At 33.8% G+C, this 72089-nt stretch overlaps 1 protein-coding gene across 1 annotated transcript; it reads right to left on the bottom strand.

Annotated features, from left to right (window-relative positions):
• Positions 1-14436: 14436 nt before the first annotated feature.
• LOC111053691 (putative uncharacterized protein DDB_G0286901) lies at positions 14437-52453 on the bottom strand. Its single transcript, XM_039431996.1, has 8 exons — positions 51633-52453; positions 49762-49913; positions 49390-49689; positions 49084-49359; positions 38269-38458; positions 36335-36543; positions 36167-36298; positions 14437-15477 (listed from the first exon to the last, which is right to left on the bottom strand). Exons 1-8 carry the CDS (start codon positions 52405-52407, stop codon positions 14437-14439), a joined length of 3075 nt encoding a protein of 1024 aa, XP_039287930.1. The 5' UTR covers positions 52408-52453.
• Positions 52454-72089: the final 19636 nt, after the last annotated feature.

The raw sequence follows: 72089 nt of genomic DNA, 5'->3' as shown, positions 1-72089 counted from the left end.
AAATCGATCACGGCCATAATAATAATTTCTTTCATAGGTTTGCTGTGGATAATGGTTTGTTTGACGATTCTGAAAACTTCTATTATTCCAGCTGTTATTTTGATTATGATTATAGCGGCGTTTAAATTGAGGGGTAGATCGTGAGCAATCATATGGTACTGATTCATAATTTTGGCTGTTATACTGATTAAATTTTGAGTTATGTTGATTTTGTGCGTATCTCTGGTCTGAACGGTGGTTTGATATTGCCATCACAGACTGTATGCCATATAAATGATTTATCAGCTGTTTGCAATCAGTAATGGGTTGTGTGGCGAGAGCCATTCTAACTTGATACGGTAGCTTCTTTAAAATAATACTTGCTAATGCCGATTCCTTAATGGGCTCGCTCAATTGAGATTTTTAAACTGTAGGGCAGTGACGAAAGTGGTACATGCACCGTCTAAGTTAGGGTTGAAATCGCATGATATGATGTCCGCTAGCACGTCCAACTGTTTACTTCTGCTCCAATACTGTTCCAGGAAGACAGCGACAAACTCATCCAATGATGTAAATTCATGGCTCTACTCCGAAAAAACATCAGGGGTTCGCCAATCAATAAATTAGTCAAACGGAGACGCCAAAAATTCCAAGAGGTAGGTGCAAGAGTTTGTACTAATTTTATCTGATCAATGAATGGTTGAGGTTGCAAATGGCGATCAGTGTTATCAAATTTTCCTAGTCCTTGTAATATACTATGTACGTTGAGGTTGTCTGTTTGAATTCCTTGAGGTTGTTGTTGAATATGATTTTCCAATGCTATTATTTTTTCCTGTGTTATCTGCCATTGACTATTATGTGTAATTTTATTTGCGTTTATTTCTTGATTTAGTTGAGTCAGAGTGGATTTCTGAATTAGTAGAGTTCCATTTAAAGCTTTACAGGTTTCAGTGTTTTGATTGATGCTACCTTGCAGTTGGTTCATTTTTGTGGACATATTAATCTGTTTGTTTTGTATTTCTTTAATATTGTTAATATTTTTGTCAACTGTAGTTGTTAAGTTTTGATTGGCAACGGTAATTTGTTTGTGGATTTCTTGGTGGCAATCGGCCTTAATGTTATTTGTTATATCCTGAATAGGTGTAGTGATTTGTGTATTTAAGTTGTCTATCCTTTCATTGAGTTCACATGTAACCGTATCTAACCTTTCCGATAATCCTGCCGTAACTTTATCTTGACTTTCTTTTTGTAGGGTTATCATTGCTTTTAACTCTTCCCTATGACTCTCTACTTTAGTTTCAATATTATCCAACCGTTGTTCTACTGATTTTATAGCGCCTGTGGTCTCTTTCATACCCTGTTCCACTGTTTGTTTATTTTCCTCCTTTACTGTAGCAATCTCTTTTTTAATCTCCTGCATCATACTATCCATTGTTTTTTGTAACATAATGTTGAAAGTGCTACTCGTTTGTTCCATTATTACCTTTTGAAGCGGATCTAGTTCTGTGGTTGAAAACATACTCTGTTTGCCCAGGTGTGACTCGGCCTCCGGCGATGCGGGTTCTGCAGACTGCTCTTCGCCCCCTTCAAAGTTGATCTCTACTATCCGTTGATTCAAGGGTGTGTCAGCGGCGTCGATTCGAGTGGAGGATAGAGGTTGCAGACCTGGTGGATCGAAAATTATCGACCCGACGCTTCCTGGTTCCCTTTCTCGTGGCGTATTGGCATCTACCGTGGGGGGTTTGATGTGCTCGGAGTCGACAAAGTGGGATCTGTGCAACCGCCGTACATATATGAAACTTCAGAGTTTGCGGGAGTGTGATTCATTATGTCAAATGTGATAAATGCTAATTAAACAGTGATAAAAATGATAAGCGAAAATGCTTAAAAAAGAGACACAACCGGGACTTACAGTGAACAGTGATGTGTAAAGTGTTTGGATACTCTTACAACCAGGTATTTATACTTAAGTTTTTTACAATGCTCTAGCGCCCTCAATGTTTTGTTGATTTATTTTTGGCTAGTTTACAGGCTGCGACTTATTTTCCAACCGGCTTAAACACCTAATATATTTTTGACTAGAAAGTAATAGCAGTTTAGGCTTATAAAATAGAATCTCTCTCTATAAACATGTAATTTTTCACAGTACTAATAATATAAAATTTTCTTTAAAACATATAATTTCTCTCTACTTAAAGCTCTGGTTTCCCCAAAAAGTAATACAAATATTCCTTCGCCAGTTTTCCTCACAACTCGTATAAGTTAACTATAATTTTCACTATGGTTATTGACCTAATTTCAAGTAATTATTCAATGAGCTTGGCTCTCATCATCAGTCCCACGTTGGTACGACATGTCTTTGTGTCGTATCCGTGGCCTATCACGTTGGGCGACATGTCTTTGTGTCACGTTATTCTTTATATTAAAATAACGATTAGCCTCCTGCTTGGCATCAGTCGGTAAAGCATGAGATTTAATATAATTAGGTCGTGGTTTTCTAATAGTATTCAGTCTTAAAAAATCTTGATAGGCCTAGATATGGGCTTCTCCAATAACTCTTGTAATTCAATAATAATAAATATATATATATAATGATACTTATACTATAGAGATGAGGAATATAAAATAAATTGCACACCATGAAAATTTTACACATATATTACATAAATAATGCAAAGATCAGTCGAGGCAAAAAATATATGTAGAGCGATAAAAAATATAATATAAAAATAGAACAATATTTGAAATCAATAAAAAATATCACAGGCTAACTTTATATTCTAGATTTATGGCACGAATCATTACCATGTGCCTTTATCTTGAAATCATATGCATTCCTTTGCATGTAGCTGCGACATGTACTTGCTAATACTTGTCGACTTGGATAATTCAATCAAAAATATATGCTCTAAGATCAGCTTGATAAATTAGCCACTAATAATCCAAATATATCTATATTAAAATCTCTAGTATTTAGTAGATTTATTTGTATCGAATATATATATTCATCTCAGGGTGCAAGATTCGGCACCTGACGGAATAGGTAGAGCCATTCATCTAGTGAATTAGAACTATGATAAATTATCGCAAATTGTATTGCAAAAATTGAATATTGATGCATATGTTTGATAGCCTAGATTTCGTACTTCTTTGATTAAATAGAAATTTTTAAAATATTGATCTATATATTTTTCTTTCAATTAAATACCTTTAATACTAATTTTTTACTTGCGCAAGTATTACTCTTAATAATTTCTTAATTTATAATAACCCTTTCGGCGAGCTAGCTTTGATCATCAGATTATTTCGAAGCACTAGGGCGCCCATCACTAAATTCAAATTTAAATCACTCACGTGTCGAAAATCTTCTTGTAAGCCGCCGATGTCGATCCAACTCCATGTGGTCCGGGAATATGGTAGCCGGAATCGTCTCCTCCAAGGGTTATAAATTTAATTAAAATGAAAAATGACTTCTGCTTCACAATAGCATCACGAAGTCTTTTAAGAAATTTAATAATTTACTTTAACTTTAACTTTTACAAAATTATTAATAAGGTACTTCGCTCTAAAATATTTGGGGTCCTCTTATGGTGGCATCTGGCTGGCGAGTGCTGGTTCTTCCTTCTCAAGTTTTACAGATTCTCTTTCCGACTTTCAAATTAGCATGAAATTTAAATATCTCAATCCTCCGCCATTAAATTCAAATAGATCTTACAAAGAATGCCAAAATATTGCTTAGATTATATGATTAATAATTTCTTTGCATTCGAGCCATATTGATAACATAGATTACACAAATTTTTACACGAAATCTACTACAATTATATAAATATATATAAATATTTTTAAATTGGCCTACAGTTGCCGCCTATTAACTGCCGTTTTACTATTGGTGCATGCAAATTTTATTAGGTATTCATGCGCCTGGTAACTCTTATTTCCTGAATACATTAAATTATTTTTATTTGGTTTTTTATTTATGCTCTTTGCATGCTAGTTAATATTCTATATATTAATATTAATTCCATGCTAACTAATAATTAGCCACGTGGACGGGTGTTTTCTCACATTGCACACCGTCTGAATGCAATAAAGCTCTGCCAAGGTGTTTTGGTCAGATTCTACGTTCTTCGGTTTGATCGATCTCTAGGTCACCGATCTGTGAATACATCTACCTAACCTCAATCTTCAAATATTTTATAAATAATATATTTATGAGTAATAAACTTCCTTCAAATCCTTTTTAGGTTCTTGTACCATTTAGCCAGAACAAGCTGATGCTATCTTATCTTGATTATTATCTGCTTGGCGATATTAGCCAATTACTTTATTTTTAGACCTATTATTATTTCTATTAGGGCTTTTCATCTACCCAAATTTAAACATGTTACAAGGAATACACGAATTAGCTTGAAAAGCAGTTTGGATTGAAATGGATTTCTTTGAACGTGAAAGTTAATAATTTTCCCTTTCTACGGCAGAATGAAACACTTTCATGTTTCACACCGGTTTTGAACTTGAAATATAGTTCTTATTTGAAACATTTTGAAGAACTACTGTTTTTGAAACAGTACAGTGAATACCACGTTAGAATGGCGGTATTTGATGAACATTGGTGTTGCTATCCTTGTCTATCAATTGACAAAGCAGAGAGCCATATCCATTCCTACCTCTGCAACGTTGCCAGATAGTTTTTCAAGTTTCAAGTTTTATTGTTTACATCAGCAATACAACAAAATAAAAAACATCTCATCAGATACCTATAACTAACAATTTAAAGATACTAAGCACTTCTGAAAGGTTAATTTGGCACTATATCATAATTTATCAATAATACAGTAGAAATAAACTTTAAACTTATAAGTACATAACTCATATCAACATTTTGGAATAATGTAACTGATGATGGAAATGAACCTTAACATTTTATGTGAGAACCGATGCAAACAAAAATACTATTCACAAAAGAGCTTCCGCAAAGCCCTTGTCCGTGAATAGGTGTTTGAAGAATGGGGCATATGAAAAAGATAAGACACATACACACACGCATTCACACAGTCATCAATATTCGACAATTGACACATCAGAGCATTCCCCTCATTACATATATCTCATAGTGATATAAACTTCATGTGAACAGTAGGGAGGAAGCCACCACCTATAAATCGACCAATAGGTATTTTAAGGCAGAAAAAATAATTTAAGATAGAAGAGAGAAGAAGAAGAATGTTAAGGTTTTATGGCAATTAATTTACTTAGATTTCTTGGAACTTGAAAGTGGATAATTTTCCCTTTTATACGGCAGAATGAAACACTGATTTTTCAACAATGTAGACATATAATTATTGAACAAAATAGTGAATCTCAATTATGTAAATTTATTATTAAATTATAGAGAGATAGATTTGTTGATGAATACAGATAATAAATTGATCATTTTTAACAAGAATGAACAATCAATAATAATAATTTCGAGTGACCTGGCTGGCTCAGGTCTGGTGTCAGAGTTTTCAGTTCGCAACTGATCAATTTCAGGGCCTCTGACATGACCTAACGACTAGACCTAGACTGACCTAGACTGACCTAGATTGCTTTTTAGACAGCCGGGACCGACGAAAAGTTGATATTTCATCAGATATACCGGTATCAGCTGCATTCTATACACGGCAGTGGCAAGGCAAAGAATCGGCATCACTTCTCTCCCATCTTTGAATTCTTCAATCTTTCAATTCATCTATCAATTACCCATCTTTCAATTCATCTATAATTATTTTGCTGTATTGTAAGCTATTGATATAAGTGTATAAGCCAGTATAAATTGTAATCTACATGAATAAAGTACTAAATCAATCTTTCTCCACTGACATTATAACGTCGACGTTATAATAATTGAACGAATAACTTGTAAACTTATGATTATTTGGAGGATTCTTAAGCAGACGACCGATCTTCTCCAAAAATCCATCCACAGACTCTGCAGATACATAGAGCTCTGGTGTGAATCTCCCTTTACGATGAAAAAGATAAATGTGATCGGTTTATTTAGGGAACACAATATTCGCCATTTTGTGTTATTGTGATCAGAGTTAATCAAAAGTGGTCAAGAATGTAGCTTTGTAATTCAATTATTATGAATCATGACTTTCTCTAATTATTGGGTTAGATTTGAGAAGTAGAAACGGGAATTAAGTTCGTTCTTTGAAATCGAGTAGACTATTGGAAAAAAAAAGATCCACACAAGAAAAATTCAGATCTTTTGAAGAAGTTTTGAATAGTTTTGAAAACTTACTTCTTTTCAGAAGTTTTGAATAAATTTAGAAAAACGGATTCAGAGAATAAGAGTTAATCGGAGCGTTGAACGAGACATGAACTGTATCAAATCACTCCAAAGAAATAAATAAAATTTGAGCAAGCGTGAACTCGAGTTGCGGCTAAATTTAGAAGCTTGCTTTCATTCACTAACGATTATTAAGTAAACACACACATCTGCTGCCGGGCTCATCTCTTTCACATCAAAATGTGGGTGTTCAAACTACACTCCAATTTACCAACTAAATCCTAGAAACTTTTATTACTGAATTTCATGGATGAACTGTTAGAAACGTTTCAGAATTACAGTTGAATTCAGTTAAGAATACAGATAAACTTGACCAGAGTGAATGAGAATCATTAGGATATTAGGAAGGTGTAAAAGAGTGGCTTGATTAGTTCATTGTTTATTATTCACTAACCGTCAGGCTCGCTTCGCTCGCCATAAGTCCGTCTAGCAAGGGGGCTCCGCCCCCTGGACCCCCGACTGGATCGTCCAGAAATGAGATCAGCGGGCTCGCTTCGCTCGCCTGCATTTTGCATTTGAGCATGCTTCATTCCATCAGAAATCGAAGTGCTGAGAAAACGCAGAAAAGCTGAGAAAAACGCTGATTTTGGGCGTATGTTTGATGAAATATTAAAGTCACCATTATTAGACCCTACCTAAAACCTCTGTCTAAAATTTGGACATTTTCTTTATATTACTTGATGAAAGAACTGAGAAAACGCAACGAAATGCTAATTTTGGGCGTATCTTTGGCGTTATTTCAAATTCCTTCTAACACAACATTATAACACCTTAGCTTAGCTTCTGTACTAAATTTGAACAATTTCTGTTAATTTGTTCTCGATAAATCTGAGAGAAAAGAAAAAAAAACGCAGATTTTGGGCGTATCTTTGGAAATTTTTCCAAATCCGTTCTTAGTGCGCCTCTAAAGGGCCAACTGAAGATACCTACCAAATTTGAACGTTTTTGGTCCGGTAGATTTTTAGTTCTGCGAGTGAGTGAGTCAGTGAGTGAGTGAGTCAGTCAGTCAGTGAGTGAGTGCCATTTTGCTTTTATACATTGTATAGATTAATTGATGAAGATTTAATTTTTTCAATCGAATTAATTTTCAAGTGAATAAAAACGACATCACGAAGAACATAATAGATTATTGTGACTATGACAAAAAACTATTGAATTTGATTGCTTCAAACTGCTGTTCATATTCAAATCAAGGTACACACTGTATATTAACATTTCTTTTCTGTTTTCCTTTTGGTGTAACCAATATTAAAACTGAATAAAAAAAACTACGTGACGGTAAAATTCTAATCGTGATTAACTCCACGAGAACCAATCAGCAGAGTCTTTTCAAAATAGCGTTCTCTGATTGGTTCTTGCGAAATTAATTACGGTTGAAGTTCAACAGGGTTTTTGTGCAACCGGCACGTAGTTTTTTTTATTCAGTTCTAATATTGGTTACACCAAAAGGAAAAGAGAAAAGAAATGTTAATATACAGTGTGTACCTTCATTTGAATATGAACAGATTTATCAAGAATCGAGATACTGGTTTGGTTTGTTACACCATTATCAATCAATCTCTGATAAACTAGAACTGAAATTTAGAGCAGCAGAATCTGCGGCAGTATCGGCAGACGGCCGAGAACCGTTATTGGTGAAAGCCGTGACCTGTCAAGGTGAACGTCTGTCATTGGCCTAGACAAGCCCCTCCCCAATTAGCGGGTCATGCAAACGTTAAAAACGCGGTTCAAACTTCCAACAACATAGAAACCAAAGAAGTTAGTATAAATAGTTCAATGTTACGAAATCAATAGAAAAATGTTACAAGAACATAGAATAAGAAACTACTGTAACAAAACATTGATAAAACTAGATATTTGTGGTGTTATATTGGTTGAAATGAATCTGATCGTTTAAAATTGACTGCGAATTTATTATTCTTAGTTACTCTAGTCATTTTTGAAGCCTCCAGAATATTCAGATGATTGTCTTTGTTATTAAAATGCAGAAACTCAACATTTTCCTCGGCCTTGAACTTGTAATCGTTTGTTAACAAAATGTTCAGCAAAGTTAGAACCTCTTTTACATTTATAGTATAACTCAATAACCAATAATAATAAATAATAATATCGAGTGACCTGGCTGGCTCAGGTCTGGTGTCAGAGTTTTCAGGTCGCAACTGATCAATTCCAGGGCCTCTGACATGACCTAACTACTGCTTTTTAGCAAAGAAATCTTCTATAATCTGCTATATTAATTCTGTGTTTTTAGGTAGCCGGGACCGACTAAAAAAAATACAGTAATAACTTGTAAAACTTTGGAATTTCAATTTACAAATAATGTCGTTGTTCTTTCCATTACCCTCATCGCTATCATCATTTATGTTCAGTAAAATAAAAATCCGTATTACATTTATATATAGCTTCCATCTAACTTGATAACTGACAATTTATAATATCTTGTATACCTTTGGGATTCTCATTTGCAAATGTCATTGATCTCTCCATTCTCTACTTTCTCCATTGATCTTTCTTTATTTCCTTCGTATCTCCGTTTGTGTTTCCTCTTTTGTCTCTATTTTCTATTTTTGCCCTTAGTTGGAAATGTAACCAATCCATGAAAAACTGATTGTTTGGGTTGACCATCTTGTCATGAATTGATGGAATAAAGAATACAATAAGCCACAAGTAAAATGCACTCTATACCTAATAAAATGTATTGAGCTCTATGATAATACGTTTTGAAGCTCATAGAATTATGTCCTTTCCACATATAAAATACAACTATAACTGTATTGAGCTTTATGATAATACGTTTTGAAGCTTATATACTTGTCCCTTCCAATTATGAAATAAAACCATAACTGGGCCCTATTTCATAAACATTACATGTCACATCTATATAATAAGAGAGAGTAGGGTTGTGTTTGTTCGTTTGTTCGCATCAAAACATGTCAACTTGTGGATTGCATACCGGAAAAATGGGAATGATTTAGATCTCCAAATTTTGCACATAGATTCTAAAAATATCAATCTCTTTCACCCGGAAGCCCAAATTTTAATTTTCCTTCTAGATTTTTCAGAATTAATGTTTAAATTGCATTAATGGTACATTCGATTTCATTAAAAAATCACCATATCATATGGTCGAAATTAAAAAAGGAACATCTGTCTATATTGCTTTCTACCTGAAAAACATAGTTTTGAAACTTCGTTTTCCTGATGCAATGTTTAGGCCCACACGTGGCATGGATTATTAATTTTCCAGCTAGAACAATTTTTGAGACAAATGCTAAATAAACGTCTACAGTTTCATCAATGCTGTATCTGCAATATGAAAACGCATGCAGTTAATATGTCTTTCAATGAAGGTGTTGTTATTTACATAGAGAAATTATATTCTTCAATTTTCATTTAATTAGAATTTCAAAATTATTCGAGCCATGATAGAATGACTGACTCACTGTACATAGGCCTATTTTGAATTCTTCTAGATTTCATTACGTCAAGTTTAAAGAAAGACCCTTGCGAAGCACGGGTTACCTGCTAGTAATACAGGAGAATCACCATTCCAATTACATGCTCAACATAGCCGATAAAATCAGCTGTGCGTGTATTACAGGACTTCTAAGTTTTTATGAAACTGGGGCCTGGTTTAATAAACTCTTTCAACACTGTCGTGCAATATAACAGGCAGCAAAGTCTTCCTAGTAGCCTACATTGGTACAAATAAAGAGGAGGAAGACGGTCTTATATCTCCCATTGTTGAACATTGATCAGGATTATTTCTGTCAATCTGAACTGGATGAGAGGAAGAAATTAATGGAGCACGAAAGCGCGCTCTGAATCGAATAAGAGCGAGATGGAAGGATATATCTGGAAAGTATCTCGGAGGAAAGCTAGAAATTAATTGAACGAATCCCGAGTGGCTTAGGGGTCGAAGAAGTGGAAGGGATGGAGGGGTGGAAGGATCCAATATAACAACTCCAATAATTGCTGATGGACTTCTTCGAGGAATCTGGTCAGAGAAGATATAATTAAAGATAGGCCTCTTATAAGATCTGATGAAATGCTCTAATATAAATAAGACGTATACAGTTTTTCAGGGAATCATGAGAGGTTTGAGAGCTTGATATGGTTTAGATATGCTCTGTTTTTAGAAACTGTACAATTATCACAATCATCTTCTTACAAGGATTAGGCTCTATTGGCCTGTACCGGCATCCATTTCTTCCTTGGTCTTCCTATGCCTCGCTTTCCTTCGGGTTTGTACTCCCATGCTAATATTGGGAGCCTATTGGATGGCATTCTGAATAAATGAGTAGACCAATTTTCCCGATATTTCTTCAGAATATCCAATAGCGGTTCTACATTCAATTCAGCTCTTATGTTGTCATTCCTTATTTTATCCATTCTATTACAACCTTGACCGCTCGTAAAAATCTCATTTCAGCAGCTTGTATACGAGATTCAGTTTGTCTGTTTAAAACCCATGCCTCGCTACCGTATGTTATTAACGGTATCGCCATTGTTCTGTTTAACTTCAGCTGGGTATCTTGTCTCGTTCGCCTTCCTATAGCTCGTCTTATAGTGCCACACATTGATATAATTATATAGTTAGATGACTAAGCTATACCTTCAAGCGTTTGGAAGCATGATGCCTCCTTCATTTCTCTATAATTATCAATGGTGCAACAGACCGCACTGAATCTCGCCACTTTTTCACCAACATCTTCATCTTATCGAATGAAATGCGGCATCCCAAGTAGCTGAAGTCTCTCACTTGATCTAATGCTCGATTTAATTGTCTATCACGATTTTTGATCTGACTGGCCACTTTCCCGGAATGCCATTATCTTGGATTTTTGAGGTGAGATTTTCATGCACAAATCCGACCCAATTTCGTTTACAATTATTTACTGTACAACTATCATTCATAATATTACTATTCATATGCGAACTTTAGTACTGAATGTAGATGAAGCTGAGGGCCGGTTTCCGAGCTCGGGAATTAGCTAAGTTATAGACATTTATTTATTTATTCATAATTTTTACAAAGTAGCACTGATTGGGAGAGAAAAACTAAGGATATTTCTTGTACTATTTCTCTCTCAAATTTAGATAACATTTTAAAAGTCCGAAATAGGGTTATGGTTTCACTTTTCTAAAATTTAAACATCAAACAACTAGAGTCAGAAAATTGGCTTTCCGAAACAGGGCGTAGTCGTAGTTTTTATGATAATTTTCATTTTACTAATTTCTATGATTGGAATAGTTTTTCCTTGACGAAAAGAAACATTCCTGAATAATTCAAAATAGCTGAAACTTACACTATTATTTTGTGTTCAATTTTATAGTTTTTGAAAATTTAATTTGAAAGTGGACAACGACTACGCCCCGTTTCGGAAAGCCAGTTTTCCGACCCCATCTGTTTGAAGTCTTGAACTTAGCTAAATCCCGAGCTCGGAAACCGGCCCTTATAGTATTGAAGTTGTATTGCATAGAGAGTAGCCTAATGTAAAAAATAGATTGAGTGCATTGATTCTACAGTAAGAGTGTACGGTATAATTTGTAATGTGGACATGAAATAATCCTCCAGTACGTTCTTTTATATTTTATTAATTCTCTAGCCGTCAGGCTCGCTTCGCTCGCCATATCCGTCTAGCCAGGGGGCTCCGCCCCCTGGACCCCCGGCTGGATCGTCCAAGAATGAGATCAGCAGGTTCGCTTCGCTCGCCTGCATTTTTCATTTGGGCATTTTTATCATATGTTAGGAAAATCCAGTCGGGGGTCCAGACTAAGCTGGCTAAACGGATATGGCGAGCGAAGCGAGCCTGACGGCTAGTAATATAATATTCCCAGGATTGAAGTAGCAGTTCCCAATCAATTTTTCTGCGATAAATGCATTCAACTAAATAAATATTCAACTTGGTGCCAACCTAACAAAGTCAACTCAACTTAATGCCAACCTTACAAAATTATTAATTTAGTTGCCAGTTAACAACTGTTTCGAAGAGGTACTCTATCGTCTATCTAGATTATAGTTCTATAGTAACATATGATATGGAAATTTCAATTATAATTGAAATCGGCCTCTAAAGGGCCAACTGAACATACCTACCAAATTTGAACGTTTTTGGTCCGGTAGATTTTTAGCTCTGCGAGTGAGTGAGTGAGTGAGTGAGTGAGTGAGTGAGTGAGTGAGTGAGTAAGTAAGTCAGTCAGTCAGTGAGTGCCATTTCGCTTTTATATATATAGATAACATGTTTTAACTCATGACCACCATATTTAGTGGCGCAATACTAATTGAAAATGGGCTCAATTGAAATTGATCCATTAAGAATGACTCTTATGAGTCGAAACATATTAGGCATTGAAAAATGAAATAGGATACTGGATGATTTTCATTTCATTTCAATCATTTTATCGTAGTAACCATGGAAAGGAAAACTGAATTGAGTGTGTTTAAAGTTTGTATAGCAATTCAAACTCTAGCCTGTAGTGTATTGCTCTCAAAACATACAGCCAGAGAAAACCTATAGGTAGATGAAATTACCTATTACCTATTATAAAAAAAATAATTGTTTATTCTATGGTATAGCGTAAATTTATCTTTCCAAATATAGGGCGATGTTTCCAGTTGGTGCAGTGTAGCTTTCTACATTCTAACAATCTACAAATTTGCGTTGAAGCTTTTTGATATTTTACAAAATGTAGTTACTTCTATTAATACAAGTACTCTTCGCTTTGATGGTCAAATTCAATCAAACTTTTTGTTAATGAAATGAAAGACTGAAGTATTGCTCTTTGGAAAAAACTATGAAGGTATGAAAATGCTGTGCAAATGAAATTACACTACCTCGATTAAACTTTTATGGCTTCAAAACTCTGAGCGAACAAATCGGAATTTGATTTGTTACACAGAAGAGTGATAGAATTGGATTATAAAGACTTGATACTTCCAGAGTGATACAGCATGGATCCAGTAATCTAGCTCTCTACTTAATTGGTACAAAAATTATTGGCCGAGCTCGTGCGGAGATAAAAACTAGATCAAACATTCAGATTTATTGACGGAGCGACATGGAGATGTGATATAAATGTTTTAGTGCATGCGAGTCGGTTTGTGCTGTAGTGTGATATCGATTTCCACCATTGTGAAATTATTCCATTTTGGATTTTCTCATTTCGCTCTGGATTTATTCGCGTGGAATGACTTCCTAATAATTGGGTCAGCTTCATTCTTCATGCGCAAGTTTATTGAATTGAAGTTGGATTCCATTCTTTATCCACAATTTTTATTGAATTGAAGTTAGATTTCTAATCTATTATTTAATTTATTCAGGAATACAATAACTGGATTTGTAGTGATTCAAAGGAACAGAGAATCATTGAATTATACTGCGTTTAAAGTGAATATTGTTAAGACATGTTATTGTAGGTAGGATTGAACAGTATATTCAAAAACTCGAGTAGTTTGAGAGTTTGAACCAAATTAAATGAGCCAAGTGCTCCAAACCACTTGGATCTTATAGGAAATATAAAGAATATGACTTTCAAATATATCATACACCAAGGTATTGTCGTTAGGTATTATACATATATAATACCTATGTATTATCATAGAGAACAATAGCGTAAGTAGATATCCCATGGTATAGGGCGTTTATGTCGCAACTTTTACTGTTATCTCAAGCCGATTACTGTCGATTATTGTCGTTTTTTACTGTTTTGACCGGGTAAGAGTGTATGAACGGCACAGTATGAGAGACTACCAGCGTCATAAAGCTTCACAGGAAAGAACTACGTGGACTATCAGCTTGAGATAACAGTGAAAGTTGCGACATAAACGCCCTATACCATGGGATATCTACTTACGCTATTATTTCTCTATGGTATTATACATATATAATACCTATGTAATGAGTCTATATATAATGAGTCTTTTGAGTTGAGATTGTTAAGAATTCCATGTAAGACATGATAAGGTACTATTTTTTTATGACTATGAAGATTATTGATGAATATTCAATAACTTTGGTACTTAGAGTATAGCTAGAAGTGTTTGAGGTTGGAATGAGAAGAATTTTGTAAGGTTTTATGCAAATTTATTCAGTTTAAAGTTTCATCTATGCAGGAGCTTAGAAGAAAGACTTGATAGCCTGGAAGATACCGGTGTTCTGGTTGGTCTCAATCTGGTTCTGGCTGGTAACCTGGTTGGTGTACTGGTTCTGGTTGTTGAACTGGTTCTGGTTGTTGAACTGGTTCTGGTTGGTGAACTGGTTCTGGTTGGTGAACTGGTTAACCTGGTTCTGGAACTGGTTGTTCTGGTTCTGGTACTGGTAGACCTGGTTGTTCTGGTACTGGTTGACCTGGTTGTTCTGGTTCTGGTTGTTGTACTGGTTAACCTGGTTCTGGTTCTGGTTGTTGAACTGGTTGACCTGGTTCTGGTACTGGTTCTGGTTGGTGTACTGGTTGACCTGGTTCTGGTACTGGTTCTGGTTGTTGTACTGGTTGACCTGGTTCTGGTTCTGGTTGTTGTACTGGTTCTGGAACTGGTTGTTCTGGTTCTGGAACTGGTTGTTCTGGTTCTGGGTGTTGTACTTCTGGTTCTGGTACTTGTTGTAGAACTGATTCTTCTGGTTCTGGTACTGGTTGTTCACATTGTTGACCTGGTTCTGGTTGTTGAAGAAGTTCTCAACCTGGTTGTTCTGGTTCTGGTTGATCTGGTTCTGGGTCTGGATCTGGTTCTGGTTCTGGATCTGGTTCTGGTTCTGGATCTGGTTGACCTGGTTGGTGTTGACCTGGTTCTGGTTGGTGTAGAAGTTCTCGACCTGGTTGTCCTGGTTCTGGTAGATCTGGTTCTGGACCTGGTTGTTCTGGTTCTGGTTGGTGTTGACCTGGTTCTGGTTGTTCTTGATCTGGTTCTTGGTGATCTGGTTCTGGACCTGGTTGTTGATGAGGTTCTCAACCTGGATGTTCTGGTTCTTGGTGATCTGGTTCTGGTTGTTGATCTGGTTCTGGTTCTGGACCTGGTTCTGGTTGTTGATCTGGTTCTGGTTGTTGATCTGGTTCTGGTTCTGGACCTGGTTCTGGTTCTGGACCTGGTTCTGGTTCTGGTTGTTGATCTGGTTCTGGTTCTGGACCTGGTTCTGGTTCTGGTTGTTGATCTGGTTCTGGTTCTGGACCTGGTTGACCTGGTTCTGGTACTGGTTCACGAACTGGTTCCTGTTGTTAACATTCTGGCCTAAAAAACAGAGAACCACTCATTAGTGAAAAAAATTCAAATCAATATTCAATTTCAAATTCACACAACAACATTCAATAGTTCAAATGAAATTGCAACCAAATTCCATAATTTGATGTTCTCCCTAACATGTTAATACGTTATCCTCATCTTTGATATAATAGATTCAATGTTCTTAGAATGAAACAGTTCCTTGAATTTAATATAGATTCAAATATATCACAAAATTGTTTTTCCATCAATCAATATTATTCATTTAAAATGCAACTTTTGGGAAGCAAATCAATGTGATACTCTTCAAAATTTGATTATAATATATATTTTTAAATATTTATAATATATGAGAATCAATGTTCAAACATAGACTACTTTCGAGGAATCGTGATCTCTAAACAACAACTGCAACAAGTTTCAAAAAATTTAAAACATGTTATGATTGGTATCATTATTCCCTTACTGAGTAGTTCAATTAACTATCAAATAATACAGAGAAAACTTTATAGCAACTCAAGATATAATTAGCTTGTGACCATGAGAAGTCAATTACCAACAGTAAGGGAAATTTTAATAAGGGAAATAATAATAAATATAGTCTAATTTTTGTGATCTACTTAATTATATGTTAAGTCTTTTTTTAATTGTTCGTGAATTCAATCAAATAAGGACACTATGGAATGAATATATCTACTAACGGTATCGACAAGTAGCATACTACAGTATAGTTAGGCCCACGTTATATAGCAGTGAAGATAGGAGATCATCGTTGCATATTCTCTGCTTTGCCACTGTCTTCTGTAAAGGATAGCTGATGGCGCTATGATGTAATATTCATTCTAATTCTTCAAATAAATCACAAAGTTGTTTTTTCAACTATAATATTATTAAATATATCAATCATTTGATAGTTGATTAAACTACTCACTGTTAGGAAGGTAATAATGATTTGAAAAATAAGATGTTTTTTAGAGGATAGCTGATGGCGCTATGTTGTAATATTAATTCTTGTTTAAAATAATCAATATGTTTTACGTCAAGAAATTTTTTTTCATGATCAAAGAATACATTTTTATAATTGAATATCCTATCAATTATGTATATTTCTATTTGTTAAAAATAGTATCTGTCTATCTGACTATGTTATGGAGCTAGAAAAGGATAGCGCAATCTTCTATGTCGAATGATGGACAATGACAGCAACATCAATGTTAATCAAATACTGCCATTATAACGTGGACCTCACTATAGCCTAGCACCTTAATCTCTCAATGTGTAAAGTGAAAATTTTATAGACTCATAAAAGCTTTTTAGCTTCAAATGTTGAAGAAAATAATGGTGAGCTCAAGATTATGTGAATTCCGTTCCAGAATCCTATAGAAACACTATCAAATCAATTAAAACGACCTAAAGTGTTCAAGAGATCATTAATTCTAAACTCTATCCATCTATCATTTTCTAAAGAAGAATAATATGATGAAGCTAAGCTGAGAAACAGGATTGAAGCTTGAATCCTCAGAGATTACAATTAGCCTACTCTCGAGTTTACAAATGATTTTCAACGGTTCTGGATACAAAAGTTCAACTACAATATTGCAGTATTATCTGAGTCAAGAAGAACAAATAAAAAAAAACAAGAGAAAATAATAATATTTCAATATGGTGTTTACCCTGTTATCAATATTTGCAATAGCAGAAGTCTTCGGGGTGATTTACAGAATTTAATCTGGATATTCGTTTAATAATAATTATCAATTCATTAGTATTTTCATAAGTGCAATATCTCCAGTGATTTCCAATATGTTGATCTCTACAAGTAGCCTATTAGGCCTATCATTCCATTAATTGTATTATTTTTAATTATTTCTCGAACATATAATAAATTTGAAATAAGCATACAAGAATACTGGAGAACAGTATCTTACGGGTCTATTCCTATTTTGTATGCATTTCAATGAATAGAATATTAATGTCGATAGATCTAGAAATAACAATCTGAGAGTTGAATAAGAATAATAAGACGAAGTGATAGAAAAAATGTGGGTTATCCGAGGTATTCTTAGTTTGCCTTATCGAGGTTATTTTCTTCTCCTATGTTTCTTATAGAAGTTTTCAATAGCTTGATAAAAACAGCCATTAAACTAAGTGACTATATCCTGTATCGTAGACAAGTAATGGAAGTAATCTCTAATAATAAAAGTAATGCAAATACTGTAATTCGAATTTTTCCATGCCTGTACCTTCTAACGTAATAAGAGCTAGACGATAATAATATTGTCAAGGGTAAATATGAACTAAATTGGTTCTAAAGTAGTGTACTGTATATCTTATGCTATAATCCTGTGATGATATCGTTAAATGCAATGCACATGAATTGTTCTTATATGCAATTCATCAAAGCAAGTTACTATCATTGGACAGTGAATAATGCTTGTAAATGTGTTTGAAAACTACGTGCTTTTGAGGTCAACTACGTGAGAACTATATCTTATAGATGCTGCATTTCGAGCTGAGAAAGTTTGTTATACATTGTAGACCTTGCCCTGAGCCATTAATACTCCAGGTTTGATTGTTTTGTTCTATAGAGTAGGTATTTGATTATTGTGTTACAAAATTCGCAAGAGATTTTTAAGAAGAATTATTATGTCTTATAGATGTTGCATTTCGAGCAGAGAAAATAAGTAATAAACGTGTTTTGATAGGCATTGCCTTGAGCCATTAATAGTCCAGGTTTGATTGTTTTGTTTTATGAAGTAGGTGTTTGATTATTGTGTTACAAAATTCGCAAGAGATTTTCATGAAGAATTATTATGTCTTATAGATGTTGCATTTCGAGCAGAGAAAATTTGTAATAAAAGAGAATTTGTAATAATTTGTAATATTTGTGATAGGCTTCGCCTTGAGCCATTAATACTCCAAGTTTGATTGTTCTCTTTTATAAAGTGGGTGATTGATTATTGAGTGTTACAAAATTCGCAAGAGATTCTTAAGAAGAATTATTATGTCTCATAGATGTTGCATTCCGAGCAGCGAAATTTGGAATAAACGAGATTTGATAGGCCTTGCCTTGAGCCATTAATAGTCCAGGTTTGATTGTTTTGTTCTATAAAGTAGGTGATTGATTATTGAGTGTAACAAAATTGGCAAGAGATTTTGAAAAAAAAAATAATATAGAGGCTATTGTCTTATCATCTCTTATAAAGGTTCATACTGTTCATACTAGGAAGGATCTACACCTCAAACATTCGAATATCTCTTTTCAAACAACTAAACTCTCAAGTCACATCCCTTCAATGAACTGTGATAATGAATATTATTTATTGAAGAAGAGAAAAAACAATGCTGTCATTCTACAGGGAATGTACGTATGATTTCACATACCAATAAATAGACTGATAAAGTATGATTATCAATAATTAATCTGGATCTCGGACGTTTTTATTGTCACCAATAATTTAATCTGAGAGAACAAGGGTATACTAATTCATACAAATTAGGAACTAATAATTATGTAATCTAATTCATTGTTGATTAGTTAATTTATCTCATCTATCAATACAATTACTGGGAGAGAGCAAAAGGCTCAGCCCAAAACTGAATCCGAAGTTTATTATTATTACTAATTACTCTGACATTTTATTTCAAAATATGACTTGTGTTAAAAGTGAACTATTGGAACTTGAACACCTCTGTTAATAGGGAATTGAATAAATTTCGTTTCTGTATTCTGATGGGAAGCATAATGAATTGACTCAGAAATTATGAAAATGAATTAAACTCACCATTCTGGTTGTTGAACTGGGTGTTCTGGACCTGGTTGTTCTGGACCTGGGTGTTCTGAACCTGGGTGTTCTGGAACTGGTTGGTCTGGACCTGGGTGTTCTGGACCTGGTTGTTGTTCCTCTGGTTCTGGACCTGGTTGTACTGGTTCTGGTTGTTGAACTGCTGGTTCTGGACCTGGTTGTTCTGGACCTGGTTGTACTGGTTCTGGTTGTTGAACTGCTTGTTCTGGAACTGGTTGTTGTAGACCTGGTTGTTCTGGTTCTGGAACTGGTTGTTCTGGACCTGGTTGTTGTACCTCTGGTTCTGGACCTGGTTGTTGTACCTCTGGTTCTGGAACTGGTTGTTGTAGACCTGGTTCTGGAACTGGTTGTTCTGGAACTGGTTCTGGTACTGGTTGTACTGGTTCTGGTGGTTGTACCTCTGGTTCTGGAACTGGTTGTTGTACTGCTGGTTCTGGAACTGGTTGTTCACGTTGTTGTTGTTGTACTGGTTGTTGAAGCACTGGTTGTTGTATGGGTTGTAGAATGGGTTGACGTTGTTGTTCTGGCTGTAGAATGGGTTGTAACCATTGTAGTTGTTGTTGTACTGGTTGTTGTATGGGTTGTAGTTGTTGTTCTGGTTGTTGAATGGGTTGTAGTTGTTGTAGTTGTTGCGGTTGTTGTATGGGTTGTAGTTGTAGGTTACTCCATTCCTCTGGTTGAAGTCAACGATGTTGTTCTTGGTGGTGAAGTCAACGTTGTTGTTGTTGTTGTTGTTGTGTGGGATGACGGCAGCTGCGGCAAAGCCGACGAGAGCCAAGAAGACCAGAGAGCACTGCATGATGATTGAGTGAGTTCTTCGAAAAGGACAATTAGTCGAACGCTGTCCGCTCGTTATATACTCTCTCATTATCTGCCTTGTCGCTGAAAGGTCACGGGGTCCCTGTATCTAGCGTTTGAAAAATACTACACTATCAGTTTTTTATTTGCCCTCACACCTCTATCAAAATTTTTCGTACATCGTGGAATATTCCTAATCGGTTTTTGCACTAGTTCTACCTATGAATTACTGAAATAATTGGCAATCAGGAACACAAATATTCCTCATCGATTTGAACACTACCTGAATTCAATGTAATTGAAATCAAATTAACTGATGTTCCTGATCAGAATGTAGAATATTCCTGATCGATCTCTCCACTAACTGTGCAGGCTCACTGCCTAAATTCTATTGAAATTGAGTTAGAAATGAATTTAAATCACTTGAAAATAACTGATCTGATATTTCACATCTTGAATGGTAATATCAGATCAGTTATTTTCAAGTGATTTAAATTACAATAATATAGTATTCATAGTGTCAATAAAATACTAATATCACTATTAGTAATAATAATTATCACTAATTCATAGTGATAATATTACAAGACCTGAATTTTATTGAAATATAATAAGAGATTGAATCAAATTAGGTGCCTTAGAATAATTAATCCTGATATTACCATTCAGGATGTGGAATATTACTAATCAATTTGAGCACTAACTATGTAATATCTAAATTTTACTGGAAATTTGATTAGAAATTGAATCAAATCACGTACCTAAGAATAATAAATGTTACTAATCAGTCAGTATTTGGAATATTCCCAATCGATTTGTGCACTAACTGTGTAGGTACCTACTATATGAGTGAATTATTGAAATAACCAATCAGAATGGTTATCAGTTCTATAGATTCTGTGTTGCAAAGCAAGAGGTGAAATGCATTGATGAAGTCTCGTTTCTTTCAGTCAAAGCTTGATCAGTAGAAATAGATGAATCTAACTGATTCTATAATCGATAATAATGAAATGCTACAAGTAGAATCGATTTTAATAAGTTTTGATCTTTGAAAATATTGATTGTTTGATCTTCCTCACCAAAGTTTAATATGTTCATGGGAATTAAGTTTCATAGGATCCATACTTACTATCAATTTACATTGACGGCTACGTATAATAGTATTTATTATATCGGGAAAAAATGAACAGAAAATGTTCAAATTTGGTACAAAAGCTCAGCTAGGGTGTAATAATGTTGTGTTAGAAGGAATTTGCAATAACGTCAAAGATACGCCCAAAATTAGTTTTTTCCAGCGTTTTTTTGCTTTTTCTCAGCTTTATCGAGAACAAATAAACATAAATAATTGTTCAAATTTACTACAGTAGCTCAGCTGAGGTGTAATAATGTTGTGTTAGAAGGAATTTGAGATAACGCCAAAGATACGCCCAAAATTAGCGGTACCTTGAAGTCGTGAATACTGTACTATTTTTCTGAAAGATATTTTCTTTATTGGAGATATTTTCTTTGGTTGGATTGTATTGTCATGTTGAGCTTTGTTTGATTCATGTCTATGTATTTATGAGTGTGGAATAAATAAATTTGAATTTGAATTTGGAGTCAATCTTTTTTGCAAATGATCTTTATCTGTTCTATTGAAACTGTTGCCGAGTGCGCTATCATTCATTTTCAAGATCTTCTGCAAAGAAGAATCATTAGTATTCTTATGCTGCGTTCACACCAAAGTTATTAACAAAATGTTAATAAGTTAATCCTTTCAGATTCTATTGGATTGAACATAACTTATCATACAAATAATGAACATATGTGTTTGTCAAGCTCCGTTCAATCTTATAGAATCTATATGGATTTTCGTGTAAACGCAGCTTTAAAGCCCGAAAGACAAGGATTGAAATTACAATTAATCTAGCTTCATTTTCAATAATCTAGTAAGAATGATATAGTCTGCAGATTATTAGATAACTCTAGACAAGTTTTATCACATATTTCTGCGCTTTTGTGAACTTTTGTTCCAGTTTTTGTATTTACGTGCTTACTAGTTTCTAAATAGTATAATTCTTCCATTCTTCATCATATTATCCATTTGGATCTGTTAGTTTCTAAGTTTCTCTTCATTGGTTATTGTCCAACGGTTTTCATATCTGTATTCGGAATAGGCCTACTAGTTCGTGTACTGTCTCGGCCAATGGGAGTAGAGCCCAGCCTTCATTGGACAACAGTTAATGGCATATCGTAGGGCTTCATCCATACTAATCGTTTATATCCTGCTGATCAGTTTGAGCTTTCAGTTTACTAGATACTGATAATGGTGTACCAACCGAAACTAGCATCTCGAATAAAATTGTTTCAGTAAATTAGTGGTTTTGACAATGTCAAATAGGTTTTTTTCAATTGTATCTATGAAATGGTAGATCGTTTTGATATTCAAATTCATTTATTTGCCATAAAATAGTATACGAATTGATAATATAAATAATATTTACTAAATAATATAAATATTACATATGTTACAAGATATATAATAGATAATATCGAGGGACCGAGCTTCGCTCTGGAGTGTAAAAGCATAGAACATTTGTAACGAGAGATTGAATCTATAGTTTATATTTATTTATTTATTCATTTTCTCAGTCGTACAATTTTTTTTACAGTTATATGAGGAGGCACATCAGGCTTATGCCCAAAACTGGCCCTTTTAAAATTTATACTACAGTCCAAATCAAAATGTAGGTTGAGCTACTATCACTCATCGGAATAACAATTTATTCACACTTCAAAAACCAAACACATCATCAATTACAAATAGATATACTATGAATTCGATTTATAATGATATACTATGTTTGCCACAATATTTGTTAGTATACTATGTACTATTCTACTCGTTCACTCTCTTCCATAACGGTATCGACAGACGACAAAATGTCCAGCTGTTTTCCAAGGACGTATTTATCCTCTTAATGTCCTTCAGCGAGTTATCACAGGGTTGAGACCTAGTGCAATCGAATTTTCATATCATAAACCTACTTTGTTCTAAATTTCGTGAGAATCGTTTGAGCTGTTTTCGTGATCCGGTCACATACAGATATATAAACATTTAAACAGAAATTGCTCTTTTAATATTGTAGGATAGCTATAAAATAATACTGTGCTGGGCTGGAAAGAACAGGTTGTATGACAAGTATAGGCTACAAGTAATTCTAGATTAGAGTTTTGTTATTTATTCATGAATTGTTCTTCTCCAAAAATTCGGGTTTCCAAACAGAATATTTGCAACTTATTTAACTTTGTTGAGGAAAGGAAAAGCCGATAATGACTTCCAGTAGGATAAGGCTACAAGAGTTAGCTTGAAAAGCAGCTTATCAGTTTGGACTGGAATAGATTTCTTTGAAAATTAAAGTGAATAATTTCCCTTCCTTCAACAGAATCGAACACTTTCACGTTTTATACCGTAGAAATATTTATCTGATTTGAGACGTCTTGAAGAACACTTATACACTTATTCTTCACCAAGACCTGCGGAGTCGGATAGGTTGTGTCAAAATAATGAGAATATAACTTTTCATGGAGCTAGTCGTGAGTATAAACTTGAGTTATAAAGATGACTCACTGTGACTTCAAAGAACTCATAACCCATAGAAAGGGTTTTCTTCAAGCCAACATTCCTCAAGCGTATGGGCTTTTACTCTGGGGGAGTAGTCCACATGTTCAAGATATATTGATAATTCAAAAAAAAAGTTATAAGAATAATCACGAATTCTGAAAGATTGGCTCATTGTAAACCGTTATTCGCTCAAATAGGTATACTGACAGTAATAAACCTGTATATTTTTACTTGTCTCCTATATACGAAAAATAACTTGCCTAATAATCTGCTAAGGAGAAATATACATTCCCACAACACTAGGAGTAACGGAAATATGGAAATACCTTTCTGTAGGCTGACTAAATCTCAGGATAGCTATGAAGTTGTTGGAATGAGAATGTTTAATAAATTACCACATGAGTGGATAGAAGCTCCATTTCAATTATTCAGAAATAGGCTACATAGCTGGTTAATTAGAAATCCTTTTTATAGTGTGAAAGAGTTTTTCGAATTTCAACAAATTATTCTTTAAGATGAACTATTTTATACTATTATTTCTAGTATTCATGTTATTTCTCCTATGTAATATTTTACGTGTATGTTATTTTGACTGGTGTTTCTTACATTAACCCTCCATGTTATAATATAGGTTGACTATGTTTGCTAAACAATAATTTCTGACGTTGTCCATAACTATTGTAATGTTGAGCGGCAATAAAATTATATTTATTTATTTTATTTATCACTTTATCTTAGCCTAAAATGCATGGGTATTCAAGGCTGTTAACCATCTAGGCAGCTTGAACTGTTTTATACAAGAACTCTTAAATCAACGAATAACTAGAAAACATTCGTTTATTGAAACACTTTTACGTTTTACACCTTAGGAATATCAATCAATCATCTTTATTCAGACATACATAAAATGTACATGGATGTGTCAATTATAAATATTCTTAGTAATATACCAAGTCAGTCAAAACAAATCTATATTATATAACAGCGAAATGGCACTCACTCACTGACTGACTGACTGACTGACTCACTCACTCGCAGAACTAAAAATCTACCGGACCAAAAACGTTCAAATTTGGTAGGTATGTTCAGTTGACCCTTCAGAGGCGCACTAAGAAACCTTTTGGCAATATTATAACTCTAAGGGTGGTTTTTAAGGGTTTAAAGTTCGTCTTATAGCATGTATATTCTTCTTATTCTCTTAATTATAATTGAAAAAAGGCCATACCATATGTTAATATAGAACTATAATCTAGAGAGAGTACCTCTTCGAAACAGTTGTTAACTGGTAACTAAATTAATAATTTTGTCAGGTTGGCATTAAGTTGAGTTGACTTTGTTAGGTTGGCAGCAAGTTGAAGATTGAAATGCACTTATCGCGGAAAAATTGATTGGGTATTGGGCACTGCTACTTCAATCGCAGCTATTCCTGGGAATATTATATTACTAGCCGTCAGGCTCGCTTCGCTCGCCATATCCGTTTAGCCACACGTTTAGTCTGGACCCCCGACTGGATCGTCCTAACATATGATGAAAATGCTCAAATGAAAAATGCAGGCGAGCGAAGCGAGCCTGCTGATCTCATTCTTGAACGATCCAGTCGGGGGTCCCGGGGGCGGAGCCCCCTGGCTAGACAGATATGGCGAGCGAAGCGAGCCTGATGGCTAGTATATATATAAATTTACATAACTTATACATTACCTTACATAACGTATAATAGTCATCATGATTGGTTTTCAAGAAACTCATCCACCGAGTAATACGCTTCTTCAATTAAGAATTTATAAAGCTCAGTCTTGAATTTCCTCACTTCACTGTTAGTGGATGATAGTTTTAAAAAGCGTGGAAGTCTATTATAAAATTTGCATCCCACATAGCTAGGCTTCCTCTCAAATATCTTTCTCCTAATGAGGCTGTAATGCTAGGTTTTCTCTCCCTCTAGGATTATACGAATGCATATCGGCTCAATGCATATAGTTCTCATGTGACACGTTTTGGAGAACTGTTTTCTAAAACAGTTAAATGTTAACTGTTCAATCAACGAATAACTTGAAAACATCCGTTCAATTAGCAGGTACGATTTATTATTCATAAGAAGGCGAACTGTTTCAGAAACGTTCCAGAATCACTGTTAAATACATTGTACAGTTTGGAATAGAATAGAATATAATAGACTGCCTTTATTTTCCTGGAGAGCGAAGTTAGAGTGCAGTCGGCCCTCTCTTACACTTAACTCTCAATTACACAAGATAACAATACAAAAAATATGATAAAGAAAAAAAATCCAAACAATATGAAGAAACAAACAGTATCTACTTATTTAGAATAATAACAAATTTCAAATTATTGAAAAGAGAAGAAAATAAATTAACTAGTGAAGAGAGCCTGATGTATACAAAATACAATACAGTACACAACAACCTATAGTGTTTGCTATACATTTCATCCCTACGAATTATCATAAATCTTGAAGAGAATAAGTAAATCACATTCTTCAATGTTGTTTTCCATCACGAACTGCTTATTATTAAATCACTTTTTGCTATTAAAAAGAACGACTAGCAGTCAGATATTTTACAATAAATGAATTAATCACTCACTGTGACAACGACATCTTTCGGCAGGTTCGCCATCTTCTTGGTTGTCATGAAGATGACACAACCAAGTGATTAATTGATTACCAAATGATTGTAACAGTGAGTGATTAATTCATTTATTGTAAAATATCTGACTGCTAGACGTTTTTCCTAATAGAAAAATCTGGTGTGGTACACTCACACAACTTTCCTTGCTCATTGAACTATAAGCCTCATTATCAAACGAGAATAATTTAGGGGAATAACATAATGACGATTGACGGCAACATATTCGCAACTACGATCAGACTACTGTATAAGTGTATATACAATAATTGTTTTCAGAGTACTTTTTCCTTTATGTAAATTGTGAAATTCGATGATTTTTTTTTGAAATTCGTCAAAACAGCTGTTCTACAGATGAAATATCTTGACTATGACTGTGTTCTTTTTATAAACTGCTCTACCTACCGTACCCACGGTATATGGAAGAAGAAAAAGTAAAAACCTTGTACCTACCTATCTCATGCACGAGAAGGAGGTTACAAAGTCCATTTCTCAAGGATTGGGTGGACCCCCCATTAGTACCCCAGTAGAAAGACTCATGTCAGTTGATAGAGCTAATAAATAACTATACAGGGTATAGATTTGAAAAAAATCGTTAGAGCCGTTTTTGAGAAAATCGTGAAAAACATGGTTTTTTAGTCATTATCCGCCATTTTTCTCAAGAATATTACGGAGCTCCTGAAATTTTTCCTGAAATGAGACTTATGCCAGTTGATAGGGCTTATAAATAGCTATCCATGGTATAAATTTGAAGGAAATCGTTGGAGCCGTTTTCGAGAAAACCGTGAAAAACATGGTATTTTAGTCATTATCCTCCATTTTTCTCAAGAATATTACGGAGCTCCCGAAATTTTCCCTGAAATGAGACTTATGCCAGTTGTTAGGGCTTATAAATAGCTATCCATTGTATAAATTTGAAGAAAATCGTTAGAGCCATTTTCGAGAAAAACGTGAAATACATGGTTTTTTAGTAATTATCCGCCATTTTTTCCGCCATCTTGAATTGAATTTTATTGAATTTCTTATTGTCGGGTCCTCATAGTATAAGGACCTTAAGCTTAAAATTTCAAGTCAATCGGTTAATTAGGAATGGAGTTATCGTGTTCACAGACATACACACATACACACACACAGACCAATACCCAAAAATCATGTTTTTGGACTCAGGGGACCTTGAAACGTATAGAAAACTTGAAATTGGGGTACCTTAATTTTTTTTGGAAAGCAATACTTTTCTTACCTATGGTAGTAGAGCAAGGAAAGTAAAAAAGTGATTTAAATCACATGATACAACCAAGAAGATGGCGGACCTGCTGAAAGATCTCGTTGTCGCAGTAAGTGATTAATTCATTTATTGTAAAATATCTGACTGCTAGTCGTTTTTTCTAATAGCAAAAAGTGATTTAAATCACATTTATATTTTATTGATTGTATACAGATATAACTGACCACATTGAGTTTGAGAGAAGGAGTCATGAGGAAGGTATACAGGAGTAACTTGTTACGTTTATTTGATTGATGAAGACTTGATTTAATCAAATTGATTAATTTGTGAAGTGAAGCAAAACGACATCGTGCAGGAGATGATGAATATTATTGTGATAATGACAAGAAAGTACTGAATTTAGTTGCTAGATTGCTACGTTCAAACTGCTGTTCATATCCAACTCAGGGATTCAGGAGTGTAAAAATAGAGAAAGATGTAGAGTAACATTCCCTTCCTCTTTTCCCATTCTCTGGTGTATAAATTTTATAACTGATTAGAAAGACTAGATATTGTCAAAATACAGATTTATCAAGAATTGAGATACTGGTTTCGGTTGCTACACCAATCTCTGGTGAACTAAAACTGAAGTTAAGTGCAGCAGTTTTTCTTCTAAAAGTTGAGCACCGTTATTGCTGGAAGCCGTGACCTATCAAGGTCTGGCATTGGCCTAGGTAAGTCCCTCCCCAAATAGCGGTGTTCATATAACGGAAGAAGTTAATATAAATGTTAAGAAATCAATAGGAAATGTTTACAAAACTATGTAAAAACAATAGATTGGTGGTATTGTTTCGTTTGAAATGAACTTAATGATTTCGTGTGATCGTTTGAACTTGACTGTAAATAATTCTCTATTACTTTAGTTATTTCTGAAGCCTCTAAACTCTAGAATATTCAGAGGTCTGTCTTTGTTATCAAAATGCAGAAATTCAAAACTCTTCTCTGCCTTGAACTTGTGATCGTTTGTTATCAAACGTTCAAAAAAATTACAATACCCATTATTATATAACTCGATAACCAATAAAATACAGTACTAAATTGTAAAACTTTCGAATTTCAATTTGCAAATGTCATTGATCTTTCCATTCTCTCTCTACTCTCCGACTTTTCTTCATCGATCTTTCTCTATTTTCTCCGTATTTCATGTTTTCTGTTAGCTCTTTTGCAAAAAATATACTGCTTTCGAAAAAATACGCTGGGATGAACGTATGAAAATGCTGTTCAAATGAAATTACACCACCTCCACTTTATAGCTTCAAAACTCAGTATGAAAAAACAGTAGAGCAGACATACATAAATATTATCCAGACAGTGTTGTAGAATATTCCAAAAGATTCAAAATGGCATCTAGTTGAAGGCTGTAAGTTAATTTTACACGGCTGGAGCGTCATCGGAAAAAGAGAGAAAAGTACTGTTCGCAGAGGAAAACACGTTTTTTTCCACCATATGTCAAACCTAACAATTAGAAAAGAGTGTATCTCATGATTCCTTGTATGTACATACTTGGGAATGGTATCAAACTTTTCGTTATCATGCTGGTGTGATAAATTCGTTAAATGAGGTCTGTTTGTTACCTCAACAATATTTTCTATAAAAATAAATAGGTCTGACGACCCTGGATATCATAATCCATTGACGATTCCCCGATCCCAGGAGTGTGAGGAAGACATCAGAAGTAAGTAAGTAAGAAATACTTACAAAGAAGTTGTAGATTTTCATCTAAGATTTCTTCCTTCGGTCGAAAAGTCAAAAGAGACTTCCAATCACCAGTTTTCTTTGAATTATGTGGTGTAGGGTTGCAGAAATCTTTATCTACATCAGAATAATCAAATATTTAGTTATTTCTTGATTAGAAACTCGGTTAGGATATTATGAGAATTATTATTTTATTTCTAATTTCAATTTGCAAATGTCATTGATCTTTCCATTCTCTACTCTCCGACTTTTCTTCATCGATATTTCTCTATTTTCTCCGTATTTCATGTTTTCTGGTAGCTCTTTTGCAAAAAATATACTGCTTTCAGAATAATACGCAGGGATGAACGTATGAAAATGCTATTTATAATTTTACTTCTATTTAGTCTAATAGTTCTTTGAAATTTAAAACAGGAATGGTATGGAGAATATGGAGAGCTTAACAAACATCCATATCCAACATTATCAAGTATGAATTTGCTTGAGAGATGTAGAAAAATGATTTGAAAACTCAATGAAAAACTTGAGAAAAGAAACCCTTTAAGAAAAGCTGGGGGACGCTTGGATAAATAGATAAATGAATAGATATATAAGATGAATAGATAGATAGATGACCACTCAAGCAAAATATCGCAAACCAGAAACATAATGGGCTGAAAACTATATATATTGGAAACCTGACTAATTGTCAATTTGACAAACTGAAAACTTGTTGCACTGAAATAATGGAGAAATGAAATAGGCTAATATCTATTTTCGGTGAATTATATAGATTCTTAATTTCTTCAACATTTCAAGTAAATCTGTTGAGTAGTGATGAGGCGTTATTCGTATATTTCCCAACCTGTAAATGTATAACTGTATAAGCTCATTCATCTCCTTATAATATAATAAACTAGCCGTCAGGCTCGCTTCGCTCGCCATATCGGTCTAGCCAGGAGGCTCCGCCCCCTGGACCCCTGACTGGATCGTCCAAGAATGAGATCAGCAGGCTCGCTTCGCTCGCCTGCATTTTCCATTTGAGCATTTTTATCATATGTTAGGACAATCCAGTCGGGGGTCCAGACTAAACGTCTGGCTAAACGGAAATGGCGAGCGAAGCGAGCCTGACGGCTAGTAATATAATATTCCCAGGATTGAAGTAGCAGTGCCCAATCAATTTTTCCGCGATAAATGCATTCAAATCTTCAACTTGGTGCCAACCTAACAAAGTCAACTCAACTTAATGCCAACCTGACAAAATTATTAATTTAGTTGCCAGTTAACAACTGTTTCGAAGAGGTACTCTATCTAGATTATAGTTCTATAGTAACATATGATATGGAAATTTTAATTATAATTAAGAGATTGGGAGAAGAAGAATATACATGCTAAGAGACGAACTTTAAACCCTTGAAAACAACCCTTAGAGTTAAAATATTGCCAAAAGATTTCTTAGTGCGCCTCTAAAGGGCCAACTGGACATACCTACCAAATTTGAACGTTTTTGGTCCGGTAGATTTTTAGTTATGCGAGTGAGTGTGTAAGTGAGTGAGTGAATGAGTGAGTCAGTCAGTCAGTCAGTCAGTGAGTGCCATTTCGCTTTTATATATATAGATAAATTGAAAATAGGTAATAAACCAATGCGACAGGTAAGAAAATATTGTAGTTGAAACATGGAACCGAAGTAATTTTACAAAAATAAATTCTAAAGAGTGCAGAGGTGTACATCAATTTCATTTATTCAATTTGAAATTTTTATTCTTAATTTCCCCATAATTCGGTTATCAATTCAGTTTAGACAACGAAATCTTTCATAGAAACAATGAAGGTTACCTTTCCGTTATCAGTTCTATAATTGATGAACTAGTATTCTGAGAGTAGGTAGTTCAAAAATGAACCATTCTATTCCGAACTATTCTTCCAGTTTTTCTCACCCCTCACCAATCAATCATAAGGGATGAACGAGTCAGTTCATCGGTCGCGACCTTGCGAGTTCATGTTGTTGAACATCTTGTGACGTGCTAATAATTATGGTTGTATTCGCTTTTGAATTATGTTTTGTACCTTGAGAATAGTTGATTATCGTTCTACAATCAACAATTAAATATTATCAGTGGTTAGAATCGGGCGAAACGTGATTTTACAACGAAAACTTCCTTGTCAAAAGTTGACAATTTTCATGCAAATTTCGGGAGCGTGGTAAGTAATTTTATGTTATAATCCAATTATTTTTTATCTTCGATTGTTATCTATGATCATTAATCGATAATATACGTATGACGATGACATTTCGATAAATGGTGTTAGGTTGAGATGGTTTTTTCGGTTAAAAGTAGCATAAATTTGAAAATTGGGTCAACATAACCTCAAACCTTGAAAGCAGGTTACAGGTGGCTGCACGAAATTAAAGCTGACCTTGTAGACTGGGTCATTGGCCTGTATTAAAGGGGATGTACTCTTCCAATGCTAATATTTTACTATGGATGATTATGAATCATTTTTTGAGGTTTTTACTTTTCGGTTTACTGTTTCAAATGATGATTGATATACAAGTTATTCACCCTACTTTCCCATGTATAGTAATTAATTACATAATACATAAACATAATATCATAGAGAAACAATAGCGTAAGTAGATATCCCATGGTATAGGGAATTTATGTCGCAATTTTTACTGTTATCTCAAGCCGATTACTGTCGATTATTGTCAATTTTTACTGTTTTGTTGTGGTGATAGTGTATGAACGGCACAATTTGAGAGATCAACAGCGTCACACAGCTGCATAGGAAAGAACTTTGTGAACTATCATCTTGGGATAACAGTAAAACTTGCGACTTAAACGCCCTATACCATGGGATATCTATGCTATCGTTTCTCTATGATAATATGTAATACATATTAATGATTCGAGCTTCATAATTGGTTGTTATGGCAGTTATTATTCTACGTTCCACTCTGTATGTTTTATAAGGTTTTAATATGATTTTCTGATGATAAAATATTTGAGGTAGGTGGGAATTGTAAAATTCTGTTCTTGCATTACGATAATGATTCCCAATAATAATTATTATTACATAGTATTTAGGAAGCTAATGGACATATTTATTATCATAGCTGTTTCTTACGTAGTATGATTTTGAAATGGACTCCTCGATTTTAGCTGATTGAATAATTATTGTTGGATCGGTTCCAAATTTCCACTATGCAATTTATTTTATTTGTGCTTTTATTTATTTCATCTGATTTATAGGCCTACTCAGGCATACGGGGGTCGTTTTTCTAGTAGGGAGGTACCCAAAACTGATTACATTTTTAGAGATTATGTTTTTATTTGAGCTGAATGACTGAAGCCAAAATTTTATCTCGCAATGAAAATGATATCAGCTTTTAAATATTTTAATTGATATTCCTTGTTTTCATTGATACGAGGGTTGTATTTTTAGTGGAGAGATTCTTGAATAGAATATAAAATTCTAGCAGAATGGTTGAATATATCGTTTTAGAAATCATGTCATGCTGTAATAATGATAGAAGATGCAATTCTGTAGTATCACTAGCAGGGCACCCGTGCTTCGCTACGGGAATTAGAAGATAGAGTTTCTTTAAAGATAATTATAAACCTAATTCGGTCATGGACGTTATAATCGTTTTTGAGGCCCACCATACAAATATAATTATTATTACTTTTCTGCTTTACGATTGTCATGTTTTTTATTCTTTTCTTTGCATTTATTTTTGAAGAATTTTTGTTTTTACAATTGATACAATTGTCATATTATAACATAAATTAATAAAAAAAAAAGAAATACAAACGAAGTTAGTTCAATAAAGCTGAAAACAGTCAAAGTACAGTGATTTCTTTCGAACTTATTGGATTCACTAGTGTATTGAGGTACACTCTTCAAAATGTCTGTATGTGATTAACATTGTTGTTGCTATCCTTGTCTATCATTCGATAAGCAGATAGCACTATCCTTCTCTAGCTCTGGCAATGTTGTCAAATAGTTTTTTAACAATGTAGACATATAATTAATTCGCAAAATAATAAATCCAACTAATAAAATTTATTAAAAAAATATATTTTCTTAACTTCTAAAATATAAATGGCTAGCCGGCAGGCTCGCTTTGATCGCCTTAGTGTTCCAGTCTATGTCACAAGCTTTGAAATGACGTCTAGTTGAACATTGTAGGTCCATTTTTGACGGCTAGGCTTGTCATTGGAATAAGAGAGAAAATTTCAACTTGCAGTGGAAAAACACGATTTTTCCACCATATGTCAAAAACCTTGTATCCAATGACTCCTTGAAGATATAGACTTGAACATGGTATCAATGTATTCTTAATTGAGTTTAAAAGAAGATTTTGGCTGACATCTTGTTTTCGAGATGTTTGCCTGTGATTTCGACTTATCATCGTTGTGTTTTTTTATAATACTTGTCCTTACAAAGGAGTTGAGACATCTTCCAGGGTTGTTCCCCGAAAAAGGACTTGGAAGTACATTTGCGCCCAAACTAATAAATGTTTTAGTGAAAGCGAGTTGTTTTGTGCTGTAGTGTAATATCGATTTTCCCGTGGAATTATACCATAGAGAAACGATAATAAGTAGATATCCCATGGTATAGGGCGTTTATGTCGCAACTTTTACTGTTATCCCAAGCCGATAGCTCACGTAGTTCTTTCCTATGCAGCTGTGTGACGCTGGTAGTCTCTCAAATTGTGCCGTTCTACACTCTCACCCCAACAAAACAGTAAAAATTGACAATAATCGACAGTAATCGGCTTGAGATAACAGTAAAAGTTGCAACATAAATTCCCTATACCATGGGATATCTACTTACGCTATTGTTTCTCTATGATTATACCATTTTGGATTTTCTCATTTTCCACAGCTGTATGTGGACTTATTCCCATAGAATGACTTGCTATAGTGAGGTCCACGTTATAATGGCAGTATTTGATTAACATTGGTGTTGCCAATGGATAGACAAGGATAGTCTATCATTCATCAAAGCAGATAATACAATTTTTTTTTGTAGCTCTGCAACGTTACCATATCATTTTTTAACAATTAAGGAATGCAATTAATAAGATATTCAATCTGAGTTTTAAGAATTTTTTATTAAATCATTGAAAACAATTTCCTGGCCGAATAGAATATTATTTATTTCAATCAAGAATGAACAGTTACTGTTACATCTGATATACTGGTATCTGCTATCTTCTATAGAAGGCAAGGCAGAGAATAGTCAACGCTGTTGTACTATCTTTCTCTACTGCCAATTATATCTTGGACCTCACTATAGTAATTATGTCAGCTTCATTCGTCATACACAAGCTCATCGAATTGAGGTTTGATTTCATCCATTAAGCACAAGTTTATTATTTAATTAAAGCTAGATTTCGAAATCTATTATTTAATTAATTAAGGAATACAGCAACAGGATTTGAAGGACTAGAGAACCACTCAATTATACTGAGTCATGATGTTTTTATTCAAAGCTAAATTAGACAGTATATTAAAAACATTAGTAGTCTGGGAGTATTAAATTAACTTCCATGAGACGATTGCTTCAAAACTTGTCAAACTGATGAGTTCAAATCAATTCTTCTGGAATACAGAAGTATATAATACATGCATGAGTATATGATAGGCTACTTCAGAGTATCATCTTGATTCAATATACTAATGAAACATGATAATCATTGCTGATTATGAGTTTTGCCATATTCATGTACTATTGAGATAGTAAACGATTTTCCAAAACCGAACTATTGAGATTGTATAAGTTTTCATCAGACATGGTTAATATTCTTTAAGATTATGAGTATTGTCTATTATTATTTTTATTGATAAGTTTTTGATGATTTTGGCACTTGAAGTATAGCTAGTGTTTGAGGTTGGAATGAGAAGAATTTTGTAAGGTTTTATACAAATTTATTCAAGTTAAAGTTTCATCTATGCAGGAGCTTAGAAGAAAGACTTGATAGCCTGGAAGATACCGGTGTTCTGGTTGTTCTCAATCTGGTTCTGGCTGGTAACCTGGTTGGTGTACTGGTTCTGGTTGTTGAACTGGTTCTGGTTGGTGTACTGGTTCTGGTTGTTGAACTGGTTCTGGTTGGTGTACTGGTTCTGGTTGTTGAACTGGTTCTGGTTGGTGTACTGGTTCTGGTTGTTGAACTGGTTGACCTGGTTGTTCTGGTTCTGGTACTGGTTGACCTGGTTGTTCTGGTTCTGGTACTGGTTGACCTGGTTCTGGTACTGGTTGTTCTGGTACTGGTTGACCTGGTTGTTCTGGTTCTGGTACTGGTTGACCTGGTTGTTCTGGTTCTGGTACTGGTTGACCTGGTTGTTCTGGTTCTGGTACTGGTTGACCTGGTTCTGGTACTGGTTGTTCTGGTACTGGTTGACCTGGTTGTTCTGGTACTGGTTCTGGTTGTTGTACTGGTTGACCTGGTTGTTCTGGTTCTGGTACTGGTTCTGGTTGTTGTACTGGTTGACCTGGTTCTGGTTGTTGTACTTCTGGTTCTGGTACTGGTTGTAGAACTGGTTCTTCTGGTTCTGGTTGTTCACGTTGTTGACCTGGTTCTGGTTGTTGAAGAAGTTCTCAACCTGGTTGTTCTGGTTCTGGTTGTTCTGGTTCTGGATCTGGTTGACCTGGTTCTGGTTGGTGTTGACCTGGTTCTGGTTCTGGTTGGTGTTAACCTGGTTCTGGTTGTTGTAGAAGTTCTCAACCTGGTTGTCCTTGTTCTGGTTCTGGACCTGGTTGTTCTGGTTCTGGTTGGTGTTGACCTGGTTTTGGTTGTTCTTGATCTGGTTCTTGGTGATCTGGTTCTGGTTCTGGACCTGGTTCTGGTTGTTGATGAGGTTCTCAACCTGGATGTTCTGGTTCTGGTTGATCTGGTTCTGGACCTTGGTGTTCTGGTTCTTGGTGATCTGGTTCTGCTGGTTGACCTGGTTCTGGTTCTGGTTCTGGACCTGGTTGACCTGGTTCTGGTTCTGGACCTGGTTGACCTGGTTCTGGACCTGGTTGACCTGGTTCTGGTTCTGGACCTGGTTGACCTGGTTCTGGTTCTGGACCTGGTTGATCTGGTTCTGGTTCTGGTTCTGGTTCTGGACCTGGTTGATCTGGTTCTGGTTCTGGTTCTGGTTCTGGACCTGGTTGACCTGGTTCTGGTTCTGGTACTGGTTCACAAACTGGTTCTGGTTGTTAACATTCTGGCCTACAAAACAGAGAACCAGTCATCAGTTAAACGAGTCAACATTCTTTCATCGTGAATACACAACAACAATCCATTAATTCAAATAACATTTCAATAAAATTCCATATATCTTGAAACTGATTGTCTCCCTAACATGTTTATAAGCTGTTGTTCAAACATTTGTTGATATTATTATAGATTAAATGTAGGAGAAATTGCATTTGAGATTATGTGAATTACGTTTTAGGATCAATCTAATCCTATAGGAATACCAATCAAATAAAACGACCCAAAGTGTTCAAAATTATAATTTTTCAAACATATAAATAATATGGCTAGGTTGAGAGGATAATCAGGGCTCAATAGTTATCAAGAATAAATAATTTCTTGAATTTTTAGACATTTTAGTTACTATCATTTTTGCAGATTAATGATGTTCAATGATTCTGGATAACAAAAAGATTGCATCATTTTCTAAGTCAAGAAATAAAACGGAAAACAAGAGACAATAATATTCTAGTGAGCTTGAAATTAGGCCTTCTATCACTTCAATTGAATTATTCCTCCAACTTATATTTAATCCAAAATACAATAGAACAGTCTAGAGAATAGTTGAGTTGTACTTCCAGGCCTATATCTATTTCCTTAAGACTCTAATGAATGAATGTCGACAGAATCTTGATATCTCAATATCTGAGTTGAATAAGACGAATATCATTTGATTGACAACATAATTGCTGTATCCAAGGTATTCGTAGTAAAAAGGTTCTTCCCATTTAGGTTATTAATCCATGGTACTCCTTCCATAGAGACATTTAATAGCTGGAGAAGAACTCTTTTGAAATGAAAGTTACTAAACTTTATAAATTATAAAAAGTAAAGTAGTTCACTGTATTAATATTGTGATGGGTGAATATGAACCCAATTGGTTTTGAATAAGAGTACTATAACTCTTTTTTTATGGATAGATAGTTGTTCAATCATATTGATCAATGCTAAGCAATTCATTGAAGCCAGTTATTATTGTAGAAACAATGGTGAGTTTGTTTGAAAATTGCGTGGCTTAGAGGTCGCTGCGTGAGAGCCACTTCTTATAGAGGATGCATTTGACTATCGTTTTTTTAACAGAGAAAATTTATAATAGAAGATATTTTACAAGCCTTGCCACCAGTAATTAATATTTGAGGCTTGGATTATTTGCTTCATAAAAGACGCATTTCATCATCAATTTTACAAAATTTGCAAGTGATTTTGAAAAAGAATATTATTATCAAGGCTATTGTGTTATTAAGGTTCATACTAGGAAGGTTCTATTCAAGAATTATCTTTATTATTCACGATTTGAATGTTAACAACTGAAATTTCAAGTCACATAGACTGGCGATAAATGTTATTCATGGAAGAGAACATCAATACTCTACAGGTATGCAAGTATGATACAACAAACCAATGCATAGAGAATGAATGATTCAATTTTATCATTGCATTGTCTGACAAATTAGGAAATAATAATTTAATCCCAATTAGATATGATGCTATTTCTATAAAATTTACTATTATTTTGGAGTTTACTATTATTATTAATTATTCAAAGATTCTATTCCATATATTACTTGTATACTTGTGTTGAATATTAACTATTGAAAATAAATCACTCTCATGCAAGATGATTTGATATGCATTTTTTTTTGTATTGTGATGAAAAGCAGAATATATTCAAAAATTATCAGCACAAATTTAACTCACCATTCTGGTTGTTGAACTGGTTGTTCTGGACCTGCCTGTTCTGGTACTGGAACTGGTTGTTCTGGTTCTGGTACTGGGTGTTCTGGTTCTGGAACTGGGTGTTCTGAACCTGGTTGTTCTGGTTCTGGAACTGGTTGTTCTGGACCTGGTTGTTCTGGACCTGGTTAGTCTGAACCTGGGTGTTCTGGACCTGGTTGTTCTGGTTCTGGTTGTTGTACCTCTGGTTCTGGAACTGGTTGTTGTAGATCTGGTTCTGGAACTGATTGTTCTGGTTCTGGTACTGGTTGTTCTGGACCTGGTTGTACTGGTTCTGGTTGTTGTACCTCTGGTTCTGGAACTGGTTGTTGTAGATCTGGTTCTGGAACTGGTTGTTCTGGTACTGGTTCTGGTGGTTGTACTGCTGGTTCTGGAACTGGCTGTTTACGTTGTTGTTGTACTGGTTGTTGTAGCACTGGTTGTTGTATGGGTTGTAGAATGGGTTGACGTTGTTGTAACCATTGTAGTTGTTGTACTGGTTGTTGTATGGGTTGTAGTTGTTGTTCTGGTTGTTGAATGGGTTGTAGTTGTTGTACTGGTTGTTGAAGTTGTTGCGGTTGTTGTATGGGTAGTAGTATGGGTTGTAGTTGTAGGTCACTCCATTCCTCTGGTTGAAGTCAACGATGTTGTTCTTGGTGGTGAAGTCAACGTTGTTGTTGTTGTTGTTGTTGTGTGGGATGACGGCAGCTGCGGCAAAGCCGACGAGAGCCAAGAAGACCAGAGAGCACTGCATGATGATTGAGTGAGTTCTTCGAAAAGGACAATTAGTCGAACGCTGTCCGCTCGTTATATACTCTCTCATTATCTGTCTCGTCGCTGAAAGGTCACGGGGTCCCCGTATCAAGCCATTGAAAGACTACTCTACAGTTTTTTATGTGTGCTCACACCTCTTGTCAAATTCTCATATATCATGGAATATTTCGAATGGATTTCTGCAGTAACTGTGTACTTAGATACCTGAGTTTTATTGGAATGAATTTGGAAATTGAATTAAATTACCCCAGATTAGTTAATGTCATCAATCAGGATGTGGAATATTCCTAATCGATTTCTGCTCTTACTATGTACTTACTAAGTGAATTATTGAAATTACCATTCAGGATGGCTACAGGTTTTATTGATTCTATGTTGTAGAGCAAAAGGTGGGATATATTTTGAAAAGGTATTGATTCTCTCTGTTGAAGATAAAATTTGATCAATTGAAATAGATGAATCTACTCAACATTGAAAAGTAAGTATATCCTATGAAACACAATAATTTCAACGGACCGATGAAAGTTTGGTAAGAGAAATCAATGTATCAAGCATTAAATATTGTCAAGGGTCAAAACATCAATAGTGATTGAGATTGATATCTCACTTGAAACATTAAAATATAATCAATTGTGAAACCATTTATTAATCAATATTACAAAATTTCAAATCTTACTTCAGGTCTAGAATAATGCTCTTCTTGATACTTACTTCATTGATTGATTTTGTTAAATAAATTTTAATCTCTTCATATAAATAATAACGCTTCTTAGAATCTATACTTACTGCTCATCTAATGATAAATTACAATTTCGAATCTTACTTTGGGTTCAGAATAATACTCTAAATTCTCATTTATTTGAATTCTCATTCATTATCAAATTCTCACAATATGAATTTCAATCAATTGTAACAAATAATAAACACATTATCAACATATATTTTAAAGTTGGAAGAAAGTGTTGCGGTTGATACTTATCTATTCGTAGAAATAATAGAGTTTTATAATAAGATCTATAAAATTAATTATAATTCAACGTCTTAATTTGGTTTGAGATTAATAATCTTCTCATGCTTATTTATTCGAATTCAATCAATGATAGAATTTATTCAATATAATTTCAATCAAGTGCACAAAATTACAATAATAGTCAAATTTTTAACATAAATTTCAAAGTTAGTAAGAAATACTGCTGTAGATAACAAATCAACAGGTCCGTATCAGATTCATGGGAGGTTATAATTCAAAATAGCAGAGCGTTCTCAATGAATTGGGAGCTATGCAAATATTTCAACCCTATGAACTTTGCATGATATTGTTCATCCCGATTTTTCCCAATATTTATTATATACATTTCATAGATTCTCTCACGTTGCAGAGAACAGAATAAGGTAAATAATTATGCATTCAGAAACGACATGGCAACATCACAGAAGTTTTGTACATTGGGAATTATTTCACAAATGAATATAATCTTCTTCTTCTTCTATATAATAAGAGAGAGTAGGGTTATGTTTGTTCGTGTGTTCGTGTGTTCGTTTGTTCGCATCAAAACATGTCAACTTGTGGATTGCATACCGGAAAAACGGGAATGATTAATTAGGTCTCCAAATTTTGAACATAGATTCTAAAAATATCAATCTCGTGCACCTGGAAGCCCAAATTTCAATTTTCCTTCTAGATTTTTCAGAATTAGTGTTCAAACTTCATTAATCTATACTTATAGAATAATTCTTATCTCACTGACTCACTGATCACAATTTCTGGAAAACTACTGGATGGATTGTAACAAAACTTGGAATATAGCTTCCTTAAACGTCCTAGGTATTCACTAAGAAATCTTTTGGCGATATTTCAACTCTAAGGGTGGTTTTTAAGGGTTTAAAGTTCTTCTTGCAGCATGTATATTCTTCTTCTCTCAATCTCGTTATTATAATAGAAATGTCCATAATATATCATATGTTATTATAGATCTATAATCTAGAGAGAGTACCTCTTCGAAAAAGTAGTTGTTAACTGGCAACTTAATTAATAATTTTGACAGGTTGGCATTAAGTTGAGATGACTTCATTAGGTTGGCACCAAGTTGAAGAACGAATCAAAATGCATTTATCGAGAACAAATTGATTGGGCACTGCTGCTTCAATCAGAGCTATTCCTGGGAGATAGTTTTTATTTTTCATAAAACAAACTTTTATGACGGGAGTTGCTTCTATCAAGTGATCCTATTTTATCAAGTCTAATTTAATTCTGTTTGTATATCCGATTGCGATAACTGCTTAAACAATTTCGATGAAATTATAATAATTCAGTATGATATATGGAGGGTATTTTCAAAACTTTAGAAGTGTCCGTTGTGGAATCTGTTTGCAAAGAATGAGGAAATTCGGCCAGAATTTAACTTGGCGGAAGAAAGAAAGCGGTCATTTATTAAAACGGCCAAATAGCTATTGTTCCTTTTCCCAATATTCTACAAAATTCGCTGCAATTGGACTACTATTCTACATAATACTTCCAACACATCAATGATTGATCGAATGATTTGACTCAATAGTTTTCATGCCAAGTTGTGGCCTAATCTCAAAAACGATTATAACAATGTTGGTAGAATTTATATTATAAATGGTTCACAAAAATAATCGTATCTTTTTATTCCCGAAGCAAAGCACGCTTATTGATGACTAAAGCTTCATTTCGACTGTGTGACAAACAGAAAAAAATATGTCAAGATTATTGTAATATACAGTAGTTAGGGCAATCAATACTTCCCTCTAATATTTAAAACAGCACCAAAATAATTGATCGATCTCTGGTTTCGAATCTGGTAACTTCTACCTTTGAAGTCGTGAATACTGTACTGTTTTACCAAAGGATATTCGGAATCCAGCTATTTTGCAAATTATTTTTCAATCTCTATTTACTTTATTGCAACTGTAGCCGAGTCTGCTATTATTTCTAGATCATTTTCGAAGAAAATGGTATTAGTATTAGAATATTAGTATAAGGAGTAAAAAAGTTAGGACACAATTCTCGTCAACTAATCTAAGGAAATAATATTACTGCTACACAAGTTTTTTCAGATCAGATGAGAGTAACACTTTTGTTTTTCGTTTCAGTTTTTATATTTTCGTGTTTAATAGTTCTCAAATGATATATATCTTCCATTCTTTCTTGTATTATTAATTTGGTTCTGTTAGTTCCTCCTCATTGGTTGTTTTCTCCTCACAGTTTTCATGACCTTATTTGGAATAGGCCTTCTTGCGCGTGTCTTGTCTCGGCCAATGGTAGCAGAGCTTAATATTCATTGGTCAACAGCTAAAGGCAAATTGTAGGACTTCATCCATATCCATAATACTCGTTTATATTCTGCTGCTCAGGCCGGGTCGCACAAAAGCCGTTTAAATTTTAACCGTGATAAATTTTCAAGAACCAATCAGAGAAGGCTTTTTTTTGGAAAAACGGCTTTTCCTATTGGTTCTCGTGGAATGAATCACGATTCAGATTTAACCGGCTTTTGTGCAACCGGCACTTAGTGTTTCAAACCTTCAAAGCTTTCAATAGATCGGTGATGGTAATGGTACAACAAACAAAACTATTATCTCAAATAGTTTTGGGTTAATAAGTGATTTCGACAATATAAAGTATTGTTTAAGTTAAGTTGAAACCCTCAAAAAGTATTGGGTTTGTTCAATTATTTTCGTGAATTCATCCCGGATATGTCACAATTAATAAGTTCATTGCGAGAATTACTTGAAAAATCTCATAAATGTGGCATTGGTTGCCAATCCACTCAGAAAGTATTTCTGAGCCATTCAGAAAGGGTTTCTATTAAGTTTTACACAAGATCCAACTAAATAATAAATTATTTAATTGTATGGTATGAGATGTTGTGGTAATTCTCCATAATTGAAAGACTTTTTCAATAACCTCAACGTCTTGTTATCATTTTTATAATAATAAATCGTTTTGATATTACCATAGCCACCTCTAATACAAGGCCCCGGCCTACGATATTGCACCGTCGCAGTGTAGGCCTAGAATCTAATGCATGATTGGTGGAAAAGATTTAAAAAATAGCAGCTGATCTTTCTCACCAATCATTTGTATTAGATTCTAGGCCTACACTGCGACGTTTCAATATCGTAGGCCGGGGACTTGTATTAGAGTTGGCTATAGGTGCGTACAGATATACGCGCCGCGAACATTAGCAATTCACTTTTAATCAGCTGCCTATATCTGTATTTTTACAGATATAAAAAGCTTGGCATCAGCTGATTAAAAGTGAATTGCTCATGTTCTCGGCGCGTATATTTGTACGCACCTTATTATATTATCCATGCTGCAGGTTGTATGCCAAGTTTGAGTAATAATTTCAGATGAGAGTTTTGTATTCACTTACGAAATGTGATTGTTCCTCTTAAAACAAATAAAAATGTTCTCCTTATTCCACGTGATATTTGGAAAATACTTTCCTTCCGAATAGAACCTTGCCATTGACCCTAAATGCATAATATTAGGCTAGTCTCGATTCTTATCAATAAATTTTATTCCTCAAGTAAGCCTAAAAGCGAGTTTCAACAAAATAAGGGATTCACCAGAGCCTGTAGTCACTAATGTAACAAATATAAATGTTCTTCTTACTCTACGAGATCTTTGGAAAATACTTTCCTTCCGAATAGAACCTTGCCATTCCTCCTGAATGCATAATATTATTCTTCTTTCTTATCAATAAATTTCATTCCACAAGTAAGCCTAGAAGTGAGTTTCAGCAGAGAAAGGTTTTAATACACCAAAGCCTGTAGTCACTCTCTTAAACTATCCTGAAATTTGTGAAATGGATGAATGACTTTCTTACTGACTTAGGTCGATTGGGAAGTTATCAATGGTTCATACAAGAATGAGGCTATTCAATCTTCATTTCAAGAATCAACTCTACTAACTAGTTGTTAAACAAACCGAATCCCTGAAGTGTAGATGATGATGATGGACTTGATTTTCAAATTCAAATTCAAATTTATTTCCACAAAGTAGGTACAAACATTCAACTATAAAATACAAATGCAATTCACCACAATCAATTCATATAAATAACATTTCTTACTAAAAAATAATAAATTGAACAATAATAGCATTAATACTTCTATTCCTAACTAGTAAGAGTTATAATGCACAATCAAACTGAATGGATTGAGGATTAGCATTACATCATTATTCAAAACTTCAAATAGCATACGCTTGATGGAAATCTACTGGAATGTGAGAACTTGTCCGCCAGTAGGAGTAGCGCCCCAATACTAAGAGAGGAAAAAATGACTAACTTGTTAGTTGCGGTGGGCAGACTGGGAATATATTCTATAAATCATGAATGATTGTTCTTTGAAATTCGGTTACAATACTGTTTCTATTATTTCTCCAATGGATCAAGAATGGATGAAACTTGTAATGTGAACAATATTATTTTCTAGGGAATATGAGTTGATGCAGTTATATAATTTGCTGTATGAGATAATTCATTTTCTCAACTACCTTGTAAGCGATTCTTTACCATGAACATGCACTTCCTAGATATTTACATTTTTGCCGGAGTTAGATTTCTTATAGAGGAAAAATACCATCCAATATTAATGTTGTGAAGTTGTGCTCCTGGGAGGGTTATCTCTTATGATAGAGCCCCACGTTATGAAGCTATAACTGTATAAGGTGGTAAATTTCAAATCCTTTACAGCTGATACGATGTTCTTGAGATTTATAAGAGCAGTCGCTAAATTCCCTCTTTTGCGAATAAATTCACAAAAAATTAAGGCCGTCCGGCTCGCAAAATTACTGGGTTCAAACCTCAGCTCTAGCTCAGTGGTAGATACATGGATTTTACAAATACAATTAATCACCATAAAGTTCAATGACCTGTGATTAATAGTTCTTACCGCTGCTTCTATGAAGTTCTTCAAGAATACCAGTGAGGAAATTAAAATAATATTTGATGACTGATTATCAGTAACCATGTACCCACTAGAGAATAATAAAGACCAACTATAGTTTTTTCTAGTTGATTCTTAAAACGCTCGTCATGAATACAGGTATTCACCAATTTATCCTTCCAAAATTCCTTAGAACTTACAACGCCAGTTCTTGAAGCTCTCTGGATCCTTATATGATATAACTGGAACCTTATAAATATAATTTTCAATATACTTGTTCTGGCAAACTAATATGATTATCATCAAAGGATGATAAATACTGAGTGCTTTTAATAAGATCAATATTACTTGATTCAATAACTTTATATGCTGCTGAATATCTATTGGTACTAAAACAGCTCAAACTGTATATCACGAGATGAGTTAGGATATAATAAAAAATTCTATGCTTTTGTATGCTGACATAAAACACAAAATATATTCCCATAAAACAGTGTATATAAAACATTCGATATATCTATAATTTTTCTTAAATAAATTCTTTCTAAAATCTGAATAATTATCACAAGATTTAATAGCTTTCACAGTAGTGAGTTTCAAATTTATAAACACATTATATTCAATACTGATGCTTAGACTTCCAGTCAATTCAAAATTCTACAAATATAAACCTGTTTGGTTCATAGATTTGATATGATATACTTTGCTCAATTAGCAAAAATAATAATTAACAAATTAATATCAAACATGAGATCTCAGGGATTTATATGAGTTCGGGCCGTGCATGGAAGTAAGCTTCCTACATATATCAAATAAATTTATAAAATGTTCTTATGAACTATGTGATATCACTCAACACGTTGTGACTCTTTCTTTAATTCAAGTTAATTTGAATAGCGCTTCTAATTAGTTTCCCCACTATACGTAGAAAACCTAAAACGAGCTCGTTTGACTTATCACTCACATAAATGAAGTTCTTGACGGTCTCGTGGATTGAATTAATTATTTCCAATAATTAATTAGGCAGGCTCCTTTCGTCTCTGCTGGGCTAACGCGTGGTCCAGATTCTTATAAGTTTCTTTTTTTTAATTAAAGATATATTTATAGGGAACAATTACGATTATGAACTCTTCAACAACACTGAGTTCACAGATAATTTAACATTTGATACAAATATTTCACATTTAAAAAGGGTTTGGCTTGATAGTTTTTGAAATTTTAAAAGGAAGAAAGAACCCTAAACTCCATGTGCATCCTCTCAGGTCAAGATCTTAAGCCAGAAGAAGGAGGTTTTCAGAAAAATTTGTCTCTTCCTAGAATAATTTTGTAAGCTACTCTCTGATTGGCCTTCAATTTAATAAACTCAATACAATTGGTCGCCTCAGAATCAGGGCTTCCTCAACTTTATAATAGAAAAAATTAAAATAAAAAGTTTCTATATAAATACATGGAGTGTTTATCTTGAATTAATTTCATAAATAAATCGTAACATACGATTTTAATAGATAATACTTTTCGTTTTTTATATGAGTTTTGTATACTCTTGGTTTTTCGTGCTTTTTAGATTATAATAAATATTTATACAGAAATAATAGTTGTTCGTATTTCTACACATCAATTTCCTTTAGTATACATAATATATCCTTTGTGAATAAATTTTATATAATTCAACCTGTTATACTGGTTGATCGAGTGATCAGCTGATTCGCTCAGCATTGATTCTAATAATTATCGATTTATTCAAGATCGACTAATTCTTTTCAAAATGTAAACAAATAATTCTAACCTCAATGTTCATGCAAACTTTTATTTTTTATAATCCGCCAATAATAAGTAAGCCGCTTTATAATTTTTTAATCTTGCCAATGGGTTCTCATAGTTATAGAATCACAATTATACATGTTTTCTTATCGTTTTTGATAATACTATTACTCCTAATCGCTAATAATATTCGATTTAAGTTGGTTGATCCTTTGACTTGGTCTAACCTCCTTTCCCTTTTATAATTCTATTAAAATTCATTGGTTCATTTTAAAATATTTGATGGTACTAAAGTACCACGTGACAATGTTTATGGTTCTATCCAATGCTTTTTTGTCGAGGTCCTATTAGGCACTCTGTTCCCATCATATCAGGTCCAACTATTTGTACAACATTTGCTATTTATACAACATAATATTCCATCATTTGACCAAATAGCTCACGGCGTTAATACACTTTTCCATACAAGACGATAATTTCACCTTGGGTGCCAATAATATTGCCTCGTTTAATTTCCCTCGAGTTATTCTAATATATAAAACATTCATTTTTGTCATCTTACTCTCACATCTTTCTCTGAATCACATCCTCAGAAGTTCTTGCCATCGAAGTTCACAAATTGCTGGAAAAATATTAAGATACGGAGGTGCTTTCCTAAATAATGTAGTGAACTTGATTGTGAAATACCTGGAGCTGAGTGACGAGAGAAAAGAGTCAATCAAAAATTATTTTTTGAAACTTTTATTTTTAAAAATTTGGGAGAAGACAGTTTTGGGCTATGCCTGTTGTCTTCTCCCAATCATATTATATATTATAATTATTATTTGTGATTGTCAATGAAATGGATAAATAAATAAAAATATAAAATGAGAGATTCTGTGCTGGAATATCCACTGAGAGGTAAGTTGAACATTGGAAATGGATTAAACAGAATTAGCCGTGAATTTTATAAACAGAGATGAGTATTCTACAGTTCCATTTAACAAAAATAATAGAACCTCGAGTTTGGGAAATAAAAAATGTGCAAAAAACAATCAGATATATTCTCAGAGCTCCGTAAGTGTAAGAATTAAATCATTGGAAAACAATTTCCTGGCCGAATAAAATATTATTTATTATTTCAAACAAGAATGAACAGGTACTATAACATCTGATATACTGGTATCTGCTACCTTCTATAGAAGGCAAGGCAGAGAATAGACAACGCTGTTGTACTATTTTTCTCCACTTTGAATTATACCTCGGACCTCACTATAGTAATTATGTCAGCTTCATTCGTCATACACAAGTTCATTGAATTGAGGTTTGATTTCATCCATTAAGCACAAGTTTATTTAATTAAAGCTGAATTTCGAAATCTATTTAATCAATTGAGGAATACTGCAACAGGATTTGAATATATTCAAAGGACTAGAGAATCATTCAATTATACTGAGTCCGGATGTAATTATTCATAGCTAAAATTTGTCAGTATATTTTAAAGCATGTGTTGTATTTTAATTTGTAGTTGAGTATTGAATTAACTGCCATGAGACGATTGCTTTAAAACTTGTCAAACTGATGAGTTCCTATCAATTCTTCTGGAATACAGAAGTATATAATTCATGCATGAGTATATGATACTTCAGAGTATCATCATGATTCAATATACTAATGAAACATGATAATCATTGCTGATTATGAGTTTTACCATATTCATGTACTATTGAGATAGTAGACGATTTTCCAAAACCGAACTATTGAGATTGTATTAGTTTTCATCAAACATGGTTAATATTCTTCAAGATTATGAATATTGTCTATTATTATTATTATTCATAAGTTTTTGATGATTTTGGCACTTGAAGTATAGCTAGTGCTTGAGGTTGGAATGAGAAGAATTTTGTAAGGTTTTATAGAAATTTATTTAGGTTGAAATTTCATCTATGCAGGAGCTTAGAAGAAAGACTTGATAGCCTGGAAGATACCGGTGTTCTGGTTGTTCTCAATCTGGTTCTGGCTGGTAACCTGGTTGGTGTACTGGTTCTGGTTGTTGAACTGGTTCTGGTTGTTGATCTGGTTCTGGTTGTTGAACTGGTTCTGGTTGGTGTACTGGTTCTGGTTGTTGAACTGGTTCTGGTTGTTGAACTGGTTCTGGTTGGTGAACTGGTTGTTCTGGTTCTGGTACTGGTTGACCTGGTTGTTCTGGTTCTGGTACTGGTTAACCTGGTTGTTCTGGTACTGGTTGACCTGGTTGTTCTGGTTGTTGTACTGGTTGACCTGGTTGTTCTGGTTCTGGTACTGGTTGTTCTGGTACTGGTTGACCTGGTTGTTCTGGTACTGGTTCTGGTTGTTGTACTGGTTGACCTGGTTGTTCTGGTTCTGGTACTGGTTGTTCTGGTTCTGGTACTGGTTCTGGTTGTTGTACTGGTTGACCTGGTTCTGGTTGTTGAACTTCTGGTTCTGGTACTGGTTGTTGAAGTAGGTCTCCTGGTTCTGGTACTGGTTGTAGAACTGGTTCTTCTGGTTCTGGTTGTTCACGTTGTTGACCTGGTTCTGGTTGTTGAAGAAGTTCTCAACCTGGTTGTTCTGGTTCTGGTTGGTGTTGACCTGGTTCTGGTTCTGGATCTGGTTGACCTGGTTCTGGTTCTGGTTGTTGTTAACCTGGTTAACGTTGTTGACCTGGTTCTGGTTGTTGTAGAAGTTCTCAACCTGGTTGTCCTGGTTCTGGTTGTTCTGGTTCTGGACCTGGTTGTTCTGGTTCTGGTTGGTGTTGACCTGGTTCTGGTTGTTCTTGATCTGGTTCTTGGTGATCTGGTTCTGGTTCTGGACATGGTTGACCTGGTTCTGGTTGTTGATGAGGTTCTCAACCTGGATGTTCTGGTTCTGGTTGATCTGGTTCTGGACCTTGGTGTTCTGGTTCTTGGTGATCTGGTTCTGTTGGTTGACCTGGTTCTGGTTCTGGTTCTGGACCTGGTTGACCTGGTTCTGGTTCTGGGCCAGGTTCTGGTTCTGGACCTGGTTGACCTGGTTCTGGTTCTGGACCTGGTTGATCTGGTTCTGGTTCTGGTTCTGGACCTGGTTGACCTGGTTCTGGTTCTGGACCTGGTTGACCTGGTTCTGGTTCTGGACCTGGTTGACCTGGTTCTGGTTCTGGTACTGGTTCACAAACTGGTTCTGGTTGTTAACATTCTGGCCTACAAAACATAGAACCAGTCATCAGTTAAACGTGTCAACATTCTTTCATTGTGAATTCACACAACAACAATATATTAATTCAAATAACATTTCAATAAAATTCCATATATATTGAAACTGATGGTATCCCCAACATGTTTATAAGTTGTTGTTCAAACATTTGTTGATATTATTATAGATTAAATGTTGGAGAAATTGCATTTGAGATTATGAGATTATTTGAGAATTACGTTTTAGGATCAATCTAATCCTATAGGAATACCAATCAAATAAAACGACCCAAAGTGTTCAAAATTATAATTTTCCAAACATATAAATAATATGGCTAGGTTGAGAGGATAATCAGGGCTCAATAGTTATCAAGAATAAATAATTTCTTGAATTTTTAGACATTTTAGTTACTATCATTTTTTCAAATTAATGATGTTCAATGATTCTGGATAACAAAAAGATTGCATCATTTTCTGAGTCAATAAATAAAACGGAAAACAAGAGACAATGATATCCTAGTGAGCTTGAAATTAGGCCTTCTATCACTTCAATTGAATTATTCCTCCAACTTATATTCAATTCAAAATACAAGATAAAAGTCTAGAGGATAGTTAAGTCGTGCTTCCTGGCCTATATCTATTACCTGAACATTTCAATGAATGAATATCGACAGAATCTTGATATCTCAATAACTGAGTTGAATAAGACGAATCTCATTTGATTGACAACATAATTGCTGTATCCAAGGTATTTGTAGTAACAAGGTTCTTCCCATCCAGGTTATTAATCCATGGTATTCCTTTCAAAGAGACATTCAATAGCTGGAGAAGAACTCTTTTGAGATGAAAGTTACTAAAATGTATAAATTATAAAAAGTAAAGTACAGTAGTTCACTTCATTAATATTATTGTGATGGATGAATATGAACCCAATTGGTTTTGAAAGAGTACTATACCTCCTTTTTTATGGATAGATAGTTGTTCAATCATATTGATCAATGCTAAGCAATTCATTGAAGCCAGTTATTATTGTAGAAACACTGGTGAGTTTGTTTGAAAATTACGTGGTTTAGATGTCGATGTATGAGAGTCACTTCTTATAGAAGATTTGACTTTCGTTTTTTAACAGAGAAAATTTTTAATAGAAGAGATTCTACAAGCCTTGCCACCAGTAATTGATATTTGAGGCTTGAATTATTTGCTTCATAGAAGACGCATTTTGTCATCAATTTTACAAATTTTGCAAGTGATTTTGAAAAAGAATATTATTATCAAGGCTATTGTGTTATTAAGGTTTATACTAGGAAGGTTCTATTCAAGATCTTGAATTATCTCCATTATTCACTATTTGAATGTTAACAACTAAAATTTCAAGTCACATAGACTGTAACCATGGTGATAAATGTTATTCATTGAGGAGAACATCAATACTCTACAGGTAACCAATGCATAGATGAGAATGAATGATTCACTTTCATCGATGCATTGTCTGACAAATTAGAATATTATAATTCACTCTCAATCAGATATGATGCTATTTCTATCAAATTCATTATTATTTTGGAGTTTACTATCATTATTAATTATTCGAAGATTCTATTTCATATATTACTTGTGTTGAATATTAACTATTGGAAATAAATCACTTCCATGCATGATAATTTGAAATGCATTTTTAGTATTGTGATGGAAAGCAAAATATATTCAGAAATTAAAAATTTAACTCACCATTCTGGTTGTTGAACTGGTTGTTCTGGACCTGCCTGTTCTGGTACTGGAACTGGTTGTTCTGGTTCTGGTACTGGGTGTTCTGGTTCTGGAACTGGGTGTTCTGGACCTGGTTGGTCTGGACCTGGGTGTTCTGGACCTGGTTGTTCTGGTTCTGGAACTGGGTGTTCTGGACCTGGTTGTTCTGGTTCTGGTTGTTGTACCTCTGGTTCTGGAACTGGTTGTTGTAGATCTGGTTCTGGACCTGGTTGTTGTACTGCTGGTTCTGGAACTGGTTGTTCTGGACCTGGTTGTACTGGTTCTGGTTGTTGTACCTCTGGTTCTGGAACTGGTTGTTGTAGATCTGGTTCTGGAACTGGTTGTTCTGGTACTGGTTCTGGTGGTTGTACCTCTGGTTCTGGAACTGGTTGTTGTACTGCTGGTTCTGGAACTGGTTGTTCACGTTGTTGTACTGGTTGTTGAAGCACTGGTTGTTGTATGGGTTGTAGAATGGGTTGACGTTGTTGTAACCATTGTAGTTGTTGTACTGGTTGTTGTATGGGTTGTAGTTGTTGTTCTGGTTGTTGAATGGGTTGTAGTTGTTGTTCTGGTTGTTGTTGTAGTTGTTGCGGTTGTTGTATGGGTTGTAGTTGTAGGTCACTCCATTCCTCTGGTTGAAGTCAACGATGTTGTTCTTGGTGGTGATGTCAACGTTGTGGTTGTTGTTGTTGTTGTGTGGGATGACGGCAGCTGCGGCAAAGCCGACGAGAGCCAAGAAGACCAGAGAGCACTGCATGATGATTGAGTGAGTTCTTCGAAAAGGACAATTAGTCGAACGCTGTCCGCTCGTTATATACTCTCTCATTATCTGTCTCGTCGCTGAAAGGTCACGAGGTCCTCGTATCAAGCCATTGTAAGACTACTCTACAGTTTTTATGTGTGATTACACCTCTTGTCAATTTTTCATATATTGTGGAGTATTTCAAATTGATTTCTGCACTGAATGTGTACTTGGATACCTGAGTTTTATCAGAATGAAATTGGAAATTGAATTAAATTATCCCAGATTAGTTGATGTCATCAATCAGGATGTGGAATATTCCTAATCGATTCCTACTCTTACTATTTACTTACTAACTGAGTGGACTATTGAAATTACCATCAGGATTGTTATAGGTTTTATCTAGTCTACGTTGTGGAATATATTTTGAAAATGTCTCGATTCTTTCTGTAGAAGCTAAAATTTGATCAGTAGAAATAGATGAATCTACTCAACATTGGTTTCACAATTGATTATATTTTAATGTTTCAAGTGAGACATCAATCTCAATCACTATTGAAGTTTCGATCCTTGACAATATATATGTAATTCTTGATACATTGATTTCTCTTACCAAACTTTCATCGGTTCGTTGAAATTATTGTGTTTCATAGGATATACTTACTTTTCATCTGTTAATCAATATTACAAAATTTAAAATCTTACTTCAGGTCTAGAATAATGCTCTTTTTGATACTTACTCCATTGATTGATTTTTAAAATAAATTTTAATCTCTTCATATAAATAATAACGCTTCTTAGAATCTACTTACTGCTCATCTAATGATTAATTATAATTTCAAATCTCTCTTTGGGTTCAGAATAATAGGCCTACCCTCAATTCTCATTTATTTGAATTCTCATCCATTATAAAATATGAATTTCAATCAATTTTAACAAATAATAAACACATTATCAACAAGTGAAAGAAAGAAATCAGCCATTTTTTGTGCATTGTCCTAAGTACACTCAACAATATATTTTTCATTTTTCGACCGAATTTGACTTATGATGCATGCTTTTGGACCGCCCTGACGAGCCGAGAAGAATGAAGTGTAGTACGATGAAATCTGAGCATTGTGTCAAAAGTTATAAGAGTTTTAAATTTTGATCCTTGAGGTGTCCTTAAGCTGCCTCTCCACTAGGAAATACTGAAATGAAGTGCATCTTGCGGGTGATTCTCATAGAACATGATCTCATGAACTCATGTCATTGTGCGAAATATCAATGTGAAGACAATGTAGTTGGTGATGATGGTTGAAGCTAAAAATTAGGTGTTTTTCACAATACAAGGAGCATTGTTGTCAGGTGTACCTGGAAATCTATTTGAGATAGAGCGCTCTCCCTGATCTCAGAGCGCAAAAATACGCCCAGAGGGATTTTGAATTATACATCTAAATGTTAACAATCGGAAAATATTGTTGATCAGGAACTGAAATTCATCAAAATTTATTTTTCCTTCAAATTTCACTCATTTTTGAAAAATCATAGCTCAGTACTCATTGGAGATAAAGAGTTCCGAATGATCTCATTTTGTTCAGAATCTCATGATTTATAAAAAAAAAAATGCGAGAGCAAATTTTTATGTCTGATTATGCGATTTGGCAGAAATAGCTGAAAACTTGAAAATGAGCCGAAAATACGAGGTCTTTGGGCCACTCTGTATCTAGCACAAGGAAATTTTGCATGAAGAGATTGGTTCTGAACATCTCTTATGTACCGAAATAATATATTAAAAAATCAGGACTACAATATAAATTGCATGCACCAATGTATATGTGGGACTATAACCCATGCTGCAGATTGTATGCCAAGTATGAGTAATTTCAGATGAGAGTTTTGTATTCACTCATGAAATGTGTGTGACCAAGGTTGTAAAGTGAACAATAATTATTTCTAGGGAATATGAATTAAGCTGTTATACAGTATGCTGTATGAAATAGTTCATTTTTACTTATTTTATTTATACATTGATAGATACAATATAATTCTCAACTATGAATGATTGGGGAAGGAACAACAGGCTTAAAGCCCAAAACTGTTCCTTTCCCAAATTTGGATAGAAATTGTCCAAAAATAGGTTATTCCCTACTATCTTGTAGGAGATTCTATACAATACCATGAATATAAACTACTTAGATATCTTTTTTTTGGTTGGAGTTCAATTCTATCATAGAGAAAATATAGCATCCAATTTAATCATCTATGGTTTCTATCTAATGATTCTTTTTTCGAGATCCTATTATGTACTTTGTTCCCATCATATTGGGTCCTACGAAATCAACTTTTACACTTCTCATTTGCTATTTATACAACATAATATTCAATCATTTGACCAAATAGCTCACGACTTTATTACTGTTCCATGTACAAGACAATAATCTTGCCTTGTATTACAATAATATTGCATCGTATAATTGTCCTCGAGTTATATAAAACATTCATTTTAGTCATCTTACTCTCACATCTTTCTTTGAATCATATCCCCATCCATTTCTCTCAAGATTCATGCAATAATTTTTCTCAATCTGAATGAATAACACAATTTGAGAATACTCGTGAAAAAATCCACTTATTGTAATGAGGTAGCCTTTTGGCTACAGAATTGAGTTCTAACAACTGTAGATACAGTTCTGTGTTTGTGTTTAGAAGACGAACGAGAATGTAACAAGTAGGCCCGGTTGCACAAAAGCCGGTTAAGTTTTAACTGTGATTAATTCCACGAAAATCAGAGAAGCTGTCTTATCAAAGAGGCCTTCTCTGATTGGTTTTTGTGAAATTAATCACGGTTGAAATTAAACCGGCATTTGTGCAACCGGGCCTAAGAGTAGTAAGTGAAAAGGAAGGGTAGTGAGGGTGTAAAAGAAAATCTCAATCATCATAACAATTCAATATTTTAGACATCAATCACAATTTTAACTTCAAAACATACATTGAATGGAAACTGTAAACAGAGTACGTCATATATGTATGGGAACCCTTTAATAAATTGGAGACTGTTGTAGATATAATACCGTAACTTTCAGGATAAGTTATTGGTCAAATACTCTACCTTTTGACGTACAACTGAATTTCAACCCCTCATAAGGGGGTGACTTAGGGGTTGTAACTCGAATATTTTAAATGTAGACACCCATTGTGTGGTACATCATTTTAAAGGCCTTTTTGAAACAAGAAACATCGATAAAAATGTTCTATGATACTTTTGTTCAAAATGGCAGCTGATTAAGGTTTGAGTTTTTAAAGAAATAATTGATAAATTCAAATCTAAAATTCACGAAACCTTACCAAAATGGAATTGATTAGTTTCTCAAAACTGGAGGCCATAATGATCAAACAGGAATTATTTCTTCAACAGAGCTTTGGTGTGTACCAAATTTAATAAATTATTCCCATTCTAATTTATGATAATACGTGATTCAGAATTTATATTTCACAGTACAATTTCAAAGCATTTCGTATAAAATTTCCACAATCCATAAATATTGAAGGTGTCGATTAAAATAACCATTAAAGCATGGGAAACTATTTTTAGTTAACAAATTACAATGTCAGCTGCATAGAAGTCATTGCTTTATTATCGGTCATAAGCTGAACAAAACTTATCACATTTGGAGGAGAAAGCGTCAAGAGCATTGCGATTTTAAAAGTCAATTTTTTTCGACAGAAAACTCGAAATTTATCTACTATTATTTTTGTCTGGTGGTGATAATGAATGTAGGTGTTATTGAAAAAACTTTCGAGAATTTGCTTATTAATGAAGATAATTGTGCTGACTCTTAAAGGTCTCACAGGGCTATCTAACCGCTAATGACAAATTCGCCCGAAAAAAAAACTATTTGTGAGAGTGGAGTTTATTGATTTGAGTATTGGAAGATAGTAGGTTTTTTCAGTACACATATATCGTATTATTAGAACTTTCTAGTAAATTGTAGCATAAAATATAGATTAATTAATGTGTGAATGTGATAACATTGTCTGAGTTGTACGTTTGACATTACTTTCGCGGTCATGAACTGAAGCTGGCTATCTTTATTATTATCAGGCACAGTGTATTCGTATCTACAGTAGTGAAATACATTTTTTATTGTCTCTACATTGTATCATGAACTCTGGTTCGTACAGGTTGTGTGCGCTCTGGTTTTTTCTCTATACAATGTTGGTAGCTTGTATTAGAATATGAAAATTGATTTTGAAAGTGTAGTCTTTTCGGTCCCAAATTACCTGACTATTAGTTGAACTGTAATGTTAATAATATTACTAAGCCCAATCAATCTTGAAATAATTTGAAAGTTAATTTTGAACATAAAGTCTCTTCAGTTTCAAAGTAGTTGACTATTAGTTGAACCGCAATTTTAATAATCAATATAACTAGGCCTGATTAATTTCAAGAATAAATTTGAAAGCTAATTTGAATGTGTTGTTTTTTCAGTCCTAAAATTAGCTGACTATCAGTTGAACTTATTTCAAAAATCAATTCTACTAGGTCCACAAATTTCAAAATAAATTTGAGAGCTAATTTTGAAAGTGTAGTTTATTTCAGTCCTGAACTACTGACTTTTAGTTTAACTTATTTCAAAAATAAATTTTACTAGGCCCAGTAAATTTAAAAATGAGTTTGAAAGCTAATTTTTCACGTGTAGTCTCTTCAGTCCTAAACTAGCTGACTTTTAGTTCAACTTATTTCAAAAATCAATTTTACTAGGCCCAGTAAATTTGAAAATAAATTTGAAAGCTATTTTTGAAAGTGTAGTTTTTTGGTCCTGAACTACTGACTTTTAGTTGAAATTATTTCAAAAACCAATTTTACTAGGTCCAATTAATTTCAAAGTAATTATTAAATAGTTTGTTAAATGATAATGTTTGTTTGTTTAAATTGATACAAGTTGATAATAATAATTTGATAACTGACAAAATTCAATAACGTTTCAAATCCAAAACAATAATCAGGATAGCTGAAAATAATATTGCTTGCTCGTATGTCCATTATTTTGAAAATGATCTAATGATTCTATTGAAGTTGGAGATGAACGTATGAAATGTTGTTCAGAGAACGTTATAGAGTGAATGAACGTGAATGAATTTGTATTGGACGCGATTACAGAGGAGTGTTAACTTCTCTTTTCTTCATCATATAATATACATTTATCATTGAAATAATTGGGATTGAAAAATATTGCGAACCGTTTGCTATTTCTCTTCTAGACTTGAATAGAAGAAAAGGTATGAATAAGATATGTTTCATCTCTGAATTCTTTAATAATACTAAAATCTCAAATACAATACCCTTGCCTAACTAATAATGAAGAAAACATTATTGGAATAGGGTGGATTTCAACTTAATTTCATTGCTATTGAAAGTATTGTTCAACATTGTAGGATATCGTGGATAAAAAAGTTGTAACTCAAACTGATCTGATGATAATTTATGTTAGCTGAAGAGGAGATAAATATCTTTTAATCAAGCACCAAATCAAATAACATTGATTGTTCAAAGAATTTGGATTTTTTATGTTGATTGTCATTAACACTAGTCTGAGAGACTAAACATCACTATAAATCTTGCACTATGAAAAACTATAAAACATCAGTTCATACATTGATGGTCCAAAAGTTATGATATCTGTTGCAAATTGAACCAACTTGAACTTGAACCAATCAATGCTTGAAAATATATTTTCAGCTCAAAAATAAAATAAAAAGAAACATAATAACAATTCATCCGATGTATTAGAATTACCAACAAGTTGTTTAAAAACCAAAGCACATTTCTCTCCTGTGAATGAAGATAATTTGGGATCAATAATAATTTCTCCCGAAAAGATCTCTCAGTAAAGATGTATCTACGTAAAAAATGAATCTATAAATAATACACCCTGCAAGACTGAACGAAGAACAATAATATTTACGATAGCTCACGCTATATTTCTGTAGAGAATATTGAAGCTTTTACAGATCTTTCATTCTATTTTTAGTAAGAGGAAGTAAACTGAAATATTCATGACCCTGAGAAGCTAGCATTAATTTCGTCTTTCTCTCCAAAATTTCGAATTACAGGCAACGAAAAGTTTCTACTTTGAATCTGTTGCAGCACTCAAGCTATCAATCTTTTACTTTTTAATCTTGTCTTCACATCTCCTTTTTACACTGATTATTATTCTTCTCTATCTCTCTATATTCTATTCGTCTATTCAAGGGTTCATTCTCAATATTTTGAGTTCAACTCGAGAACTCGAAATAAATTAGTTTTATCATTCTTAAATGGTATTCCAACTAGATTAAATTATTCATTATGCTGTAGAATGTTAATGTCTGTGGCCCCGTTGCACAAAAGCCGGTTAAATGTTAACCGTGATTAATTCCATGAGAACCAATCAGAGAAGGCTTTATTGAAAAGACGACTTCTCGGATATTGGTTCTCGTGGAATTAATCACCGTTAAAATATAACCGGCTCTTGTGCAACCGGCACTGAATATCCTTTTCTGATAAATATTTCATAGTTCATACTAATTATCAACGTTCAACGTCAACAGGCGATATAGTAGCCTTATACAAAAGTCGGATTCTTGAACTTATAGTAAGCTTGATAAGATTGACGATTGCTCAGATATCAATTACACTTTGAAATCACAAAGTAGAAGTTTGTGATTCTTTTACTTCTTCTCTGTGAAAATGGGAAAATAATTTAAAAATTCATCTTAATCTTACTAGAAAAACTCCAATGAATTTTAGAATTTGAACATGAATCTATTGTCAGAAATTGAAAAGATGAATTCATGATCCATTGATAGTTATCAAATCCTTATCAGCTTCGAAATATGTCGGTCAATTTCAAACGTCTTTAAGGTCATGTTCGCTAAAAATCATAGGCCCTGTTGCACAAAAGCCGCATAAATTTTAATTGTGATTAACTGTACAACCAATCAGAAAAGGCGCTTTTGAAAAGACGACTTTTCTGAATAGTTCTCGTGAAATTAATCACTGTTGAAAATTAACCGGCTTTTGTGCAACCGGCACAAAGTGATTTAGTTTTTGAAAAATATCTTTTGAAAGTACGATGATGATTTTTATCATTAAAAAAATTTCCATTTGATAAGAAAATGATCGTGAGTTTTTCATCCCGTATTAGTGCACTGACATGAAATCTTGACACAGAAGGTTATCAGTGTGCAAAAACTCCACTGTAATCAAAAAGTCATGATACTGTATGCATAGTATGATACAGTATCACGATCATAGTATGATACAGTATTACGATCATAGTATGATACAGTATCACGATCATAATATTATACAATATCATGATACTGTATCACAGTATGATACAGTATTATGAGAAATTGACGCAAAAGGTCAACAGTGAACAAAAGTCTACTCACAACTGACAAACGGCAAGAGAGAACTTTTTTTAACAATCCGCCCACATATTCAATAAGTTTTTCATTCAACCTCAAAGAGTTCAAACATTATTTTGGATTCACTGGAACATATGAAGCTATCTCTTATAGAAGAATCACTTTTTTGAGGTGTCATGCATTCAGAAAAACGTGAAGCTGATTCACAATAAAGTGAGAATTGAGTATGCGATACTTGATTACTTCCTAATTCTTCTTCTTCGCCATTTCCTCTCTTCTTCTTCTTCTTCTTCTTCTTCTTCTTCTTCTTCTTCTTCTTCTCTTCTTCTTCTTCTTCTTCTTCTTCTTTTTCTTTTTCTTCTTCTTCTTCTTCTTTCTTCTTTAAAGTTGTGTGGTAGGGAGGACCAGGAGTCCTAACTCCGCCCTAATAAAGGCATATAATCAATCAATCAATCAATCTTCCTCTTAAAAAATGAATGTTATGATAAAGCATGAAACCCACACATCGCCGTATCAGAGACAGTGACCGGCACAGTGAAATATAATTTCTATGAGTTCTGATTGGACTATTCTCATTCAGTACGGCTTAACGGGTATGAATGGTTCCATTTGAACTCATGGAAATAATATTCTTACTGTACCGGACACTTTCACTGACACTGAACTGTGGGAATTCAGCTTTATCATAATTTCTAGACTATGTACAGCTTACATTTGACTTTTATCAGCTTGTTCTGATAAACTGAATATGCTTGAACCGTCTCAATCGAGTCTGTCTTCTTCTTCTTCTTCTTCTTCTTCTTCTTCTTCTTCTTCTTCTTCTTCTTCTTCCTCTTCTTTTCCTTCTCAATCGAGTCTATCTTCTTTACGAGTTCCATGGCTTCATCACAATGATTATCACTCATAGGGCAGTATGAATAAATACTGAGCATATTCTCATGAGCATGATCATGGAGCATAAGGTTTTGCTGATGAGCATTAGAAGCATAAGCATTTGCTCATTTTTATATGAATAAGCTTCACCTTATACTCTTACCTTATGCTTCTGAACTCTGGAGCAAATGCTCACGTATTTTGAAGATTTTTCATAAGCTGATTCGTCTTACTCTGTTTCTATAGTGAAATGTTAGAATGTGCTACCCAAAGACCTTAAAGATGCATAGACTCACATGCAGCGCTAGTGTCGTACTTGGAATTGAAATCGGCCATTGAGGGGGCAACCTATAAGATTATTACATACCAATGCTGAATGAAAAAGACTAAGAAATTGTCAAAAAACCACTGATTTATTGATGATTAGAAAGACCGGTTTCGGTTATTACACCATTGTCAATCTCGGATAAACTAAGTTTATCAGACAATTTCTTAGTCTTTTTCATTCAATATGAATAATTACCACAATATCAACTTCTCAACTACACAAAACATACCAATGCCTTTGTAATCTATAGTATTACAAATATATAAATATAATATCTCGTGCTAAAATACCCCAATGGCAGCCTTCAATATTTCAAGTAAGAGCTATCATTGGGAAGGCATAGGCATTGTGGGTTTATACCTCTTTAAGGTCTTTGGTGCTACCATTACCTGGTTCTACTCACGTAAGCGCTAAGTATGAAAGTGTAAACACAGCTTGTGCTTGGTCGTCTCCTCTGTTCTCTATCTATGAATCGAGTTTTAGGTTAGTTGAATTCTGAATTCTGAATTATTAGCGTAAAAAATGTCATCTCTATAATAAATTTCAGCATAAACTTATAATCTCAATAGCCTTTTTACAATCGTCCACATTCTGATCTTCTTAAATGCCTATTTCCTATTCTGTGATGGCAGGAAAAATAGAAGTAACATGAAAATTAGGTCTCTGCCACATTGGAAATAATCCATCCTATAGCTATCTTTTGTATTTATTCTTTCATAGGAATAATGGTGATATATATCGTGGTTGAATCTAGAAAGAGTTTTATAGTTCTCAACTATTGGTTGTGATCGTATCTGGTATAGTTTCCTCTTCCTAACAAAAATTAGTTGAGCCATTTTACTATTAGCAAAACGTGAATAGCTGCTCTAGACTAGACTCACCTTTTTAGAATCATTTGCTTCAAAACTAGAGCAAATGCTCTAGTTTATTCATACAATTTGAGCATAAGCTTTACTTTTGAGCAAATGCTCAAACTATTTTTTTGATGAATAGCTGCTCTAGACTAGACTCACCTTTTTAGAATCATTTGCTTCAAAAGTTGAGCAAATGCTCTAGTTTATTCATACAATTTGAGCATAAGCTTTACTTTTGAGCAAATGCTCAAACTATCTTTTTGATGAATAGCTGCTCTAGACTAGACTCACCTTTTTAGAATCATTTGATTCAAAAGTTGAGCAAATGCTCTAGTTTATTCATGCAATTTGAGCATAAGCTTTACTTTTGAGCAAATGCTCAAACTATTTTTTTGATGAATAGCTGCTCTAGACTAGACTCACCTTTTTAGAATAATTTGCTTCAAAAGTTGAGCAAATGCTCTAGTTTATTCATACAATTTGAGCATAAGCTTTACTTTTGAGCAGATGCTCAAACTATTTTTTTGATGAGCATTAGCAAAAGGTTTTGCTCACGTTTATTCATAGAAAATGAAGCATATGCTTAATATTCTAGAAGTTTAAGCAAATGCTCAACTTTATTCATATGGCTTCATTTATTGACTTCAATCATTAAAAAAATAAAAATGTTAATTGAAAATTTGACTATAACCTATAATAAATTGTGAGTCATAATATTGATTTATAGCTGATATTCAGGTGGAAGAGTAAATTTCATACTTCATGAAATTCTATGAAGAGTTGATACTATTGAATTTTAATAGTATCAATTTTCCATATTTATTAATTAGTTCACATAATAAAATGTTTCACCTTTTAAGTTTTCTAAACAACGAATTGAACAGTTCTGATTCGGCTTCACCTGTATAAGAATTGTATGGTATTCCAGTCAAGTATTTTGAATTTTGAGAGATTTCAAATACGATAGTAGAGTAGTCCAGTATTGTCATAGCATTTCGTGGTGGATCTCAATATACAGCAGGCCACTGGTCGAGGGGTCGTTTTCGTTTTGTTTGAAGGAAACTTTTTCAACCAGTATCTTCTCACATAACCAATGATAGTATATAGCTGTATATAGTATGTATTGTATGCTATTTTTGTCTAGTATACAGGTTGTTTCATAAGTAGTGTCGAAAATTTTAGGGTATTGTTCCTGGATGATCAAGTGTCCATAACTCAGCGGTTATCCTTATAGCTGCCATTTTGTTTTTTTCACTTAGGAATTTCAACTCAAGAACGAAATGTTGTATTGATCTATACTTTGGCATGAATATTTATGTTATAAAGACTCAACTTTAAGAAATAAAAGAAAAAAATTCGATTTACCTATTCAAAATGGCGGTCATTTTAAATTTTTTATGGCAAATTTCACGAAAACCGTTCACTCTACAGAAAATTTACAAGAGACAAAAAAGTTAGCAAATTTTATCAAGATTTCAAGGATACCTTATTTATAAGAATTGATCAAATAATAACAGTGAAATTAATTCTTTTCGTACTGCATGAATGCAAAAGACAAACAAGATCATCTGAAAAACATTGTAAAATCAGTTGTATATGGATTCAAAGCTTCATCTTAAATACAAATTGGAATTCAAAATTTAATATTGATGTTTAAATGGTGAAAAGTAGTCATACATGCAGTGCGAAAAAATCTAATTTCTCTGTTATTTTATGACAAATACGACATTTGTAGTCTCCTATCATCCAGGTACAATACCCTAAAATGTCCGACACTACTTCTGAAACACTCTGTATATTGTGTATCATCCTTGTCAAGTGCTAGTACTGTCCTTGGCTATATACTATAAAGCTGTATATTATAGTACTCGTATGTACTGTATTCTATCCTTGTCACATGCCATCTTTTTCGCCCCATTTGCGATCTCACTCACTTGTGCACAAATGAAATTCTCAACCTTTGACCTTTGTGCCACACAGAGGTGACCCATTATTTCCAGCCGTCAGCACGTGGTGCGGGTTGTCAAGACCTTAAAGCTAAAATGCCAGCATTTGTCCACTCGTTTCCCAATAGTTTGAACACTGAACGTCGCTCTCAAATTCGAAACATCCAATTTGTCCAATTGCGAACGGCAAAACTCATGAAAATACTTTATTATTAATGGGATTTTCATGTTTTCCTCGCATTTGTGATGAATTTTCACCGATTTAAACTATTCGAACATCGTCCTCTGTTTCCCTGTACAGTGAAATTCTAATTGTATAAATTAAATCGATCCAAGCCAATTTTGGTTTTAAGTGTTTCAGTGTGTATTGTAGACTAAATATTATTATTAATTGGGTTTCTATACTTGCCGGCCTTTCTCCACGGATTTTCTCTTTATCCGTTCCTGTTCGATATTGAACTTCTTCTTTCTCTTCTCACTGTAACTATTTTTCCACCTTAGACAATGATCGTATAGTGAGGTCCACGTTATAACGGCAATGGAGAAAGATAGGAGAACAACATTGCCGATCCTCTGTCTTGTCAATGCCTTCTATAGACGGTAGCTGGTACAGGTTCATTGATGTAATATCAACTGTTAATTCTCGTTTAGAATAACCAATACATTTTATTGAGCAAGAAATTATATTTTTCAATAATTTTATAATGAATTTTCATAATAAATTAAGATGAACTATTTTGTTAATTACTTATTACTTCTTCATTGTTAAAAGACGATCTGGTAACAGAGCAAAGCGAGAAAGAGATAACGCTATCCGCTTTTTTGAATGATAGACAATGATAGCAAACCATTGCTAATCAAACACTTCCATTATAACGTGGACCTCACTAGGGTTATGATAATCAATTGAACTATAGTGTGGTTCACGGTATAATGGCAGTGTTTGATTAGCAATGGTATTGTTATCCTTGTCTATCATTCGACAAAGCAGATAGTGCTATCCTTTTCTAGCTGTCCATCGTTTCCAGATCGTTTTTTAACAATGTATGAAGAAATATTATTAATTAACAATATATTCAATCTTAATTTTGAAAATGCAGGCTATTATTTAATTATTGAGACTATATTTTCTAAACGAATAAAACTATAATTGATCATTCTAAACAAAAATGAACAGTTAGTTTTATATCAAATATACCGGTATCGGTGAAAGGTAGAGAGCAACAAAGACAATTGATGCAGAAGTCATTAAAGAGAGATAGATTTACTTTTCCTCCACCTACTGTCAAAAGTACTTACTTTACTCCCTGAAACATGATACTAAAGTGTCACTTTTTCGCTCTCGGTACTAAAAAACAGAAAAACTCCCTAGGGAGTAAAAGTGACCCCATTTAAATAACATGGGAAGCATCTCTATTTTAAAAACGTACATTTGGAATAGGTCAGAAGGTCTAAGCTCAGATGAGGAAGCATATAGAGTAGTCATTAAACCAACTAAAATCAATACCTCAACCAGACATTTGATCGATATATAAAATTTATGTTTGTATGCTGAAATTATTATTACAAACTTCATATCACTATACTAAAAAAATGTATATATTTTTTTCTTTTATTCCATGTTATTCAAAATATCAGCCAACGAATATTACTTATTAACTAATCAAATTTGAAACGGGAACTTCATCATAGCTGCAGTTTTGGCTGTCATTGTTGTTACAACTTTAGCCGACAGATAGTGCTGTCGGACTAGAACTGTGATTACAAGCCAGCTGTTTCTGTTTACTTTTTAGATTATGTTGTAACACATTGTTTGTTCACATACGTTTCTAAAAATTATTTTATTAGTAGTTTTTATAAAAATGTAGGTGGAGGAAAAATGTTGTGTATATCACGAGTGAAACATTTTTTTTCTCCCTCAGGAAAATTGTTGCCCTTGGCTTCGCCTCGGGCTTCAAACTTTTCCCTCAGGGAGAAAAAACAGCACTTTTCACTCTAGATATACAAATAACTATTAAATACTCAGCATTCCTTATGAATATAAGATTAAAAATGAAAAAATATAAAAATATAAGACAAATATAGCATTAATGCTTCTCATTCAACCTATGCAATGCTGACACTTTAAAGTGAAATAGTCTACTATAGGCTATAGGCAATAGGCTATTCTTGTTTAGACAATAGTATTAATAAAGTCACTAAAGTGAGATAGATTTAATTAAACAGTCAGTAATCCTTAAGAATTGAAACCGTTCTGGGCTTACTTTGGTACTTTGACTGAAATTTGTGTAGTTCTGAATAATTCTATACTAGTAGTTCTGTGAACAGTAGACCTCACACAGTTTTCTCATCCACAAGTATCTGATGTGACATGTTCTAGTTGATTCAGTTGAATAACAATTCAGTTTAATCATAATTTACTCTTAAAAACTGATAAAGATAGAAAACTCACTTATGTTAATGAACTCAGTTCACGTTTGAATTTGTATCCCATATGATAATTTATCAAGTTCCGTGATAATCTTTCCATCTGATAAAAATATTTCTTACTATTTTGAAATTAATTTTTTTCAATCAAGAATATTATAATTTCTTCGGCATTATTCAGTTCATTCAATCATTTTTTATTTTATTTTCAATCACCTATTAAATTTGTTTTCCAAATGTGAGAATATTGATACTGATGGGCACGCATCATAAAAAATATTGAAACCCCACCTTATAGAAATATACACGGCCAGACATCTGTGTAATGCATGCAATGAACAATCCTCTTGTCAGCTGATTGATTATGAATAATCTATAGTCTGATTAATCCTATCCTCAAAGTAGATGATATATATAGTTACATTAGAGTATGAAGGAATTCCTTTTCTTTTCATATTATCCTTAAAATGCAAAATTTCAAAAAACCTTGTGTATACATCGACGCGCAGTTGAAAAAGGAATATTCCTGCCAAATCTCATCGAATTCTATCAACGCGTTTAGCCGTAATCGCGTTACATACAGACAGACAATAGAATATCCGAGTTGAAACATAGACCTCACTACGTTCGGTCAATAGCATTTATGATTCTCTTCCATACAATTTTGCCAGTTTAAAGTGAATTAGCCTTCTGTGAGCTACTCTTGTTGGAGTGACAAAGACAATTGCAGCGAAAGTAAGCAAGACACCTTTTAGTGGAAGCGAGAAAGACAAAATCGTAGAAGTATCAGTTGGCTATAAAGATGGGTTGACTTGTGTTAAGTGGTGACATACGTGACAAAGTGTGTTTACCGTTCACACGTAGGCAAACGGCCACCCAAGTACTTACTGCTTCCTGAATCAAGATTGCTAAGTAGTGACACACGGCCACCCAAGTACTCACTGCTTCCTGAATCAAGGGCGTCAGCCAACTTCGACTTGAAACTCTAGTGCAGGAAATACGAAAGATCTCGGATAGCAAGAATGCTCTAGGCTATCAGATAAGAAAACTGAAACCTAGTGGTATGAAATAAAACAATCTTATTGAGGTTAAGTTTCAGTTTAAGCTTTTTTCCTGATAGTAGCTTTACAGAAGAAACTTGATAAAGTACACCCCGTCATAGCAGTTTTTTACTGCCATCCCTTGAAACGTCCATATTATCTCGTTCAATCCATGATGTTTTACACCCCGATTTCTTAATATGTGATACATTTTTCGCCCCACTTGGATGTAATGAGCTGGTTTTCGTGCGTCATATGGAGACCGAAAATTATTGTTTTCTGACCAGGCCGGTAAAATTTTTACGGCCCTAGGGCTGTAAAATAACCTTGAAGTCAGCTGATTCTGATTTGATGTGAACATGTTTACAAACTAGTTTATGAAACTGAATCAGTTTATGCTTCTAGAATTGAATAAAGTATTCTACAATAAGATACTACCATTTTATCTGGATGAATGAAATACAGATAAGATATATTATAAACTATTCAAATTCGATTTTCAGAGTAGGATAGAACTTCTAACCTTAACTTCCGCAGTCGACGACAACAAGCATTGTCATTCAGATTGGTAGAATTTCAAGTGTGCTAAAACAACTGATCAAAAATCTTCATTATTTGTGTTTATTATTCAAGAATCAAAACATTTATGATAATATCATCTTATTGTATTTTAAAACAATAAAAAAGTATAAACTCAACCTCCCACATTAGAACATAATTGAACATAATCTTTTAGGTTATTTAGACAAATCAGAATAAGAATAAAAATACTTGGACAATTACTTGATAATCAGATTACCTCAGATTTGCTAGAGCTACGACCAGTTTTGCTTTCGGAAGTGCCTAATAAACAATTATTTTCATATATATTATATATATTGTTTTTTTTCTGTGTGGCGAAAAATAGCGTTCGCACCACGGACAAAAATGTTTTCCCGGCTCTCAATCTTTTCTAGTCCTCGGCCTACGGCCTCGGACTTGAAAACCGATTTCGAGCCGGAAAAGTCTCATTTTCGGCCCTAGGTGCGAAATATACTATTTTGAGCGGTCCCTTAAGGAGTACTAACTATATCGAGGTTCCACTATAGTAAGTGACTGGAGTAAGCATTTGTTATTGTTGTAGGGTACGAGATTTAAGAACTTAAGACTGTGCAAAGGGTAAAAATAAACTCTCTATTCGCGATATTTTTCAAAGTTTTTCGATTTGTTTATCATCAAGCTATCAAAATGAAAACGTTTTCTCACGAAAACAGTTTTTTCCGATCATTACTATTTGAGATATGAGCGCCTAAACTTTGAATTTTTGGGACAGAACATTTCAAATTCGGCAAAAAATAATTCAGAGGATAGACTCTTCATGGTATTTTTGATCTAGTGAAACAAAGTTTTTCTGAAAATATAAATTTTCAAGATATTTAAAAATAGCCAAAAATAACTTTTAGCTGAGTTATTTTTGGTAAATTGAATAACTTTTTCAAAAATTCATATTTTTCGAAATTTTTTGTTTTACTAGATCAACAATACCATTAAATCCTCTAAAGCTCATGGATTTATCTCTTACCGAATTTGAAATGTTCTGTCGCAAAAATTTAAACTTTAGGCGCTCATATCTCAAAAAGTAATGATCGGAAAAAAAGGTTTTCCTGAGAAAACGTTTCTATTTTAATAGCTTGATGATATACAAATCGAAAAACTTTGAAGAATATCACGAGTAGAAAGTTTATTTTTAACCTTTGCACAGCCTTAACATGAGGTCCACGTTATAATTGCAGTATTTCATCAACATTGGTGTTGCTATCCTAGTCTTTTATCCGAAAAAGCAGATCGCGCTATCTTTCTCTAGCTCCGGAAGGTTGCCAGATCATTTTCAACAATGTAGAAATATAATTGATTAACAACATTTTAAAACTCAATTATAGAAATGTATTATTCAATTAAAGAAAAGTATATTTTCTTGGCGAATAAAATGTAATTGATTATTTTGAACAGTTTCAAACAGATTGATTGTTTTCTTTATCTTTAATATTAATTTTTATTATTATTAAAATTTTTGATTTACTTTTTATCTTATTCTCTTCTATAATTCTTTCCATATTTTTTCATCTTTAAGTTTTCTTTATTATGTAATATGGTTATCTATTAATTGGTTATCAGTTTCAAACAGATTGATTGTTTTCTTTATCTTTAATATTAATTTTTATTATTATTACAATTTTTGATTTAGTTTTTATCTTATTCTCTTCTATATTTTTTGTTCAATTCTCAAACAATTTGACAAAAAACGTGTAATGTAAACATAACCTATTTTTGGACAATTTCTATCTAAATTTGGGAAAGGAACAGTTTTGGGCTTTAAGCCTGTTGTTCCCCTCCCAATCATTCATATTTGAGAATGATTGTATCTATTAATGTATAAATAAATAAATAAATAAATATAATTCTTTCCATATTTTTTTCATCTTCAAGTTTTCTTTATTATGTAATATGGTTATCTATTATCTTTTGTAAAAAAGACTCTTCATGGTACTGTCTGTGAACCTTTACATGTATATGTATATCAATAAATAAACAGTTAATATTAAATCAGATTATGCCGGTATCAGCTATCCTCTATAGAAGGCAGTGGCAAGGCAGAGAATCGGCAACGCTGGTTTTCTATCTTTATTTGCTGCCATTATTATGTTACCTTGTAACATTAGTTATTTGTGCAACTAGTGCGCAAAGTGTCAGTTTGCTGCACCGAAAGAAACGTTTACGGAATGGTTTCTTGAGTGCAGCAGAGGAACTTTGCGCACGTATTTCACATTAAGTTTTTCCTACAGTTACCATTGAATATGAAAAGTGGGTAATTATGGGTAAAATTGCCTGAAATCCATCGAATGTTTTTCTGTGTAATTTTATTATTGATAAAAACCTTAATCCTAAAATCCTAAAGTCCTCGTTGTCCTTGGTTATAATATATAATGAATAATAATTAGCGCGTTGTGCTTGGTTGCACCTCTGCTCACTATAGCAGCCACAGCAGTCACTGTTACCAACTTCATTTTGATTTTGCTGCACTGTTGCTCCATATAACCTACTTAGTATTTTGCGTTGCCATGTTGCAAATCTGGAGTGCAGAATAGTATATTTCGCACCTAGGGCCGAAAATGAGACTTTTCCGGCTCGAAATCGATTTTCAAGATTGAGAGCCGGAAAAACATTTTTGCCCGTGGTGCGAACGCTATTTTTCGCCACACAAAAAATAAAACAATAAATATATCAGAATAATTGTTTATTAGGCACTTCCAAAAGCAAAACTGGAAGGTCATAGCTCTAGCAAATCTGAGGTAATCTGAATATCAGGAAATTCTCCAAGTATTTTTATTTTTCTCATTTTCAGTGAATACAATCACATATCATATAAGAACAACAGGCATGGCCCAAACTATTCTGCTCCCAAATTTTGATAATGAATAACATGTCCGAAAAAATAGGTTGTTTTAAGTAGTTCCAAAATTATCCACCAGGTTTAGTGGTAAACGCAGTACTTAAGCTGTGTTTGGGTAGATTTCAATTTGTCTAAATAACCTAGAAGATTATGTTCAATATTATGTTTTAATGTGGGAGGTTGAGTTTATACTTTTTTATTCTTTCAAATCAATAAGATTATATTATTATGAATGTTTTGATTCTTGAATAATAAACACAAATTCTGTAATGACAATTTTTTGGATCAGCTGTTTTAGCGCACTTGAAATTTGGACGATCTGGATGTCAACAATCAACAATGCTTGTTATCGGAAGTTGAGGTTAGAAGTCCTATCCTACTCTGAAAATCGAATTTGAACAGTTTATAATATATCTTATTTGTATTTCATTCATCCAAATAAAATGATAGTATCTTATAGCAGAATACTTTATTCAATTCTAGAAGCATAAACTGATTCCGTTTCATAAAACATTTTGTAAACATGTTCACATCAAATCAGAATCAGCTGACTTCAAGGTTATTTTACAGCCCTAGGGCCGTAAAAATTTTACCGGCCTGGTCAGAAAACAATCATTTTCGACCTCCATATGACGCACGAAAACCAGCTCATTACATCCAAGTGGGGCGAAAAAATTTTTCCCGCACTAGAGCGGAAAAGTGATTCTTTGCGTTCTGTAATCAGTGCAGCAATGACCACTTTTCAACGTAACTGTAGGAAAAAATAATTTCTAATAACAAGAAATATAATCCGGTAGCAAACGATATTATTGTCAGCGAAGTTGAAACCAAGAGGTGATTTAGTTGCTGAACTACTTGCTTGTGATTGGCTGGAGGCGTGGCCTGTTTATAATGACCTAAGTGGAGCGACCAATAGTATTGCGTGAACATTTTAAAGGCGGTTCCACTTTAACCCACTCTGATTGGTTGGTAATGTCATGGTTGGCAATCGGCAGCACTGTTCTCTTATGTTTATTCACTGCCATTGTACGTAAGTAGGACCTCAGTATATAGTGACTGTATTAACCATTTATAGTGAGGTCTACATCAATTGAGATTGAATATTTTGTTAATTAATTATACAGGGTGTTTCAGAGAAACGGGAAATTTTGAAAGTTAGGTGGATGCACACCGGAGGAACGCATTTCGTGAAGCCCTCTTTCATGAAACTTGTTTCATGCAATCCGTTTCACTCGGGCATGCATACAAAAGAAACGTTCCCTGCTTAATCTTATCAGTCGATTGCAAACAACTTCCGTTTCACGTTTCCTGAAACTTTTTTCACGAAACGCGTTTCTCCGGTGTGCATCCGGCCTTAAATAATTTCAAGTAAAACAAATCTTGCAGGCCTATGTTCCTTTTCTA

This window comes from Nilaparvata lugens, chromosome 7 (genome assembly GCF_014356525.2).
Source record: "Nilaparvata lugens isolate BPH chromosome 7, ASM1435652v1, whole genome shotgun sequence".
NCBI classification, from domain to species: Eukaryota; Metazoa; Arthropoda; class Insecta; order Hemiptera; family Delphacidae; genus Nilaparvata; species Nilaparvata lugens.
Note: the sequence above shows the minus strand (reverse complement) of the source record. Positions and strands in the feature narration are given on the sequence as shown.

Excerpts from the sequence above, each read along its gene's own strand:
- LOC111053691 (XM_039431996.1), bottom strand. The coding sequence starts at position 52,407 with ATGCAGTGCTCTCTGGTCTTCTTGGCTCTCGTCGGCTTTGCCGCAGCT. Across the intron at positions 38,459-49,083 it reads ACCAGAACCAGAACAACCAG|GTCCAGAACACCCAGGTTCA; the intron begins GTCAACCAGTAC and ends CAGAACAACCAG. Across the intron at positions 36,544-38,268 it reads CCAGTTCAACAACCAGAATG|GCCAGAATGTTAACAACCAG; the intron begins GTGAGTTAAATT and ends TCTGTTTTGTAG.